Raw genomic sequence first — 72089 nt, forward strand, 5'->3', positions numbered from 1 at the left:
AGGAGAACAAGAATCTGGAGGTTTGGAGTCCTCCTATGAAAGCGGTCAAAGCTACCTTGTCGTTCGCCTCTTCTACCTGCAACATCTCTGCGTTGAATCGGGTGATATATTCCCGAATCGACTCTTCCTTTTGTTGCTCCACAGTAAACAGGTAGGTAGCCGGCCTCCTATGCCTCTGACCTGCAATGAAGTGGCTCACAAACTGCTTACTCAATTCTTCGAAGGTGTTGATGGTTCCTGGCTTCAACTTGTTGAACCAAACTCTCGTTGATCCCTTAAGTGTAGTGGGAAAAGCTCGGCACATGATTTCATCTGGCACAACGTGTAACTGCATAAGAGCTTGAAAAGTTTCTAGGTGATCGAGGGGATCTTTGGTCCCATCGAAGCTTTCGAATGAGAGCATCCTGAACTTGCTAGGTAGTGGACATTTCATAACGGCGGGGCTGAAAGGCAAGTTGGTTCTTTGTACTAGATCGTCTACGGTGGCAGGACCTTTCCCTTTCATAGCCTACATTACATCTTCCATTTTCCCCTTGAGATCCTTGATCTGCAAGTCGAGATGGGTAACTTTCTTTGTCTTTTTCTTAAGACAGAAGGCTATGCTTTCAGGAGGTCGGGAACTCCGTAGGAGAGATAGGTGAACCACCTCTCTATGTCGGGTTCCCACCTGGCTTTGTTCCACTTCAGTCTCATTTTGGGGGGAATGATTATCCTTCTCTTCAAGATTTTCATTACCTCCGTTTGGACCGGAGATATCTTGTCCTGGAAAGTTTTGTTGAGCCGGTGGAACAAGGTGTTGCAAGAGCGTTGCATTTTGTTGGATCAACTGGTTCATACCCTGACTCAAAGTTTGAACCTGTAGTTCCAACGCTGCAAGCCGTGCCTGGTCGTTTGGGACGTCTAGGTTTTCACCCGACTCTACCCTTTGACCAGATCCCTGCGACGGTGTTCCTTCGGTAACCATACCGGACTGCAAACGTATATACCTAACGAGTAATTAATTGATTCAAGGGAATCGTGATTCCCATAGACGGCGCCAACTGTTGAGGCTGAAATTCGCGCAGTCCGATATGATACCGTTTTCCTGCAAGAAAGAGAGGAAAAGATTGATGAACCTTGACGGCACCGGTGTGGTGCCTGCCAAGAGCTCTCCGACGATCAAATTAGTCACGGAGGTCTAAAAAGAAGGTATGGATTAATAATAGTTTTTACGTTATACCTTCTTTAATGGCTTGATGCCCTATTTATGGCTGTCGATTGGAATCAAAACCGTTTCGCTGATATCGATGGTTGACCTTATCTTCCGCTTGTGCAAAATCATAAGAGATTTATTACCAGATTTGTCGGGATATGATTTAATCCTTTTGACCTCCTCTAGTTATAGTAGGATTATTCTTACTTGTTGAACCACGTCAGATTTGATTTCATTATCCTTGATAATGAAATATAATCAATCTTATCGAGGGTAGGATAGGTTTATATTTTTCCCTATCAAGGGCAAAATGTATAAGGATGGAATGAATGAAGTGTCGGAAACTATTCACAAGCACTTAACTCAGGCTTAACCCACATGACTCGAAGACAGAAAAGAAATATAATAAAATAATAAAAATAATAATAATATCGAAAAAGGAAAAGATGACACGGTTATCACACTTACGGTATTTGTATGATTTGAAGAATTTTATTAAACAGAAGTCAAAGAAAAAAAAAAGTTTGAAATTCATTTTTATGTTCAATTGCTTGAAATTAGAATGGAAAAAAAATATAATTAATTAATTAATTTTTAGTGTTTTCTAAAATCTGTTAATTGAAATAAATTTAAAATAAGACCAATTTAAAAAATAGAAGTTAAAATGCTCACACCAAAAGAATTTGCAAAACCCTGGTGTTTTTGTGTCTTTTTTATTTTTTGTAATTGTAGTGAGAAGCAAAGTGCCAGAGACTTGTTCGAGATATTTTTTTTTGGTCCCCGATATCTAAAAATTATTATATGTTCTCACTATCCTTTTACAAACAGGGTTAAATTCCTAGAATTTAAATCTTATTCTCTTTCTTGAATTTTTTTAAATAAAATTTATATTAACAAATAACAATTACGAAGCAAAAGGAAAAAAAAGAAAACTGCACCTATATAGAGATAGTAGGAATTTTTTTAAGCCCCGTTTGTTTGGATGTAAAATATATATATATAACTTTTATTTTTTTGTGTTTGTTTGTCATAAAATATTTACAAAGAAAAAAATATTAAAACTTAACAAAAAGTTATTTTACACGATGAGCTCGACTTCAATCTCGATTTAAACTTTGTCAAATATTAAAATAAAAAAAAATTTATTTTTCAAAATTCTATATTTTTCAAAAAACTATATTTTTTTTTTTAAAAATATTTTAAGTCCGAATATTACTATAAATATAAATATTTTTAAAAAATAATTTTTTATAATTCTCTTAAAATAATTTTCTATTTTGTAATTTCTTTGATAATTATTTCAAATTTATAAACTAAACATAACCATTAATTTTTCCCAAAGCTGCTCCCTCTGGATGCAATCAAAAAGTTAAGAGCTCAAAAGTCAATAAAATAATCACGTTTGATTTTAGGTCAAAAGTCAATAAAATGAACACGTTTCATTAAATATATATCTTTTGTTGCTTTCCTGTCTGCTTTAGATAAGAGTAAGTTAAAAGAAAATTAAAATGTCACTGTTTTACTATATATTTTAATCGAGTAAGTTAGAAGAACTTGGAAAAAAAAAAAAAAAAAAAAAAAAAAAAAAAATCGAACCCCAAGTTACAAACTTGCAATATGAATCATAAAAAATGTCAAACCAACTTAACAAAGCAACCCGCAATCATCCACAGCTCTCTCTCTCTCTCTCTCTCTCTTCTCTCTCTCTAAAACTCAACTCATTTCTTCCATAGATGGGGAGAATAACGACACTCAGAGATTTCATAGGCGTTATCAAGGACAAGGCTTCACTATCCAAGGCAGCTCTACTTCCCAAACCAAACACCCCTTCTCTTTCACTCCACCTCGCACTCCTCCGAGCCACCACCCACTCTCCCTCAACCCCGCCTGAAGACAAGCACCTCTCCACGCTCCTCTCTCTCGGCGACAGCTCACGCGCCACTGCCTCCGCCCTCATCCAGTCCCTAATGGACCGCCTCCACCGGACCCACCACTCCTCCGTCGCCCTCAAGTGCCTCCTCACCATCCACCACATCATCAAACGCGGCCCCTTCATCCTCCAGGACCAGCTCTCCATCTTCCCGGCATCCGGCGGCCGCAACTACCTCAAGCTCTCCGCCTTCCGTGACGGCGCGTCCGCCACCACGTGGGCCCTCTCCGCGTGGGTCAGATGGTACGCGCGCTACCTCGAAACCTTCCTCTCCACGTGCCGAGTTCTGGGTTTCTTCCTATCTTCAACCTCGAGTATCGTGGAGAGAGATAAGCAAGAAGAGAGAGTCTCGTCATTCACGAACCTTGATTTAATTAGAGATGTTGGTTCGCTGGTTGCAGTGATCGAAGAAATATGCAAAGTACCTGATTCTATCCTCGTTGATGACAACAAATTAATTAACGAGGTGGTAGGTCTGGTGGGTGGTGACTATTTGTCTGCGGTTAACCAAGTTTTGATACGAGTCACCGAGTTTATGGAGAGACTGAGTTGTCTGAGTTTCGGTGAGTCGGTCGAGTTGGTGTGTGCTTTGAAGAGATTAGAGGATTGTAAAGAAAGGTTGATGGGTTTGTTTACTAGTATTAGGAAGGCTTCAATGGAGACGTTGTGGGGATTAATTGAAGAGTTGATTGATAGAATTGGGATGATGAAGCCGTACACAAGTGATGGAGGGAAGTTGTTAACTGTGGGAAGGGGAAGTGAGTCGGCTCGGTTTGGAGACCGAGTTTTGAATCAGGGTGACTCGGTTCGATTCTCCTCTGTAAGGTTTGACTTGAACTAGTTTTCCTTTTTAGTGACTTGTGTTTGTGTTTGTAGTTAAATTCATTATTAATTTCTTTTTGTATATCAACTTTTTTAAATGTAAGCATGGTAACATTTGTATATAGGATTGGTGATTTTGTTTGAATTAAATACTCATTTTTAAATTTATTTAGTTATTATTATTATTACTATTATTATTATTATTTTTTACCATACTTACGCAAACTCAAATACAGTATTTAATTTTGAATTCCATGCAACCATCCATTGAAGATCACAATCTGACATTTTTTCCTTTAGCCCACATATGAGGAGTTGTTCCTGTGCATTGATTGAGCATAAAAAATAGATTGAAATTTTCTCTTCGCAATTCTTTTGAAAAATAAAAGGGAGAATCTGTTTTTTTTTTTTTTTTTTCATTCATCAAATAAAATTGTTTATTTGAGTTTGGATATATGTTGGTTATTAATCAAGTTGGTATAACGTCTCTTCCTTCGAAGGTGAGGTTTGAGTTGAAGAATTTCTAACATAAAAAAGATAAAAAAAAGTACTAGTAATAAAAAAGAAAGAAATAATGAAGAGAGTACAAGAAAATGATTTGATTTGGTTGATCGGTGGATTTTAAGTAGGGAACAAGTACGGTCCGAGAAAAGAAAGAGGTGGGAAAAAGATGTTACAAAAAAAAGACAAATATATACCCTTCCGTTTCAATTTAGTTGTTTATTATTTTTTTTTATTGTCCTAAAATATTTGTTTACTTATTAAATTTAAATAACATATTTTATGTCCCTTTAAAATATTAAATTTAAGTAACAAATTATTATGACAAATTGACAATAACATAGGTGAAGTAAGATGGTGTTGATTTTGTCATAATACGACTATATTATGAAAAAAATTAGGTGGAAGAATTGAAATAATTAGGTGTAGCAGGTGCTTAAATTTTTATTTTTACTAAAGAAATTTCAACTCAAATCAGATTAATTATTTACACCCAAAGTATGATTTGAAAACTTCAAAAATCCAAAGAACATGTCCAAGAGTGAATTAGTCTTGGCACATGTCTAAGACTGATTAGTATTGTTAAAGAGGTTGTTAGTACTTCAACGTTACATCTAATTTAGCCAAGTCTCTAGATTGAACTATATACCAGCGACCCAAGCCTCATAAATGCTGTCACTAATGAGATAAATAAGCTAGACCTTCCTCATTAAAATAACAAATGGAACCAATACTGCACTTCCACCTGTCTACTCCATAAATAAAGTTTACGATTTATAAATGCCTACTTCATTTCTTTATATATAAATATCTACCTTATATTATTGTTAATGAAATAAATGTGGTGCCACAGCTGTCACAATTCATTTGTATGCACACCACTTGTCCATGAAAAATCAATATTCTAAGTAGGGGTGGGGAATGGGCATTGGGCACGTGGTGTGGGACTGGCTGTGTAATGATCACAATTTATTTATTTATTTATTTTTGACAAATTAGGGGTGGGGGAGAAAAACTTAATTGTATCAGTGAAATGTGTCATTAACAGATTAGATCCTGATATGTAGTGATAGGGTCCATTAGCATAAAACATTTTTACTTATGTGACATGATACAATTAGTTAATGACAAAAGATAACGAAGTATTTAAGGTGCAAAAAAATTTTTCTAGGGGAGGTGAACTCAAGCATGGTGTCACGTTCCGATTCCTAACGACGCCATGAGCATAGAAGAAACGCATGCTGGTTGGCTAAGAACATTCATTGACTGGGAATGGTTTCAGGGAAAGGGCGTGCAAGACCACAAGATGGTACCTTTTCAGAGTTCAAGCAGGTCGACTCGATTCAGTTTGAGGTGCTTGTCGCTAGTCATGGACTTGACTATGAAGAAGGGAGTTGGTCATCCCTGCACAAACTGGTCGGGAGCTGGAGTCGTTCCCCTGATGAGATCAAAGCAGGTCGAAACCAGTCAGCATGTATCCTTGGGAGGGCAGGTCGTGGTGGCTGATCAGGGTGCTTGCGTGAGCTGAAGCAACACCTTGATGCCGCACGGGCCGTGCCGCTGCGCCAAATCTCTAGGCCCGTGACAAATGGTATCAGAGCAGGACTTGGGGTAAAGCACAGAGGTGTGTCCCCTTGTCGATCCGGGGGTCTTGAGAATGAAGACAGTGCACTGAAGTTGCGTTGATGAGAAGGAATCAATGCAGTTGGGGGGAGAGCCTCCATCTCCCCAGGAAGAGGTGTCCGTTGAAGTTGCGCACTGGAGGGCCGGAGGGCCGCGTGCACCAAAGTTCGTGCGAGCTCCTTGGGTGATGCAAACCGTGGTGAAGGGCAAGCATCAAGTCGGTAGGAAGCCCTTGCTTGCTCGGGATGTCGCGGAGGCGGCATGACGGAGAAGAGTCACGTCCTTGAGGAGTGGACGTCCCCTTGGTCTGAGCCCTATCATTGGGCGAGTGCAGCCAGGGGTTGTACAAGGAAGCGATGGTGGGCAGGCGAGCATACTACTTGGAGGAGAGAGACTTTGGAATGTTGGACACAGCGGAGTCAGCACCGCACTGTGATGAGGGCGTCGCAGGATTTGGGTCGGGGAGAATGTCACGTTCCGATTCCTAACGACGCCATGAGCATAGAAGACACGCATGCTAGTTGGCTAAGAACATTCATTGACTGGGAATGGTTCCAGGGAAGGGACGTGCAGGACCACAAGATGGTACCTCTTCAGAGTTCAGGCAGATTGACTCGGTTCAGTTCGAGGTGCTTGTCGCTAGTCGTGGACTTGACTATGAAGAAGGGAGTTGGCCATCCCTGCACAAATTGGTTGAGAGCTTGAGCCGTTCCCCTGATGAGATTAAGGTAGGTCGAAACCAGTCAGCATGTATCCTTGGGAGGGCAGGTCGTGGTGGCTGACCAGGGCGCTTGCGCGAGCTGAAGCAACGCTTTGGTGCCGCACGGGCCATGCTGCTGCGCCAAATCTCTAAGCCCATGACACTGGGCACACTTGCTCCGGGAGGTGGACACTCTACTCGACTAGATCACTTGGGTAACGCATGTGTAATAATCATGATAACCCAAGCTTGGTTTTGCCCTGCCTTAGACCTAAGATAGTTAGCCCAAGTGTGATGAGGTATAGTTGTTGGGCCAAGCCCAGTTGAATTATACGCCTCCTAGAAACCGAATTTGCCCATACGTGGCTTGGGCCAATAAAAACAACAAATACAACAGGACCTATGTCATATGCCCAACCGGGTCAAATTTCAAGCGCGGAAACTGTCTCGGTGGGTTACTAGCATAGGAATGCCTACGGCCCAGCTTTATCTTTTGTGGGCGAATTAATTTTAAAATAAAGTAAATTACAATTCTGGCCCCACTCTTTGGGAGCAAATAATATAATATTTTTTATTTATTTATCCTGACAAGGATGAAACAAGGATTTAGAGATTACAATTCTAATGATTCATGAAAAATATAGTTCTTGTTCCGACTTTCACAGCTTCATAATTCATCAACATTATTTATTTTTCTGTGATTATACTCACACACACATTATCTACCAACATCATTTCTTAGTCCATTAAAGGCTTATGTTACCCAACACATTAGAAAATTGTAGTCTTTATATGTCTTACTATGTCACCTTTTTTATTATTTTTTTTAAAATAATGATTAAGTTTATACATTTTTTTTTTTTGGTTTTCCGATAAAGTTTATAAGTAACTTCACCGAAAAACAAAAATTAAATAATGACAAAGCTAGGGTTTGCGTTTTGGATTTTTTGTAAACCGGATTAGAAGCGGGTAATAATAGTTCTAGTCATAGCGACTTTGAATTTAACATTTGCAAGCTTCAGAGACCTACAATGACCATGCCAAATCACTTGGCGCCTATAATCAATCTTAGATATAGCCTATAGGACAGAGACCTGATCCAGAATTAACCTTATATCAAACACCACGTTAAGCATGACAGCACAAATCATTGAAACTCAACTGACAGTCGAAACAATTGCCTTTTCTTTTCGAATCAGACCTTCAATTACTAATCTGCATTCTTGAAAATGTGATTTTATTGCACTAGTCATATCCTTTAGTTACAATGAAGTAATTATTTTTACATCTCGACTTACCCCAATAAAAGATTGCAGTAAAAACACCATACCAATGACATTAGCTAGATAATTTAAAGATAGCTTTTTGTAACTATTCTTGATTAATGCTTGCCCACTTCTTTACATGCATGCCTGCTTTCTCTGCCTGCAATTCCAATCCAAAACATGTCTAAATTAATTGAGATCAACATGAATTTACTCATATTTTCAATATAAAAAGCCAAAGTAGCACGACGGTATTCGCTGGTTAATTCAATTGTTTTTACCTCTTTCTCCCAGTCACATCGAATGGTAATGAGGGCCAATATCAAGGTTTGAACACCGGTCCCTCCAAAGATCATTCCAGCCCAAATACCCTAATTAGTGAACACATCCATTTTCACATGAACTATAATAAACCATTTTTCAAATTAACAAAATCACATTCAGAAATTGCAAAAAACATGGTTCACACCGTGACGCCTTGGTGAAAAGTCCATCCCAACATAATTCCGAGGGGGACTCCGATCACATAATAGCAAGCTAGATTTATGTATGCAACATATGATTGCCACCCTGATCCCACAGCAACCCCTGCAAATGAAAGAAAATGCCTCTGTTAAATTGTGACGGGAAAATAAAAAAAGAAAATAAAAAAAAGAGTAGGAATTGTTACCGGAGAGAACTGGTTGAATACTATTGAGGAGAATTGTGAACGCTAAGAGGACTCTGAGCTTGTCTACCATTTCGAGGATGGGTTGGCTAGACGAAAATATTAAGGCAAAATTATGGTTGAAAATCATAATCAATAACCAGAAGAAAAAACCTATCACAGTGGATGTTGCCACAGACACAATCGCGGCAAATTTGGCTCCTTTTCCATTGCCAGCTCCAAGCTCGTTTGCCACCCTCACTCTGTCATATATCATCACAAATATTTTATATAAGCATCTGCCTATATTATCAATTTTCTAATTATGTATGCATCTAACTAATTATTGAAATAAAAGTCCAACAGAGCTAGCCTGACCCCAAACTGACCCATATTATTATTATTATTAAAATCTTAGTAAACCAAGAGCAATTAGCTTATCAAGCCCAAGCCTAATCCAACAAACACAAGTCTTAACTTGTTTATAATTCGACCAAATTGAATTCAACCTAAGCTTTGAAAAGTGAGCTACCTTGGACTCATGTTGGAGGTTGGATTGGGCTTAGTGGTCCCCTTTGTCCTCGGTCACCTTGGGTCTTAACTACAAGGCCTTAGGTCAATGTTTGGTAGAGAGGAGAAGAAGAAGAAAAAAAAGAGTTTAAATTGGGCTTAGATTTGGATTTAGGGATTCATACCCAAAGTTGAGATCAGGCTGGGCTGGAGTTGATTCATCAAACAGTTTAACACATCTTAATTGCAACCATGCTAGAAGATTTTAATGAAACACATACCTTGGCTGACTAGAGTACCATTGAATGCTATATAGTACATGTGAGGACTCTCTGAATTTCTGAAATGTTATCATTTCTCATATAATTTGTATGAGTAGTGATATTCAGCGAGATGAATTTGGCAGAATTTCTTAATAGAATGCCCTTGATTGGTTATTTATACAAGAGATAAGTAAGTAGAGAGTGTATAGAACCTTATATTTTACATACATTGACCAATTAAAAGCATTCTGTCTGCCAAACTCCTTACTTTAAAATCATTTTCCAATTTGTATAGTAGATTTCAATTTTCCGTATAGTATATGATTGAAATTGGGCCCAATAAGATAATAAGTGGTGGTGGTTCATAGTTACCCAGTGGCACCAAAAAATGCCAGAGGAATCATCATTTCCCAGCCATTAATGCTCATGCTGCCAAATTGGAGCAAAACAAAAACGAGTCATAAATCAATAAGAGATAAGAGATAAAGAGATAATGCTAAGGTTAGTGCATGTCAGCAATGTCAAACGCACTATGAACCAATCCATCAACAACCCACTAGCAACAATGTGATCAATAGTTATACCAATTTTGTTTAAGGATTATAACTTCAAATTTTACACCAAAAGGACACTAGCCATGCCCGCAATAACAAAGACCTCGTGCAGTGGACCAACACTATATATATTCAAGATTGCAAAATATAACTAAAATGAAAAGATCATAAAGGATTAATGGATACCAGATAGACAAAGCATCCAAGGCCACCTCTGCATTCTTCAGGTTTCCGGCCATCAATATCAGTACTCTGTAGTACCAATTCTCCAAGCTGTTAATTAATATTATAAGATCAAACATTCACATAATTTAGAAAGAATACTGTTATATGCATTTATCAAGAGAGATTACCATACCATACCATGACCCCAGAAGCAGCAGAGAGTTTGATGAACTCCCAGAGACCAAAAAAAGCTTGAAAGGTGAAACCAGACCAAGTAAGAGGACACCCACCAAACACACAATAACCCAACAACCCAAACGCTAAAACCCACCAAGAAAAACTCAATGTAACAGCAGTACCAATCACTCCTAGCTTAAATCCATACACAAACAACCAACTCACAATCACATGCACCACAAGTGCCACCAAAGACACCCATGCAAGCACAGCTGTTTTAAGCTGGCTCTGCAAGAACCTCTGCAATGGAAACACAAATGCAAAACTCAAGTGAAGTGGGACAATCCACATAGCCACTACCCCAGTTAACTCTGCAACTTCTGAAGGCTGTCCCAACAGCTTCAAGATTGGAGAGGCAAATATAAATATAGGCAAGATTAGAATACAACAAATGAAGAGAACAATCCATGAACGCTGCATATATACACCCAACATTTCGTATTTCTTTGCTCCGAAAGCTTGCCCACATAGCGTCTCCAAAGCACTTGCCATTCCCAACTGAGAAACAAAATTTAACACTTTAAATTCTGATGGAGTGGAAGTTATTAAGGTTTACAAATGAACAATAGACAACTTTGATAAAGTTAACTCTGACAATACTAGGAATTTGAGTCCATTTAGACATTCAGAAAAAACCTCTAAATATTCAGTAACACAAATATCAAGATTTCAGACTCCTAAACAACAGAATTTTGTCAAAAAGTATCGTTGTAAAGTAGGAAGCCGCTGAGTTTTATGAATTGACCCATTTTTTAAAATTAGAAATTAGTCTTTTCAGTCAAACCAGACTCATCCCCCAAAAGTTGTTTTTTTCTGCAATCAGTTCTACATCGAACATACAAAGTTACAAACAAACATAAATATATATATATATATATAATAGAGAGAGAATACCAAGAGGCCAAAATCAAAGCCAAGGATAACATTGTAGGCAATGGATATTGCGGCAAGCTGGAGATCGCCAAGGTGGCCAGCAAAGGCTTGGGTGACGACCACCATGGAGTAGGAGGTGAGGCGACTGAAGATGGTTGGACCCACTATGTGCCACAGCTTCTTTGATTCGGAGCAGATCTTCCATGAAAGTGTTTCATGGTGATCATATTCTTCTGTGTCATTTGATCGTATGGTTGAGTGTGAATCAGCTAATAAGGGAAGCTTTGATTCCCTTCCTACACCTCTGCTTGCCATATTCTTCGTGGTGTCTGTTAATGTCTGCTTCGTCTGCCAAAGGCAACGCTTTGGTAATGCCGTGGGTGGTGGCTTTAAAATAATAGTAACTAATAATCATCAGCATTTGATTTTAGTTGCTATAGGCCTACGGCTTTGTAACTGTATCATTTTGTAATAGGAGTGATCAAAGCCAATTATATAAAGCTGTCACTCACTTCCCTGATGTGTGGACAAATTACACATGGTAGAACCGTTCGCTGGCCCGACTGCCGAAAAGTAACTTTAATGTCCTCGTATTATAATAATATATTATATTATTATAAAATCTTCACTATGTGTAAAATCGGAGATTACAAGTTTCAGCCCTTTACACTTTCTCTATATACAATTTTCAGTACATTGATAAGTACCCCTTATTCTTACATATGTTTGTACCTTAATCTATCTTTGTTTATCTTTTTAGTTCTAATTTACTTTATTTCCGATTTCAGGTGTTTCAGGGTAAACAAGGCTAAATCCAGTGTTTTAAAGCTTCTATATGCCGAATGAAGTCTTGGCGAAGAGTGGCAAGCAAAAGTGGGTTGAAGTGCAGAATTTACTATTCAACTTGATTGATCGAGTACTGTTTGATTCTCGATCGATCGAGTATTGTTCGTGTAACGACCCAAATGGATACCAAAATAATAATAAAAATCTATAAAAATTTCGGCATGACCTCCGCAAAAAATGTCTCTAAACAAACTGTTGAAATACAAAAAAAATAAATACAATGGCCTCACTGGGCCTTAAATCTAACATATCCTGTCCCAATGCAATATACATATATAATATCACATCTCCAAAGTGACTACATACATACAAAATCCCATTCCTCCATCTCATCCAACAAGGAACATAATTTGGTTACATCAAGTTACAGTCCAAAAAGCGTAGTTAGAATTTAAAAGTCCATGGCTTACAACATTATATTAATTAAACTAAAGTTTTACGAGTTAGTTAATATTACATTTACAAAATATTAGAGAGTTTTAATACAAAAGATAGCAAAAAAAAATAAAATAGGTCTCCGTGCTCGTCTAAAATCGTGGTGGATCGTCGTCCGCCACCTCTTTTCCATGTCCTGAAAAATGTTAGAAATAATGGGGTGAGCATTAGCTCAGTAGGAAGTGTCTAAGACACACTTCTTATATCCCCGTGAATCTATACAATGAATAGATAAAAAAGTGAAAGGGATCATGCTATAAGGAAACACACACACTCAAATACAATAACAAGTATGTAACAAATACCACCCAATCACAAGTTTACCACAATGTCATGAAGTGCAATATGCAAATGTTACTCCCCATTTTCCGAAACATTTCCGTTTCAACTTCCAAAACCGTTAGTGTAATCCGACCCAAGGCACCTCCAAGGCGTCACGAATGGAGGGTTGACTAACTATCCACGACCACAAGGCACCTTCAAGGCGTCGCATCCGGCCTAGTTAGCTCAACCATGATCCCTTTTAGACTACACTAACACCACGGACCACTAGGCGCCTCCTAGGCGTCTGGTTTTCGCAAACTCCTTTAAAAAAAATATTTTCCCCAAAATAATTTCGTTTGTTCAAAAAAACATTTTTTTTCCCCTTTCTCTTTCCCAATGAATACATGAATGCGCATGCTTCAATTTATCAATTCAACCATAGGCTTTCATACATTCCATTTAAATCATCATCACAATTTAATAGAAATTTATAAGCATTCATTTCTTTTATTTATTTATTTATTTATTGACCATAGCATCATTTTCTTTCAAAGTAATAAATAAATACATAATCTTAGGACATATAACATGTCAACACCAAACATGCTCAATCACCGTAATAAATCTAGTCATATATATGAATTCAAATAATACATGGAACACATTTAGCATTTTAGTTAAACATGCTTCAACCACAAACTAGATAATCAAAATTAGCATGCTTAGGATCAAATTTAAGGGGCAAAATTCACAAAAAGAGCTAAGAAGTTGTAGATTAGAACACCCTTACCTCAAATTGATGAAAACCCCCAATTTGAGCCCAAGAACCCTAGAATTTTGAACTCCCTAGAGTGCACCAAATGATGATTGGCTCCTATCAAATTAACGGGCTCGACGAGCTCAACAACTTTGCTTCATAATGTTCAACCAAAATCCAATTAGTGAAGATGAGATCAAAGCTTAAAATTACAAAAAGAGAAAAAGAAAAGAGATGCCGAGAGAAGGCCGGAAGCAGAGAGAGAGAGAGAGAAATATATGTCTACATAATGGCCTTATGGCCTTTAGTCATGTTTTTAAGTTATTGGTGGGGCCCACCTACTTTTGAAAAAAATCTTAACTTTAATATATATACATATACATATATATATATATATAAGCATAACTATTACAGTTCGAGTCTCGATCAATCAAGCACTGTTCGAGTCTTGATCGATCGAGCACTTAACTCGATCGTCGAGTTCGAAGCCGAGGCTCTTCAACTTCAGATCTGGAGTTCTCTTGATGACTAGCCCGTGGTGCACTCAAATGATAAGCCTTGTGTACGAGTTCTAACCATTTTTGGAGCCCAAGGATCAAGTATAAAAGGGGATTCAAGCCATTTTGCAAAGGGAGACTTGAATTGGTTTTGATTTTGGGAGCTCTCTACATTTTCTCTCTAGGGTTTGCTCTCGAGGATTAGAGAAGAAGCTTTGGTAGTGCTAGGAGATGGAGTTTGAAGCTTCAAGGATCGTCTTTAGACCTCTCCATGGCTAGCTAACTTCTCTCTTAGGGTTTGGATGAAACCCTAAGCTCAAGTAAATTGTATCTATTGTATTCAATTTGGGGAATTCTTCATGGATTGTATGACCTTGTGTATTCAATTTGGTTGTACCGAAAATAATTGTTCTTAATTGCTTCAATTGATCTTCTCCTAATCTCTATATTGTCTTATATATTGGTTGTTGATGATTAATCTCTTCATCATTTACTTTTTGTAAATGTAATTGATGATGGTTATGCAATAGTGTTAATTGGATATGATTGCATACAACTTGATTTGATGATTTGTACTACAATTTTAGAGTAAAAGTAGGTAAGTGGACAAATCATACTTAGCTTTGATGATTCATGTTTTTTGATGTCAACTTAGTATCATCTTGACTTCAATTGTGTGCAGCCACAATCTCATTTTGGACATTTGATTTCCCCAAAATTTGGATGCAATTGGTATAGTTACAAGGGCTTAGAGGTGAATTCCATACCCTGAGTATCTCTCTCTCTCACTCTTACCTTATCTTGATCGTTGCTATTTCATTTCCTTGCATTATCATTTGTTTAAGTTTAGCATTAGTTATAATCAAACCAAACGATCCTTTTAATCTCATTTTCATTAATGTTAAATTTGATTCAAGCCTATAGTCCTTGTGTTCGATCTCTACTTGCTATACTATATTTAGTGACAATGATACATATAAAAATATAAGATTGTTTGCTTCAACACTCTACCACACTGTTAATCATTCAAATTGAGTTTGACAAAGAAGCACATCACACACTCCAAACCCTAAGCGTCCTTATATATCGAGTTACAAGAAGAGAGTACTAATTAGGTTCATGACCCATGAACAAAAACGGGTCAAAAATTTCCCAACAGGCCCACATAAAGGCTCATCCAACGCGACCCGGCACCAAATTCGGCCCACAAAATGCTTATCCGACAGGTCGCCGCACCAAATTCGGGCCACAACATCACAATCCCTTTATCAGGGAAAAAGGAAGATAAATCTTTAAGAATGTATTCCCCACCTGAGTAAGACCGGAGGGCCTTGATTTTTTTGTTGAATTGAATTTCCATAAGATTATTGAATTTTTTGAATGCGGACAAAACCTCAAATTTATAACGAAGAAAATAAATCCATATAAACCGTGAGTGTCATCAATGAATGTGACATAGTATTTATAACCTAGCCTACTGAATTTGGGTGCAATTCCCTAAACGGCTGTATGAATAATGTGAAAAGGACCATTATGTCAAGAGAAATGAATCGGAAATGGTAAAACATAACTTTTACTTGAACAACGGGACATATATTTAGACCGTAACAAATAAGTACACTTTTTGTTATTCAAAGAACAATTCAAATAACCACACTTGAATAAAAAATAAAGTTTATCATTATTCAAATGACCAAGACACCCTGTGTTCCTCTATGGTTTGATGTGCCAGACCAAGTTTGGACAGGTAAGGATGTTTTTTATAATCATCTGCGTGTTTTTGGGTGCAAAGCATTTGTGCATATTCCAAAAAATGAAAGGTCTAAACTTGATGTGAAAACACGACAGTGTATATTCCTTGGCTATGGCCAAGATGAGTCCAAATGGTCCATAAATTATTCTGAGAGCTAACAGATTACGCAAGCAATGCTCCAAGTCCCACGTCCAACAGAAACGTTCTCCCACGTTTACTCCCTATCCCGATCACCTTTCCCGTTTGCCAGTCCTGTATCACACAACTAGAAGATGTAAATTGAACCGTGTAACCATTATCAAACAATTGTCCCACAAATAATAAATTAGCTGATAAATTAGGAACAAAGTAAACATTAGACAAATTAAGAAATTGATTTTGGGGAGTAGAGAGGGTGATAGAACCAATACCAAAAAAAAGCCATATTCTGGCCATTTGCAATCTGAATATTTTCAGTTCTAGTATAAGGATAAGATTTGTCAAGGCTATAAAGTCATATGGTTAGACGCACCCAAGTTAATAACCCAAGAGGAGGGAGAATTAAATGTAGAAGATGAAGTTGAGTTGTACCGACCATTGCCATGGAGGTAAAGACAGATGCAACAGAAGCATTAATCATCTCTCGAATCTAATTAAATGTCAAGAGAATGGCCTGGGAGGAAGACTTGTTAGTAGAAGTAGGATCAGCTTGGGCATAGAAGGCAACTGGATCAGCTCGGTTTTCCTTGGTATTCCTTGGTAGACGTCTTCGACGCTCAGAGATTATATGCCCAAATTTCTAGCAGTAATTGCAGAAGTTCTTTTTGCAATAGCGAGCAATGTGGCCAAAATCCTTACATTCAAAACACTATTGATTTGCTATTAGTAGAAAGAAGAGCTGTCTCGCTTAAGGCCAATGCATGAAAGGGTTTTGAATCTTCTATGATGTTATGCTTGAGACTGAAGGCGAAGTTCCTCTCTCAAAACCTCTTGGAAACATATATCTAAATCTGGAGAAGCCTCTCTATTCATTAAAGCAGCCCGTATAGACTCAAACTCTGGGTGTAGTGTCATCAAGAATTGATTAACATGGGCTTCCTTCTATAATTTAAGAACTTGTGAATGTGCAGTAGGTCAACACCATCCAAGATCATAGAATCCTTCTCATGCTAGAGTGAGAGGAAATCATTGTAGTATTCTTGTACAGTCTTATCGCCTTGACTGTATTTAGCCAACTCCATGTCAATGTAGTACTTTCTTGATTTGTAGGTCTGATGACAAACTTTCTTCAGATGTTTCCAAATCTCTGAGGCTTTCCTAAAGGACTGAATAGACAAGGTGATTAAAGGATCAATAGAATTCAAGATCCAAGTAATCACCTTTGAATTGTTTTGGATCCATGTGACTTTGGTTTTGTCATCAGTAGGCCCAACGGTAGTTCCATCTGAAAATCCAGCCAATCCTTGTCCTTAGACATAGTGCTTGAGATGAAAAGACCATCCGACATAGTTAATAGCCCGGTAAGATGAACAGGAATGATGTCACTTTTATCCATAGCAAAAGTGGATCAAATATGCAACGAAAGAGATGAATCTGAATAATGTCAACGGAGTTATTAGTCACAATAATGTGCAAGGAGACTAATAAATCAGCAAGGATCAACTCTAAACAGAGGTTTCAGAGAGGTTGATGATGTTGTGAACCAGATCCGGACAAAGAATTGAATAAATATCTAAACGGAGAAAAAAAATGAAGTCTTTGACTAACCTGCTCTGATACCATGTAAACCAAAGAAAATGGAGTCAAAGCAGAATCTCTGATGATGGAAGAGATCAACTCCCTATTGTTTTCATTACTATTTATATTACAAGATTTGCCAAACAAGTGGCGACAATCAAAGAGTAATTATAGTATGTATGTAAAAAGTAATTCACCTAATCAAATCCCATAATTACGGCAACTATATTAAGGTAGGTCAATGCTAACTAATACTATTTACATAATATACATATTACTTAACTGCTAGGTTAAAAATATTCATACTGTACAAGATGATTGGGTGGGACCATTGAGTTGTATTACTTCACTGACGCTCACTCTCCTGAAATTTGTCAGACTAGCTAGGGTTCATCCATTAATTCAATCCTTTCCCGCAATAGACAGCAGCAGCTTGGTTTTCTTTTCAATTTTTATCTTTTGTCCTAGAAATTATTATACAATATTAATTTTTCTGCTGTCACTTCCTACTAATTTCACGCCAATATCAAATTAATTAAGCTAGCATCCCCCCTAGCTTCTACATACACGTTTTCAACAAATACACCACCAACCTCCCTCTCACTCTCTCTCTCTCTCAACTTCTTGATATTTACTAATAAGGAGGCTAGGGGATGATGATCATGAACCAGAAACAAACTTGTGTTCCAAAGTACCCAACTTCATCAGCAGCACCAGGCATGCACAATAATTCACACATATTATCAAAAGTAGGAAATCCGCCAAGAATTCACATATATGCATGCACCAGAGATCATCAAGACAGACGTTGCAAACTTCCGTGAACTGGTGCAAAGACTCACTAGGAAGCCCACAGTTGTAGATCAAATTAGTAAGACCAAGATGAGGAAATCAAGAAATAATATTCCAAGAAAGCAACAGGAAGAGTCCTCAAAAGCTTTGTGCAACAATAATTACAAGGCAATGATGATCACCAAGAAAATGGAGTTTAGAGATGAGAGAATTAAGGAGGAAGAAGAAGAAGAGATCATTTTCTCGCTCCCTCTCCCCTCTGCGATTTTCAATGCGCTCAATATCCTACTCCAAACCCTAAATGCCCTTATATATCGGGTTACGAGAGAGTACTAAATAGGGTACACGACCCACAAGCAAAAAAACGGGTCAATCAACGGGTCGTGGTGTCAAAAATGTGCCGCAACACGACCCGGAACAAAATTCAGGACACAACATCACAAAATAAAATACTAGCAGATATGTAATGTTACAAAAATCAATTGATTGGCCGACAAGTTGTTTGGGCAAGAGGGTTCGACAAACCAAAATGTGCTTCTAAGCATTTCAAACAGGGCGACAAAGATATAGGTCCCATGTTATAATATTGAGAGTTAGATCAGACACAAAATATTGTAGAAAATATGTAACAGACAAAAATTGCATACCTTTTTGCAAGATAATTAATCCTGATGGATCAAAACCATCCATATCATCCGCATCAGTTTGGAATCTAAATATATTCCAGTTCCCAAAAAAATTAATAACCCGGCCAAAGTAATTCCTCGCAACCAGTAAAGTGTAGATCACCATAAACATTTGCTACTTGAGAACTCAATACAGCCTAAACCCAGTGCATGAAATTCAGTTAGTGAAAATTTATATAGAAAAAATAAAAAACTAGAATGGTGCCAAACGAAACAAACATGATATAGGATGGTTAATTGGGACAAGGAAACTTATTGAAGAATTGTGTTAATGGGGTTCCTGTACTTCTTATCCCCAAACCATTGAAAAACCAGCTGCTCCTATATATAAAGCTTGGCCACACCTACTCCCCTTCGGTCGACATTCCACCATACAGGTACCTTTGCCCCTCCCTCCCTCACCAGTTTAAGAATATCCTACCAAAAAAAGAAAATACAGAAAAACATGTTAGCAGACATCAGAACACTGAAATTCAATACACAATATAAAAGAAATAGAATACTCAATGCTAGATCAATTGGGGGTGGAAGAAATCCCTGCTCCATCTGTTCATATCCGAAACTGTCTCCAAGGTGGTTCATACACATCTATTCAATCATTTTACTTCTGTTTTTTTTTTTTTTTGCTGGATATTGAGTTCACACACATCTTCCCTTTGTTTCCCAGGCCCCTAATGAGTTTCAGGTATCTATTACGATAATGATTCACGAATCAAAAACTCTTCCTTGGGATTTTTCTTATCCTCCTATTTTGCAAAAACTAATGAATCAAAAACTCTTAATTGGTTATCCTCGTACCGAGCAAAAATGGAAAGTTAGGTAAGTTCTTTCTTGGGTTAAAATCATAAAAGCCCCCAGTGCTATAAAAAACGTGATTAAAACCCAAACAGAATTATAAAACCACCCGAACTAAAAAAAATTGCTCGTGTTACACCATTCCGTGACAAATCCGTTAATTGAGTTGTAAAATGACAAAATTGACTTTATTATTTAATATTAATGTAATGTTTAAGTTTTTTTTTTTTTTTTTTTTTTTTTTATATATATGTGTGTTAGTGGAGGGACCCACAATTTTGTTTTAAAGTGGTCATTAAGACCACATTTGTGTTTTTGTTTTCTGTTATCTCACTCTCTTTTTCCCAGCTGCCCGCTTCCACCTTCCTCTCTGTTTTCTTTTTCCTTTTTCCACTTCAAGGTTTCAATCATTGATTGCTCCCTCATTTCTTTGTGTTTAAGTATCGTTTGAGGCAAAACAAAGCCCGCGACGAGCTCTACGCGCTCATACAAGCAATTTCAATTTTTGGTCTTCCTAGGGGCTTCGAATTTAAGGACCCAATTTCAAGGGTTTTGTTCAATTTAGAGGTGGGAGCTCTTAATCCATGTTTTTCTTGCTCCATTGTGAATTATATCTCTCTTGTTGTGATAAGTATGTTTAATTTGGAAGTTAATTGTTTCAATGATTATATAAATGATGTTTAGGAAAATTCATGATTATGAATATGAGTAGAAAAGCATGCTTAGAGGTTGTCTTGTTGTGTTTAATGTTTTGATATTTCATTTGGAGATGTTGAACATGATGTATGCTTAATTATGTGGTGTAAAATTCTAAATGCCATAATATTGAAAGCATGGGATATATATACATATACATACCATTGGGTTTGCATGAAATGGGAGAATTTGCTTGAAACAAAAAGGGAAATTTTGGGAAAAAAGTTTTTACGAAATGGTTTTATGAAAACCTGGTCGCCGCGGGGGTACCAAAGGGCCGGAGTGTTAATATAGCCTAGAGGGGACTAGGGAATCGCCCTAGCGTGGTTGAGCTAGCTGGGCCCCATAATGACGCCGCGGGATTACCAAGGGTCAGGGACACTAGCCAATCCTCATCTCGTGTCGCTGCGGGGTCACCAAAGGGCGGGTTATATTAACAGTTTGAAAGAGATGGATTTTAAATGTGAAAACGGGGAGCGACATCGGCGTGCATTCGCATTTCATGGCGTTGCATTGTTTGCACTTGAGTTTGGTTGAAATGTTGTATTATCCCGACACTGTATAATCCCCATTCCTATTGATCTATTCTTTGTATAGATTCACAAGGACACAAGATGCGTGTCTTAAGTGTCACCTACTGAGCATATAGCTCACCCTGCATACTTATTATTTTTTTCAGGAAACGGGAAAGAAGTGGCAGATGACTTTCCACCACAGGCCTAATCTGAATTAGAAGACTTCTTTTGCTATTTTTGTATTAAGTCCCATATTTTTGTAAAATCTTAGTTTGTTATATTTGGTATAGAGATTCGTGAACTCTTGTTATTGTAACTATATTTTGGAACTGCAATTATGATAATTTGGATTAATTGGTGTGTGGATGTTCCACCATGGAAAGAACTATGTTGAGGTGTAATGAATGGGATGCTGGAGTATATTTTTTTTTTTTTGTTTTGTGTATTGGGACAGGTTGTTGAATGACCATTTTTAGGGGAGGTCATGCCAAAATTTTTGTATGAATGGTTTTAGGTTAGTGTCGTTACAATTAAATTATAATACTAATAATTATTATTTTTAAATTACGAATTTAACTCGTCCCATTTCAAATCCGTTTAGGGTTCATGCAATGGAATATTGCTTGCTTTTGATCTCTATTCTTGGTTGATTTCTTGGTTTTGGAGTAGTTAAGACGGGTGTTCAGGCACAATTGTATTCTGAAAATCTGAGTTTGGCAATGTTTGTTCACAGTTGGCTTTCAAGCTCTGTTTTGGGGATTGATGATGGAACTAATTGCAATCTTCAATAACAGCGACAACAGCACCAAGTGTTCCAATCCCTTGGTTTTGATAGTAGTAATCATGGGGCTTCTTGTTCATCAATTGGTGATCATAGCATAGCCAAGAAATTGACTAGGTTCTTCGTTTACAGGTCAAATTCAAAGAAATCCCAAATGGGTTTCATAAAAATTGCAGGCAACACAATTACCAAGCCAACTCTTTCCCACCGCCTGTCGCATCTCCACCTCTCCATTTTCTCACCAGTCGTCCGATTCCAAGAGCTCCATCGCCATTGATCAGCATCAGAGTTCCCATCGTTTCTCAGCCCTTGAGCCGCTGGTGAGCGAGTCAGTGTCAAGGTATCGAAGTCACACAAGCACAAATCATCGCCTCATCTGACTGCTTGCAGCAATTCGATGCCGATGAATTTGGACGGTTGGAGCAATGGAAAGGTGGATACGGCACGCCGGATTGGTGCCTTTGCGGCTTTGCCGGTGGCGCATTCGAAGCCGGAGCTAAAGGCCTAGAAAGAACTGAAGTCCATGCCAATTAAAGCTTCTGCCTCTTATTCATCGTCACATCAACTCTCTGCTTGGTTGCCAAGAAACTGGCGGTCGAAGTGTGGTAGAGAATCGCAACATGTCTCTGGTATGGCTAGGCTCATGTGAAGGAAGAAGAAGCCCACGTGCTGGCTTAAAGTATATTGACGGGTATTTTGGGGACAAATAGAGTAAACAGGAGCACGTGAAAATCACGTACTCCTTTTTCGTTAGTATTGATGCCATAGTAACCGAAATGGGGGTATCTTGATTAATTTTGTTAGTTCAGGGGGTTTCATAATTATGCTAGGGGTTTTATGCACATTTTTTTTATAGTATGGGAGGTTTATTACTTTTTAATATATATATATATATATGAGTGTGTAAAAGTATCTCATTTAGCTCCTTCACTTTTTTTTTAGTTTTTTAAATTTTTTTTAATTAAAGAGTGTTGGGAATAAAGAACAAACAATTAGATTGGGATTTCGCTCAAAGTCAATTTGTGTGGCTTCCACCCACCGGTTACCAAAAGAAACAAGGACCATAAATCAATATTGAATTGCAAACATAGAAAAAGGAAAGTTATAGTCCAATATCCTCACAAGAAGAATAAAGAAATACAAGTAGCCTCAAATTGCTAATTTTTGTGGCCGGCTACGATTCTGAAATTACCCCGACAAACATCAATATTGACCAAAGCCGATGGCTGATATGCCAGGGTGCCCTAACAGAGAAAGAGAAGAAATAAAAGACAAACACAGGGATATATTGATAAGTATTCTATACTTGGTATAACATTGAAATTATGGAATTCAACAATACTAAACACCAACCCCATACTAGGAGTTGGGGTCATTGAATAGGAAGGGGCCCATACAACTATCCTCGGTCTAATTCAAAGTTTCTTCATTTTGTCTAGGGTGGAAGAAATGCAAAGAAGTATCAAATCTATTCTCTATGATTAACCATGCAAAATTAATTTCAAAATGTTTTGGGTAACTGTTCACAAACCATGCATGAAGGAGCTTTACTTAAGCATCTTTATGTAAACATGTAATACTGCAAACAGCCTCAAAAGTTAAAACATAAAGTAATCCCACAAAGAAAAGAGGGGGTAAAACATTATCAAATAATTGGATGCAAGCAAACAATGGAAACAATCTGGCAGCAACTCCACAAAGAAAAAACGAAACAGTAAAAAGATAAGAAGCTTCTTACAAGATTTCAACCTCCCAAGGAAATAAGTTATTATTTTTCGCCTCACCAACAACTCTCCAACATGAAAAAACATGTTCCTGCATATTGCACAAGTATGTTAGAAAAGAAAACTTTTTGGCATATAGATAGTTCCAGGGGTGGAGCCAGGATTGCAAAGTGGACTAGGCTAAGAGGAAGAGTAGTATTGCATATGGACTGGGCTAGGAGGAAGAGTATAATAGCCCAGGTTAGCGCTTCAGTAGCTTCGCCCTGGATAGTTCAGAACGGGCTGTCAAGCTACTACACCTAGTACAACCCTCCTTTTTGGAACTGCTTGTGTAAAGACAATGCACTAAGCACAACATATGCAGATTTACCTCATGAAATGGAATTGTAAGTGAAGAATTGATAATAAAAAAAAGAAGAAAAAAGAGGGGGGATAAGAAAAAGCACAGAGTAGAGCAGAGCCTTTGCAAGAAACCCTTAAAAGCACAACCAATCATTAGTTCTGTAGACTGCCACAGCGGCATGGAACCCTACAAAGCAGAAACTTCACAAATTGTGTACCTTGTAAATGTTATAAATTAGAGATAAGAACTTAATTACTTCCAAGAAATCAAAAAAGAAGAAGGAAAAAGAAAGTATTCATGGTTCACGTCCAGCTGGACAACTGGCACTCTAAAGAGTTCAGAGTTTTTAATTTGTTAAACCACCGAAACTATCTCCAAGGTTACACCTACAAGGAAACTAGACATGGAAAGAGAGAAGATTCAGAATGATTTTTTCAGCCACTAAAAGAGGAGAGCTTTCCAAATAGAACATCCATAATATATATATATATATATATATATATATATATATATATATTTGTTCCAATGTATATAATTTAACAAAAACAAGAGCACTACAAGTCTACAACACCTTCAAAGAATGTAACGCTGTCCAACCAAAAAAAAAAAAGTAAGAAAATCTAGGAAAGTACACAATCCACATCAAAGAAACATGTTTAAAAAAAATAAGGTAAAGTACACTCATACCCCTTGAGATTTAACAAAAGGACACTCGAATGAAACTTACCTGTTTTTTGGACAAAGACACCCCTCAAAGTTTAAAAATGGACAAAAACACCCCTTTATATGAAAAATTGACCAAATTACCCTTTGACCGTTTAGGAGACTTTTTAACTTTACAATTTAATAAATTTGACCAATCTACCCTCATGAATAATTTATGCATAAAAATAAATAAATAAATAAAACTTTATATTTTTCACCTTTTTTTTATTTACTTTATAAATGTCCCAACTTCTTAAAAATGTAGGCGTCTAAAATGATTTTTTGATTCAATACATTTATTTTAAATAAATTATATTTTGTTATTATTTTTTTTCTTTTTCTTTTTTATTTTTAAATTAAGATGTTTAATTCTTTCATCTAAAAAAATTAAACCAATCTCTTTTCTTTAAAAATAAAAAATATGGTACCAATATAACTTTATGCATCTTAAATTATATATCAAATATTATGCATTTCCCAATATAAAATAAAATAGGTACGAGTATAACTTTGTGCACTTTAACTTTATGCATGCCTTTGTTTTTTTTTTTTTTCCCTTTGTTTTATTATTTTTTTCCCTTTGTTTTTTTTTTTTTTTTTCCCTTTTATGTTGGGAAATGCATAATATTTGATATATAATTTAAGATACATAAAGTTATACTAGTACCATATTTTTTATTTTTAAGGAAAAGAGATTGGTTTAATTTTTTTAGATTAAAGAATTAAGCATCTTAATTTAAAAATAAAAAAGAAAAAGAAAAGATGTAATAACAAAATATAATTTATTTAAAATATATGTATTGGATCAAAAAATTATTTTAGACGTCTACATTTTTTAAGAAGTTGGGACATTTATAAAGTAAATAACCAAGAATATATATATATATATAAAAAAGTGAACAATATAAAGTTTTTTTTTATGCATAAATTGTTCATAAGGGTATATTGGTCCAATTTATTAAATTGTAAAGTTAAAAAAGTCTCATAAACGGTCAAAGGGTAATTTGGTCAATTTTTCATATAAAGGGGTGTCTTTGTCCATTTTTGAACCTTCAGGGGATGTCTTTGTCCAAAAAATAGGTAAGTTTCATCTGAGTATCCTTTTGTCAAACCTCAGGGGGTGTGGCTGTACTTTACCCAAAAAAATAAAACAAATAAAAGAAGAAATGTCCCCACCGTTCCTTTTAGACTATTAAATATGTTCAGATCATTTAATGACCTACAAGAATCAAGACTGCAAACCCACCTATCAACAACCATTCAACACTTCGCAAGATATAGCTGCAGAGAACTTAATATCCAATTTTTTAGAAACCAACCAAATAGGAGTCTGGCTACCACAGATTATGTTCATATTTTCCACCAGTTATGAGAACTGCAAACACCAAAACCTACAATGCCGATACTTTCTTCACATAGGAGTTCAGCCATCGAAACAGCGAACAACAAAACTTAGAAAACTGCCAACACCCCTCCAAGAGACCAAACTTGCTTCGATGTCTACTAGGATTGTGAGGAGTCTTTGGGGTGGGAGATTTGTGGAGTGGATTGCTTTGGATGCTATTGGTTCCTCGGGGGGCATCTTGATCATGTGGGATAACAGATGGGTGTCTAAAGTGGATGCTCAAGTTGGGCATTTCTCTGTTTCATGCATTCTTGCTTTGGTCGAGGATGGTGTTCATTGGGTTTTTTTGGGTGTTCATGGTCCTTTGGAGGACGGTGAACACCACTTGCTTTGGGAGGAGTTGGGGGAAATTAGAAATCGATGGTGTTTGCCTTGGTGTATTGGAGGGGACTTTAATGTTGTTCGCTCTCCGTTCGAGAGGTCAACGGGAGGTAGGTGGACATTTGATATGAAGGCTTTCTCGGAGTTTATTGATGAGTTTGGGCTGGTCGATTTGCCTTTGGTTGAAAGACCGTTTACTTGGTCCAGTGGTCGCTCTCCCCTTACCCTTTCTCTGATTGACAGATTCCTTGTGTCGAGGGAGTGGGAGGAGAGTTTCTCTGATGTTGTTCAAGCTACTTTGGCTCGTCTTATCTTTGACCATGTTCCATTGATGTTGGATTGTGGCGGGTTGTATAGTAGACGTTCTTCTTTCAGATTCGAGAATATGTGGCTACAGGCTGAGGTCTTCTAGAGAGGGTCCGTCTTTGGTGGAAGGGGTATGGTTAGGGATGGCAACGGGGGCGGGTTTGGGCGGGTGTACCCTCCCCCGCCCCAGCAACTGTTTAAAAACTCTGCCCCCGTCCCCACCCAAAACCGCCAAAATGGGGGAACTTTCCACCCCACCCCCGTAACCGTTTAACATTTTTACCTCTGCGGGTATCCGCCCAGCCCCGTTTAAGACCATAATTTAATTATTGTTGAAATGGATTTTTTTTTTTTTTTTCCTCATCTTCAATTCTTCACCATTGCAATTTTTCTTTTAATAAAATTCATTTGTTACTTTAATATTGTTATATGGGGTAATTAATATATAGTGAAAAAGATATATATTAATAAAATAAGGGTACTTAAGTAATTTGTTTATCTAAATGGGGCGGGGCGACCTCCCATCGCCCCCGCACCAAACCCACGCTGGTTTTTATTGCATCAAACCATCCCCACCCAAATAAGTAAAACGGTCCCCCAAAACCACCAAAAGCTGGGCGAGGTGGGGCGGGTCAAATTGTGTAATACCCCTAATTTTCAAAAGGATAGTCTCGGTATTTTGTGTTTAATCGCTTTCTGTTAATTAATTGTTTTCTGTTCATTATCTGTTCATTAATTGTTTTTGAATTATGTTTAATTAATTAATTGTTTTCTGTTCATTATCTGTTCATTAATTGTTTTTGAATTATGTTTAATTGACTTTTTACGGATTTGACTTAATTGTGACTTGTTTGGATTATGGTGTTTTAATTTATTTAATTGATTAGTTAATTGTATTTTTGTATTTTAATTCTTTTAAATGCTTAATTGATTTACATTAGGGTTTAGTTAACGTTTACTTTAGGGTTTTGTTTTAGAAGTCAAGTCTTGGTAGCCGACGTAGATTTAATTAGGATTTTCTATGGGCCGGCTAGGTTCACTGTAGGGTTTGGATTGAATTTAGGTTTTATATAAACTTATAAATATACGTATTAAGTTCTGCCTAGGGTTTTTAGGAAACCCTATTCACGACAGTGGAGGCAGAGAAGGAACATAGGAGGATTACGGCCGTTTGCCGGAGAAATTTACGAAGACGACGTTGGGATTTTTAACCGAAATCTCAAAGGCAAGTTCTAATCCTAACTCTCTCCCTTAGGCTCGTGTTCTTTGCATCTCTAATACAATTCCAGGGATATATAAAGGTTTAAAATTAAACTGGGTTTGCATGTCTGAAATAGCTAAACCTAAATGTGTTTATAAGTTGGTTATTGTTTACTTTGACCTCTTTCTTGTGAAACCCATGTTTTACTCTATGTTTTAATTGATTTTAATTAAATAATTAAGGATTTAATCAACGCTGGAACACCTTGGGAAAATATTAAACTTAATCTGGTTCGCATGGGTGATCACTTGAAACAGTATGATCATGAGTGAGTAGTTGTTCCGGTTTAGGTCCTTCTTGCATAAGTTGTAGTCTAATTGATGTTGGTTGATGAATTAAGAGTTTAACTAATTCTGGAACACACTAGACCTAGTATTAGACACCTAGGAGCTTTAAGAATGGAGGGCAGACGAGCAAAATGTCAGAAAATAACCGGCGTCGGAGAAGACGGAGGCTGGGAGGAGTGGAGGCGGCTCCACCCTTCAATGGAGGCGGCTCCATTGAAGTGGAGCCGGCTCCATATGTTATTGGAGGCGGCTCCAATAGGGTGGAGGCGGCTCCACTTATTTTTGGAGCCGGCTCCAATGTGGTTTTTCCATTTTTTTAAAGTTTCAGCGAGAGTTTTGCTTAGGTACTTGGATTTTAACGGTTCCAGTTTAATTCAAAGCCTTAATGGAGGTTTTCATAGGTGTCTAAGAGCAAATTAAATCTCCCAAGAGCCTTGTTAATGCATAATTAATCACCTTGTATTATAGTTTGAACATTATAGAATTCTTGCACAAGTTAGTATACTGTTTAAATGTGAAGCTACAAAATTGTTCAACATGGTTTTAGCAATTTTGTTGAGAATGATTTTATAGATTTAAATCATGTTCCAGTGGTGAAATATAAGCATGTCAGATTACAGAATTATTATATGCTTATAGAGGATAAATTGATTTATACATGTGTTAAATATAATATCAATTCTTGGATAATTATGTATCGGTATAAACTAAGCATGTCCAAATATATATTTTGATTATGATTAGCACGGATTAAAGGATGTCTATACTTATTCTCTATGCAATAAATTATGAGAGAATCATGCAACGGTGGTATAAGACAAGCATTTTAGTTTACAAAGTTCTATTATGCCTTGTATAGAATTAATTAATGTAAACAGTTATTTAAATTTCGCCAGTTATTGTGGAACAATTGATGCCTATATGTAATATATTATTATCAATTGTGGAATTTATGGATTAGTTGGTATTTACATATATACTTGTATTGCCAACTACTGGATGGATGGATTGTGTGCACCGGTATGGGACGGTGACATACTAGGGACGGATTAGTTTAAAAATACTACATCCTACCTACATGGAATAAGGGAATGGATTTCAAAATAAATCCTACTTATGCTCAAGTCAAAGAAGCTGCACAAGCTGAATGACTAACTGGATTCTTGATGGATAGTTAGGATCGGACTTTATATATATTTTTATGGTATCGCGATATGAGCTTGAGTCTCTAAGTCGTCGGTTAGGGAGCGTATATGCAGTAGGATGCGTAGCTGGATATGGGAGGTTGTGGTGTACCCTGTTAGGTCTAGGTACTCATGCCCACCTATGGGTGCGTTTTCGCATGTTACCTTCTATTCAGGTTGAGACCTTCTCCATAGTCCAGTGAGAGTCCTGTAGTGTGATTATACATATGTATGGACTATTAGCTATTGTTGAATTGGTTAGAATGTACATGCGTATCGAGTCTCTGCTTGAATTGTAGTAGGATAGAACTTGTTCGTGGGCCTGACCCACTCCTATTTTTCAGGTGTACGTCAGTTCCAGGCTTGAGCTTGTTCGTGCTGTGCAGAGACGATCTTCCATTCTACCGACGATGTAGGATTTCTTTCCAGATCTTGGATTTGGGTTTTATCTTTCTTTTTACTTTCATTTAATGTGAGATTTTTATTAGGGGTCCACTAGAGATGGATTCCCGAGCTGTTCAAATTATGGATATTTGGTTTATCAACTTTAAGTATTTAATTATTTAAGGAGTATCTTTTAGTTTCTTTTCAGCTTTAAACTTTCATTTCGTAATTCATTTTGTATTCCATGTTCGCTATAACATATTAATTGTTTGATATTCCCTCGGGTTTGGGCCTGGGCCTGATCAACCCGTGTCTCGGATCCGAGGGGTATCACAAATTGCCATCTCTAGGTATGGTGTAGTTGGCACCCCTAGTCATGTGAATCTTAAAACTTGGAATAAAGAGGTCTTTGGGAATCTGGAATGGAAAAAAAATTGGGCTCTTGTTGAGATTGCTGCTATAGACCAGATGGAGGGTCAAGGGGATTTGGTGGAAGCTTTGAAGGTTAGGAGGGCGAAATGCAAGGCGGAGTTTACTGAGATTGCAATCATGGAGGAGATCTCGTGGAGGCAAAAATCTCGAGCCTTGTGGCTTAAGGAGGGGGATAGAAACACAAAATTTTTCCACAGATTGGCCAATGCTCGTAGAAGAGGCAATCATATAGGGAGGATTCGGGTTGAAGGGGTTATTTATTGCAAGGATGAAGAGATCTGCAAAAGATTTGTAAAGTTTTTTGAGAAGTTGTTCACAGAGACTGTTAAGTGGAGACCTTTGCTTGAAGGGTTGCAATTTGACTCTATTTCTGAGGAGGAGTGCTTGGGCTTAGAGTTGCCTTTTTCTGAGGAGGAAGTTTTGATTGCTTTGAAGAGTTGCAATGGGGATAAAGCCCCAGGTCCAGATGATTTTACCATGAGATTTCTTCTGGAGTGCTGGGGGTGGTTAAATGGGAGGTGATGGGCACTTTTCATGCTTTCCATTCTCGTGGATCTTTTGAGAAAAGCTTGAATGCCACGTTCATTGCTCTCATTCCGAAAAAGGGGGGGGAGCGTTGAATGTTAAGGATTTTTGCCCTATTAGTTTGGTGGGTTGTATCTTCAAGTTGATTGCCAAGGTGCTTGCTTCAAGATTGAGGAAAGTTTTGGATGGCATCATTTCGGACTCTTAAAACGCTTTTGTCAGAGGCCGTCAAATTTTGGATTCAGTCCTTATTGCAAGTGAATGTGTGGACTACAGATTGCGTAGTGGGGTCCCGGGTGTTCTTTGTAAGTTGGACATTGAGAAGGCGTATGACCATGTGAGTTGGAACTTCCTTTTTTACCTGATGGAGAGGATGGGATTCAGTGATAAGTGGAGGAGATGGATGTACTTTTGTATTTCCAGTGCTCGCTTTTCAATCCTTGTTAATGGTGCTCCTACCGATTTTTTCTCTAGCTCAAGGGGCTTGAGACAAGGGGATCCTCTCTCCCTCTTCTTGTTCTTGTTTGTGATGGAGGCCCTTAGTAGATTGATGAGAATGGCTACCGAGTTGGGTCTTTTGAGGGGCTTTCGAGTGGACAGGGATACTGTTTCTCAGTTGGAGATCTCTCATTTGATGTTTGCTGATGACACTTTAGTTCTTTGTGATGCGAATGTGTCCCAGATTAGATATCCGAGATGTGTTTTGATTTAGTTCCAAGTTGTCTCCAGCCTTGAGGTGAATGTGGGCAAGAGTGTTTTGGTGCCGGTTGGAGAGGTCCCTGAGATTGAGGCTTTTACTGATATTCTTGGTTGTCGGACTGGTTTATTTCCCATTTCTTACTTAGGTTTGCCTCTGGGTGCTCCTTCGAGGTGTGTGGGGTTTTGGGACCCAGTGGTGGATAGATTTGAGAAAAGGTTGGCAGGTTGAAAGAAGCAGTATCTTTCCAAGGGCGTCAAGTTCACTCTGATTAAGAGCACCCCCTCTTGCCTTCCCACTTATTTTCTCTCTCTTTTTTTTTAAATTCCCTCTTCAGTTGCGGAGAGGATTAAGAGGTTACAGCGTAATTTTCTATGGGGGTGGAGGTGAAGAGTTTAAATTTCATTTGGTGCGATGGGAATAGGTTTGCAGGCCAATTCGGAATGATGGGTTGGGTCTCCGTAGATTGGTGCCTTTTAATAGGGCCCTCCTTGGGAAATAGTTGTGAAGGTTTGGTGTAGAGAGACATTGGCTTTGGAGGAGGGTTATGGCTTGTCGTTTTGGGGAGATGAAAGGAGGGTGGAGTTCTCTGGAAGTGAGGGATCCTCGGGGGTAGGGGTCTGGAAATTTATTCAGAAGAGTTGGGATGAATTTTCCAAACACATTCGGTTTCGACTTAAAGATGGGAGGAGGATTTATTTTTGGGAGGATTTGTGGTGTGGAGATGTTCCTCCCGCTCTCGCTTTTCCTCAGCTTGTGATACCCCTCGATTCTAGAGTCACGGGTGATCAAGTCCGAGCACAGATCCGAGGGATATCAGACAATTAATATGTAAACAAGCAAGAATAAAACTGAATTAAGAATAAGATAATAAGAATAAAACTAAAAATGAAAATCCTCGAACCTTAAATAATAAATTAATATAGTTTAAATCTGTATAACTCGGGAATCCACCTAGTGGACCCCTAATTCCAAAACTTTAAATAAATTTACAGAATTAAAATCCAAAACTAAAATAGAAAGGAAATCTTATGTAACCGGAAGAGTGAGTGTCTGTATCTGCATCAACACGATCAAACTCTAAGCCTGATACTGGCGAATACCTGAAAAATAGAAGTGGGTCAGGCCCAAAGCGGACAATATCATACCATGTGGTGGAGTGGGTGACACTGTCAGGCTACCACATTGGCGAGCTATGGGTGCACAAGTCCCACATCGCCTAGGTAGATGAAAGGTGAAGTGCTTATATGTAGGTGCATCATCTCCAATTGGTATGAGGCCTTTTGGGGTGAAGTTCAAGAATAAAACCATGCGGGCTCAGGCCCAAAGCGGACAATATCATACCATGTGGTGGAGTGAGTCGTTACAAATGGTATCAGAGCCTGACCCAGCCGGAAGTGTGCCGACGGGGACGTCGGGCCTCCAAGGGGGTGGATTGTGATGACCCTGTGGGCGGGTGTGCCGTGGGCGGGTGCAAGAGACACTGTGAGGCTACCACACTGGCGAGCTACAGGTGCACAAGTCCCACATTGCCTAGGTAGATGAAAGGTAGAGTGCTTATATGTAAGTGCATCATCTCCAATTAGTATGAGGCCTTTTGGGGTGAAGCCCAAGAACAAAACCGTGCGGGCTCAGGCCCAAAGCGGACAATATCATACTATGTGGTGGAGTGAGTCGTTACAAATGGTATCAGAACCTGACCCAGCCGGAAGTGTGCCGACGGGGACGTCGGGCCTCCAAGGGGGGTGGATTGTGAAGACCTTGTGGGAGGGTGTGCCGTGGGCTGGTGCAAGAGACACTGTCAGGCTACCACATTGGCGAGCTACGGGTGCACAAGTCCTACATTGCCTGGGTAGATGAAAGGTGAAGTGCTTATATGTAAGTGCATCATCTCCAATTGGTATGAGGCCTTTGGGGGTGAAGCCCAAGAACAAAACTGTGCGGGCTCAGGCCCAAAGCGGATAATATCATACTATGTGGTGGAGTGAGTCGTTACAAAATATTGTGATGACCCTGTGGGCGGGTGCGAGAGACACTGTCAGGCTACCACACTGGCAAGCTACGGGTGCACAGTCCCACATCACCTAGGTAGAGGAAAGGTGAAGTGCTTATATGTAAATGTGTCATCTCCAATTGGTATGAGGCCTTTTGGGGTGAAGCCCAAGAGCAAAATCGTGCGGGCTCAGGCCCAAAGCGGACAATATCATACCATGTGATTATTGTGATGACCTTGTGGGCGGGTAGAGGAAAGGTGAAGTGCTTATATGTAAGTGCATCATCTCCAGTTGGTATAAGGCCTTTTGGGGTGAAGCCCAAGAGCAAAACCATGCGGGCTCAGGCTCAAAGCGGACAATATCATACCATGTGGTGGAGTAGGTTGTTACAAATGGTATCAGAGCCTGACCCAGCTGGAAGTGTGTCGACGGGGACGTCGGGCCTCCAAGAGGGGTGGATTGTGATGACCTTGTGGGCGGGTGTGCCGTAGGCGGGTGCAAGAGACACTATCAGGCTACCACACTGGCGAGCTACATGTGCACAAGTCCCACATCGCCTGGGTAGAGGAAAGGTGAAGTGCTTATATGTAAGTGTATCATCTCCAATTGGTATGAGGCCTCTTGGGGTGAAGCCCAAGAGCAAAACCGTGTGGGCTCAGGCTCAAAACGGACAATATCATACCATGTGGTGGAGTGGGTCGTTACATAGCTTTACAGGATTGCTTCGGATAGGCAGGCCATGGTAGTCAATTGTTATCATCTTGATAATGGGAGACTGGTTTGGGATGTTCGATTCAGGCGTTTCTTTCAGGATTGGGAGATCGAGGAGGCCATTCATTTCTTAGAGCTGTTGTATCACCAGAGGCTTGTGGAGGAGGATTCGGATTGTTGGTCTTGGGTTGCAAACTTCAAGGGGCGTTTTGAGGTGAGGTCTTTATTCAGGTGTCTCTTATTTAATCCTGGTGTTCGTTTTCCTCGGAAGTCTGTTTAGCGTTCTAAGGCTCCTCTCAAGGTGGCTTTCTTTGTTTGGACTTCGGTTCTGGGTAGGATCTTAACCCAAGATAATTTGAGAAGGAGAAGCCAGGTGGTGGTCAATCATTGTTTTATGTGTCTTCGTGATGAGGAATCAGTGGATTACCTTCTCATTCATTGCTCTTTGGCTATAGAGTGTTGGGATTTGATGCTTGGCTTATTTGGGTCTTCTTGGGTTATGCTAGGATCCGCTAGAGGGTTGATTGATGCATGGAGACGTTGCCCTGTGGGTGCTCACAGTCAAGATGCATGGAGGGCTACGCCGCTTTGTGTGTGGTGGTGTATTTGGCTTGAAAGGAATAGGAGATATTTTGAAGGAAAGGCAACGTCGATTTCGGTGCTTAAATTCTCGATTCTTTCCACTCTTTTTTGTTAGGTTTCAGGGAGAGATCATAGATCGTTAGAGGAGATTGATGACTTTTTGGCCTCCTTGAAGGCTTGAGGCCTTTGTGGTCTTTTGTATTTTTCTTGGGATCCGCTCCCCTTTTGAGCATTTTTTAATAAAATTTTATTTATCAAAAAAAAAATAACAATACTTTAAACCAAACACTTCTACCGTCCTCAAGCCCATCAATGTTCATCAGAAATTAAGAATTGCTGCCAAATACACAACATTGTTGCATGAAATTCTTAGAATCAACATAAATGAAAACTATAATGATGCGCAAATAGGAAAAGAAGACACTTCTTCACTTGAAAGCCAAGAATATTTAATGAATTAGACAATGATAGGAGAAAAATCATGTTCCATTAACTTCAGTGGCAGGTTAATTCAGGGGACAATAACTAAACATTCAGGAGTACTACTGGTAACAATGAAGGTTTTTCGTTAATTTAATCAGCAACCACCTAAAAAGACCTAGGAACACCCACACACGGATGACAGATGACATATACACAATGTGTACATAACTCAGTCAAAGAGTAAATCAAGCTTTTGCCTATAAGATGGTACTACGTTCACTCTGCAAAAGACTACAATGATCAATTTTAGATGAGTAACATATCTCCTCTTTGTTCCTCCTGGAGTGTACTTCAGTTATTAATTCACAGATTACCATAACAATATAACATTCACATTAGAAGAAATCAGAATAAGCAATCCTTTAATACGGATGAGGAAGAAGTTAAATTGCTGCTATAACAAACAGAGTATTATGAACAAAACCAAGGATACTAAAATTCCAAATATTAGTTAATGAATTGACAATACCGCTTTCTAGTTTCTAAAGTTACATTTTTCAGAATATTCAGTAAAATGTATCTTTAACTTTTTTTAGCAAATCTCCGATGGATGGTACACTGAAAAAAAGAAGAAAATATATACATGCGTGTCTGTCATTCACAACACCAGATCCAAGGACCCGTTTAGCTTCTAACTAGTTACATACAAACCTATTTTTTTGCAGACATGTAGAGATGGATTATCTAATTTCTATAACAACAAATCAAGCAGCCATCCAAAGTTGTCTTGGAACCCTTACAAAAAAGTAAACAAGCAAAAGGTGCTCTAGCAGCATTAGCTATATATCCTTTGCATCATGCTTATATACTTAAAAAGCAAAAGATTGATAGTTGCCTGGCTATCTAATCAGCCAGAAATTCTTTAGCTCTTCCAAAAGCCCGTGTGCTTGAAATCCAATACAAACAAGCAAAATAACTAAAGTGTCTGTAAACACAAAAAAGAGAGTTAAAAAAAAAAAGAGTTCGAGCCAAAAAATCATATGAGGATAGAACAAAAGAAAAAAAATAGATAATTAGATTCTCTCTTCTGTTTTCAACTGATCCCAGGATGTAGTCCACTGACATTATGAAGCCCAGCCATACAAAAAAGGCTCTTCAACTTCAGGCTCAGCAAGTTCATCTTCAGGTAATGGGACTGAAAACAAGGGAAAAAGTAAAGAGCAATCAACTATTCAAATTGTGGGGGAAAAAAAATACTCTGAAGAAAAATAAAAACCCAGAATAAAAAGAAAATGTAGCGGATAAAGAATTTGAAACCGTGATCTCAAGGTGATGACCTTTCAAGCTACCAAACTGCTCTACTCCGCACGGAAGGGAAGAACAGAGAACTAATACACAAACAAGGATTGAATATGCTCACTCGACTATTCCGATAATAACCAAAGAGAAACAACAAATCATGGAAATTTAAAATTTTCAAAATCAATCATTGGAATCTAATAATGATATATATAAAAATGGGATTGCTTATAAATGAATTCTTATTGATTACACAAGGAACAAGTACAAAGTACAAAGCACTAAGCACAAAATACACAGAATTATCTCATGAAAGAACTGCAAGTGAAGAATTGACAAACAAACAAACAAAAAGGAAGGAAAGAAAGAAAGAAAGAAAGAAAGCACCGAGCAGAGTAGAACCTTTGCACGAAACCCTTCAAAGCACAACCATTCATGAGCTCTGTACCACAGCGAAGCCATTGCATGGAACCCTACAGAGTAAAAAATTCATAAATTTTGTACCTTAGAAAAGTTATAAATTATAGATAAGAACTTAATTACTTCTAAGAAATCAAAAGAGGAGGAGGAAAAAGAAACTATTCACGGTTCACGTCCAGCTGGACAACGGGCACTCTAAAGAGCCCAGACTTCGTAATTCATTAAACCACCGAAACTATCTCCAAGGTCACGGCTACAAGGAAAGTAGAGAAGGAAAGAGAGAAGATTCATAATGATTTCTTCAGCCCCTCATCAGGACAGTCTTAAATCATCAATGATGTGTAAGGGGAGATGATCCCACTGTTCCTTTTACACTATTAAGCATGTTCAGATCATTTAATGGCAACAGCAAGCAAAACTTACAAGAAACAAGACTGCAAACGCACCTATCAAGGACCATTCAACATTTTGCAAGATATGGCTGCAGAGATCGCAAAACATCCAATTTGTTAGAAGCCAACCAAAATATCAGTCCAGCTATCAGAGATTATGTACATATTTTCCACGAGTGATGAAAACTGCAAACAACAAAACCTAGAATGCCAATAACTTCTCCACATAGGAGTCCAGCTATCAAAACAACAAACATCAAAACTTCAAAAACTGCCAATACTCCTAGAAATAGAGCGGGCAAAATGATACAGCGATGACTATACTCAAAAACCAAACGGTAATTCTATCCTCAAGCACATCAATGTTGATCAGAAATTAAGAATCGCTGCCAGATACACAAACATTGTTGCATAAAATTCTTACAGTCAACATAAATAAATAAATATTGTAATGACAAGCAAATAGGAAAAGAAGACACTTCTTCACTTGAAAGGCAAGAATATTTAATGAATTAGTCATCCTGATAGGAGAAAATCCATGTCCGGCTAATTTAAGTGGCAGGTTAGTTTAGCAGACAACAATTCAGTGTGAGAAAAAGTTCAGTGATATATGACAACTCTAACATTCAGGAGTATTACAGGAAACAATGAAAGTTTTTGATTAATTTAATCAGCAACAACCTAAAAAGCCTTAGGAACCACCCATAGATGCCATACGCAATGTGTACATAACTTCATCAAAGTTTCAAACAGTTAATCAAGCTTTTAACTCTAAGATAGTACTATGTTCATTATGCAAAAGACTACAACGATCAATATTTAAATCACAGATTACCATAACAATATAGATTTCAGATTAGAAGAGAAATGAATAAGCAATCTTTTAATACGAAATGAGAAAGAGGACAAAATGCTGCTATAACAAACAGGTTATTATGAAAAAAGCAAGGAGATTAAAATTCCCAAAATTAGTTGATAAATTAGCAATGGTCACTTTCAAATTTCTAAGATTATATTTTCCAAAAAAATCAGTAACAGATTATTTTGAACAGACCAAGGATTTTAAAATTCCAAATATTAGTTTATGAATTAACAATGATTGCTTTCTAGATTCTAATATTATATTTTTCAAAAAATTCAGTAAAATATATCTTAATTTTTTTCAGCAAATCTAAGATAGATATAGTATGCAGAAACCAGGGGGTGGGGAAAACATATATTTGTGTATTAAAAACAGCAGATCCAAGGACCCCCTTTGCTTCTAGCCAAATATAGATAAACCAAATGAGACTTTTAAGCAGGCACGTAGAGATGAATTCTCAACACATCAAGCAGCCATCCAAAGTTGTCTTGGAACCCTTACAAGATAAGCTTATAAGAAAAAGGCGCTCTAACAGCATTAGCTATATATCCTTCGCAACATGAAAAAAGCCAAAGATTGATAATTGCCTGCTACGTAATCAATTAGAGGTCCTGTAGCACTTCCAAAAGCCCGTCTGCTTGAAATCCACTACAAACAAGCAAAATAACTAAGTGCCTGTAAAGACCAAAAAGAGAGTTCAAGCAAAAGATTCACAAGAGGATAGAACAAACAACAAAAACAGATAATTAGATTCTCTCTTCCGTTTTCAAATAATCACAGGTTACAGTCCAATAACAGTATGAAGTCCAACCGCACAAAAGGCTCTCTAACTTTCAGCAAGTCGATCTTAAAGTAACACAAACATGGAAAAAAGTAAAGAGCAACCAACAACTACATAGGGTGAATACAAAAAAAATAAAAAAAATTCCTCCGTAATTGCAGAAAAACAAAATCAAAAATTTTTAAAAAAAATGTAACGGAAACGGGATTTGAACCCGTGATCTCAAGTTGACGACCTTGCAAACTCCCAAACTGCTCTATCCCGCACTGAAGAGAGGAACTGAGAACTAAATGAGATCCGACAACTAGATATACCAAAATCCTCAAGTAAGGGTACCAACACCAACACTAACAGATAAGATATAAGATAATATATACAGTATAATTAGTAGCCTAATCGTCAAAAAATTTCTTATCAAACCCAAATCACAAAACACCAACATTAACACTCGTAGATAAAAGATATATTTTAGTGCCTCTCAAGGAAAAGGACTGACGTAGTACCATGAAAGCCAGTGGGACAGGCTATCTGCAACACAGAATGACATACAAGAAAGGTGAAAAATACAAGAAATAAGCAACCAAGCCCCAAATCAAAGTAAATTCCGAAATACTACCGAACCTTCAATATTTTAAAAGATAAATACCACAAATTAAAATCACTAATTGCAGAAATACAATGATCTAACATGAAGGTTGACAAGAAGACCTATTCCATCAAACCCTACAATAGCAATGAGGCCCCTGCAAAAATAGAAGCCATGCAGACATCAAGATACAGAAACGACATTTAACATAACTGAATGAATAACTACAGTCAACTCCGTATGGACACACTGTGCTCCGCGTTTGCCAGAACTCTCTGCACAGACGGCTGACAAACATGTGCTCCACGTTTGCCATATTTGTCCTTAAGTTATAGGGACCTCAAGCATGCTAAGTGAAGATCCTAGAGCATTCCTATGATGAGACAATGGGATCTTGATTAGAGTAGTGTCACATTTTAAGCCAACCCAATTTCAGCAATTATGTTGGCAAGCAAAAGAAAAAATGCAATCCAACGAACTCAACCTGTGCCCCTTCAATATGTCCATTTTCTTGTAATAAACCAATTGCCAAAAAATAGAATCAAAATCAACTCTACTATGAAGAGATTAAATGCGAACAAGCACTGCAAAAGGCAAACACAAGCAGCAGCCTCATGAAAAGAAGGCAGAAACAAGATAGAATGTTATCCTCTGTGCTGCCCAAAGTCTATATAGACAAAAAAGTAAAATACGACAAACATAAAATAACAAAAAACAGATAATCAAATCCCACCCACAAAAAAGAACACTTTAAAGGGTCTTTGCCATAAGGCAGTACTAAAAAATAGAATATACAGTTCATATAAGGTGCACCGAGTGCTCTAGAAATTTTGTTCAGCATTATATATTGTGACATGGGTACAAACTGCAAGTCACCTATCAAGCCCCAAAAGAAACAAAAATATTAAGATATACAGTCAAGTCAGTTAAAACCTTAAACATGTGAAGCACCGACACGTCTCACAGGTGTGCCGTACCCGCATCGGACACGTGTCCAATACGCTATAGCAGTGTCTGATTATTTTATTTTAATTTTTAGGATGGACACGCCGACGGATCGGGGCATGACACACCGGAGGACACGCTGTTCAGTTTTTTTAATATGCGCGCGTGTGCATTTATTCAAAGTGAAATAACAGATCTAAATATTTTTACTTATCAAAAAAAAAAAAGAAATAACAGATCTAAATATGTGGAATTGCGAAGAAATGGAGGGATGAGAGGGTAACCCCTGGAAGAGAGAGATAGAGAGAGAGAAACGACGCCATGAATGAACATCAAGTGAGGTTAAGAGATGGAGATGGAAGAAATGCTCGGCTGAGGAGAACCTACGAGTCATGTGCATGAATAAGAGAGAGAAGAGGATACAATTGCATCATTATCTTGTTTTTTTCTCAAGGCTTGTTTGGTTACAAATATAACCATAACCATTCTACTCGTGTTGAATATAAAGATATATATTTCTTTTGTTTGTATTCTTCTTTTAATGAAATTTGGGCTGTGGGCCTTTTTATTTCTAAACAGAAGTATGGATTATTTGGTGGGTTTAATTTAAACAGGTTTTAATTAAAAATTTATATATAATAAAGAATATATTATTATTTTATTAATGTATCCCTCCGTGTCCGTGTCCTGTTTTTTTGGATTTTGCCGTATCGGCGTGTCCGTGCAGTATCGTACCCGTGTCAGTGTCAGTGTCCGTGCTTCTTAGGCCTAAACGAAAATGGTATCAACCAAGACATTCCAACCTAAAAAATAGTATCATTTAGCTTCAAGAAAAAGAATGTCACAATAAACATAAGATCACACAAACCTAGGAAATCACTTAACCGGAAAGGCCCCTGCAAACAACTCTGAGAAACATGGCTTTTCTGATTCGTTGGTCAACTAAAATAATTTATACCAAATGATTCATAAAATACAAGGCGAAAATAGTGATGGTCTGCTCCTCGCAACTAGAATGAAAATCAGAAAGATGAACTCTCCAAGAGCAATGATAATGCCTCTTCATAACTCTCACTTCTATTATTCAATGACTACTGCATTCAATTCATAATGTCGACAATTGAGTCAACAAAAAAAAATGTCTATAAATTGCCACATTCTTGCAAGAAAGACAAGTGTGTTAAATATATTTTAACAAATATATATACACATAAGAACTCATCAAATGAAATGGCCTAATCACCTTACAAGGTGGAACACCACAATGAAATCAAATATCCAAGACTTCAGCCCAATCCAAACAGGATAAAAAAACATAATAGACAAACACAATTGTAAAGCAATTTCAACCTCGAAAACCCAACATCTATCTGCTTCATGGAGAACTATATCACCAACACAATAAAAAATATAAATAAAAAATACACATAACAGTATATCATGATTCAAATATACATATAAAATAGGAATAACAACACGCAAGAGTAAACTAAAAAAAAATGAGACAGAACTTCTTCAGTGTCGCGTAAATCACTATGAGCAAACAATATTTAACTGTACGAATAACAAAAAATATTCAGAGTGGTATGGACGCCAGAAGTAGTTGACCTGCTACTAAAAAACTTGGTGCTGAGTGACATCAAATAGATTAAATCAAACTAGAAGAAAAAATAAATAAAAGAATGAGCAAACATACTTTGTTCGTTCAGCACATTATTTTCTACCACATACTACATTAAATTCAAGGCAATGAATCCTAAAAAAATCAATCATAAACTATAAGAACTCATTTAAAATCAAATCATTTTATGAACAACGGATGATCATTACATTCACAAATTTAAAGATTAAATCATTTTAAATAGAATGAACAAAAAGAATTGCATATCAATTCGTTACTAATAACTTAATCATTAATTCAACAAAAATACAAAAGCAGCCATGAATGGCATTTTGAAAATTCTCAAAAAAACCTTAGCCGTGATCGAATGGTTAGAAAACACTTCCTCAACAGATTGAGAGTTCAAAATCTTAGACGTGTACTTAGCCTCTTGTTTAGGCAAATGTGACAGGGTGCCCTAACAGAGAAGGAGAAGAGCTACAGGGATGAGAGATAAAAAAAAATAAAAAAGGACACTTCTTCACTTGAAAGGCAAGGATATTAAAGAAAAGGAAAGAGAGAAAAGTTAATTCTGTCCTGAAGCTCAACAATGTTCATCAGAAATATTTGTGGAAAAAAAAAAAAAGGTTAATCAGAAATTAAGAATCGCTACCAAATACACAATATTGTTGCATTTTACAATCAACATAAATAAATAAATGAAAAATGAAAACTGTAATGATAAGAAAATAGGAAAAGAAGACACTTCTTCACTTGAAAGGCAAGAATATTAAATGAATTAGTCATCATGATAGTAGAAAAGTCATGTTCCGTTAATTCAGTCCAAGGTTAAATTAGGGAACAATAACTCAATCTCAGAAAAAGTGAAGTATGATATATAACAAATTCAACATTCAGGAGTACTGCAGGTAACAACGGTGGTATTTGGTAAATTTAATCAGCAACCACCTAAAAAGACCTAGAAACCACCCACACACAGATTACATACACGCAACGTGTCCATAACTATGTCAAAAAGTTAATCAAGCTTTTGACTCTACGATGGTACTACGTTCACTATGCAAAAGACTACAGTGATCAATTTAATGAGTAACATATTTCCTCTTCGTTCCACCTGAAGCGTACTTAAGTTTTTAATTCACAGATTACCATAACAATATTGCATTCACATTAGAAGAAATATGAATAAGCAATCTTTTAATACAGATGAGGAAGAGGATAAATTGCTGCCATAACAAACAGATTATCAAGAGCATACCATGGATATTAAAATTCCAAATATTAGTTTATGTATTAAACAATGGTCACTTTCTAGTTTCTAAGATTAAATTTTTCAGAAAATTCAGTAATATGTCTAATTTTATCGGCAAATCTATTATAGATAATATGCTGGGAAAATATGTATGTGTGTGTGTATCATTCACAACAGCAAATCCAAGGGGACCCATTTGGCTTCTAACTAGATATAGCCAAAACCTAATGAGACTTTTAAGCAGACCTGTAGAGATGGATTCTCTAATTTCTGTAACATCACATCAAGCTGTGGTCCAAAATTGTCTTGAAATCCTTACAAGACAAACTATGGAAAAAGTAAGAGCAACCAACAACTACTCAAAGAGCGAACACACCCAAAAAAAAACCTCCTATGCACTGGCGGAAAAACAAAAACAGAGAATGAAATGAAAATGTGGCGGAGACAGGATTTGAACCCGTGATCTCAAGGCATCACCTTGCAAGCTACCAAACAGCTCTACTCCGCACTGAAGAGAAGAACTGAAAACTAATAGAGAAACAAGGATAGAATATGCCCCCCTACTATTCCGATAATAAGCAATGAGAAAACAGCAAATTTATTGAATTTAAATATTTTCAAAATCAATCATTGGAATCTAATAACCCTAGTTTTCCCCCTGAAACCCTAGTGGCCTCCAATACAGTAACAATACACCCTGAAATCTTTTATATATAAAAATTTGATTGCTTATAAATGAATTCTTATTGATTACACAAGGTGCTGAATAATGTAACTTTAAATTCAACTTTTAAAGAATATAAATAAAAACCTTTACAATCAGGTGAATTTATTGAGAATATATCGATAAATTATTAAAAATATATATATAGACTAAGAAGCACGGACACGGATACGACACGACACGACACGGACACGGCGACACGGCAAATCCAAAAAAATTAGGACACGGACACGGCGAATAGTATATATATATATATATATATATATATATATATATATATGCATTAATAATTTTAAAAAAAAAACACTGATATGTTTAGGTTGGAATATATATATATATCACTGATATGTTAGTATATATATATATCAGCATCTTTAGGACACGGACACGGCGAATTGTGGCATCTTTAGGTTAGTATATATATATATATCAGCATCTTTAGGATAGTACAAAACAAAAACTAGAACATATCAGCATTAAAAATTAAAAATTAAAAATAACATATCACCATTAAAAATTTTAAAAAAAAAAAAAAAAATTCCAGAAAAGTGTGTCCAAACCGTGTCCGAGCTGTTGGAGCCGTGTCCGAGCCGTGTCCAAAAATTAAAAAAAATAAAAAAAATTCCAGACACGTTTTTTGGCGTGTCCGACACGTGTCGGGGCGTGTCCGACGCGTGTCCGTGTCCGACACGTGTCGGACAGGGATTCTTCGCCCATTTTGGAGTGTCCGTGCTTCCTAGTATATAGATTAAGGAAGATTAGAAACTAAGAGAATTTAGATGAAGGATCCATGAATTTTCATAACAAAAGGGTGGAAAAGAGAAATATAGATGAAGGAAGTTTAAGAACTAAACACAGCAGTAAAAAATGAAAGATTGTGAAATAATACCACAGATACAGTTTCACATCTTTCAAAACGTAGATTAGCACAAACCAAGACCAATTGAATGCTACCTCCCACAAGTGCTCCAACTGCACCATGACATTTACCAAACACTATAGATCTTTGTTGAGAACATGCAGTAAACAATTGGTGGATTTGGGCTCGGGAGAGTGAGGAATTTAGCAGTTTTTCCAATGGTTATCAAGGAAATTATTTGCAAGTCAATTTGAAGTATGCAGGATGGCACAAAACATGATGTCCTAATACAAGAGTCTGTGTGTGCTTGCGGAAACGTAGTGTTACCCTGCATCAAGGAAAATGAAAATTATCTACAACATTGAATATATATGTTAATATATAAGGTCCCATAGAACTGTAGTTTATTAAATTCCTAGTATCATTTAATGCCTACTAATTCATTTTCATGATTACTCAATTTACAACAGGTTGATTATAGCCTTTACCAGCTTTAAATATTCTAAAGAACAAAATGGAACCAAACTAACTTCATAGGACATCAGCACTCCCAAACTCATCAATATGTATCATTGTTAAAACCAATTATGAATTGGTGATATAAAGAAAAAGGAACAAAACAAGAAAGCACAATCCATTCTGTCTATAAAGGTGATACCTTAATCACATATTTGGTATCATCTCCCCTTCTATTCACTTTGACCTGTACCCAAAGTCAAATGAGATGAATAACATAATTAAGCTTAGCACCTTGGAATGGACATCATGCCATAAAGTGATTAGCACATAACAGGAACGAATTATCTTGCAACCACTTAACAAACTAAAAAAAGAGAAGAAAAGAAAACCCCCATACATGGCATTATGATTAACAATGTCTAAATTGACAAGTTCATATATTAATACACCAGCATAGTCGATGGTGCAAAGTTAGAAATTAATCTTAGTTCTTTTCAATTGTTGGAGAATAGCAAAAATGCAGGTGAATTCGTGTGCAACGCACTCACACACATGAATTTTTTAAAAGATGACATCAACCAAGAGCCTAAAAAAGGGGGAGCAGGTAGAAAAGATACAAATCCAATAGAATATTGGCATACCTCCTCCTCCTTTCATTCTAAGTTAAAAAAATGGAAAAAGTTACTAAAAAAAAAAAAAGGTAGATTAGATATTAGATATCAGTTAGTAAAGCAGGAGATACTAATTTACTTTTTTCTCTTTTATAAAAAAAAACCTTGCTATCACATTGTGCACTAGAAGTAGTTTTTCATAGACAAAATAGCATAAGTAAAAATTTCTCTACGTCAACATAGGTAACCGAATTTTTTTGTAGAGTCAAGGTTTAAATTTAACATCTCAAGCAGACAAGTATAACAGGCTAGCTTATTCACATGTGTATGGGTGCACTCACTTAGGAGTAATAATATTTTCGGCGTAACATGAATAATTAGCAAATACAAGAAACTTTCCAGCACCAAGCATAGGGTACCCTTGACAGCAAAGTAAGATTACGAGTGTAGGCACAAATCACAATAAGTAAGAATTGGATATAAGATGATGCATATCGAGTATCAATGCAGCAAATACACATAAACAGCTAAATTTATATAATATAAGATCTGAATCATTAGAGCACATGATGTAAGTAGAGGAAGTAGGATAACATATTATGCCCCTACCATTATAAATAACATTACAATTGTGTGTCCAATAAATAAGATATATTTAAAAGACAATATGTATTAATATAATGGGTACATATAATTGCCAATTTATGCATATGATGCTCTAAACACTAAAGCATATTTCTATATGTAAAAAATAAAGAGTATCGAGAAGGGAATTTAATGGAATGAGACATGTATGTTTAAGAAAACTTCAAACATCATTAAAGCTACTACATCTTATCACACATTACTTTAGTTCCTCACAAGTAGCCAAGCAAGAAAATTAAAATCACTCAAAATACATCTATTTTGCAAAAAAAATTACTCCTCACCATCTTTCAGAATATATAATTCACAGTGCAAATCTTTTGTCCATGGAAGAAGACATAAAGTTATTACTCCTAATTAGATAGAAACTCAACACTTCAAATCAGCCTGCAACATATTATCCACTCAAGTAAGCAATATTTTTCATATTAATATAATAATATTAACCCTTTTTTAGTGCAATACTCAGTATGTATCCTTCCACCTTTGAAGGGTGCTAGAAGGCCAAAACTTAAAGATGTAGTTAATTATCCAGTAAGTTAGTGACAAATAATCAAAATTTGTGCCATTACCCAGTGATCTCACTGATCTATTGCATGTACCAAAACCTTACTATTCTGGTGATTTTCATTTCAAATCAGTTGTTAGGAATGCAGCCAAGAGAGGATAGGCAGAGCAATTCACAATGTTTTAAGGCTTGAATATCCATATATCGTACAATTATAGAACAATTTAAAAGACTACCTGTTATCATGTTCCACGCAATGTGCATTCGCCAAAAGCTTGCCATCCTCGATCATAAAACCACTGCATTCAAAAATTTTAAATCTAGGCAAATATCCTCTAAGGGTGAATGTCCAATTAAAATTGATGCATAAGAAATAGAAAGAATGCAATTTCAAACCAAATGCAGATCTAAGTTTCCAGGGGAAATCATTTTTTACACTTTTCAGGAACAGCTAATGGGTGAAAACTCAAAACATGCAATAAAAGAAGGAATATTAGTGCGAGAGAGCCACATGAGAAACTGGAACTATCAACTACCTGCAAAATATATTTGACCCGTCACTTAACTATTTCTTGCAACCTTGTAAATGAGCTTGGAGATTTACATGCCAAATAAATGGTGGTAAATGGGTAATGTAAATCTCATAAACAAGCACCACGATTTCTAATCAATAAAAGCTACTTTACAGGACAGTTATTAATCCAGATTAGCTTTGATTGATTGATCCTGACAATCCAATCAATCAGTCTTGACTCTTGAGAGATTCTGAACAACATATGGGAACAATTTGAATAAGTGTGTTCTTGTTAGATGTCAAGGGCAATAAATCAAGTCCTCCTGAAGGACAAAGACTACATAATTCAAAGCATTAGCATGAACGCCACATTGGAGTGCATGAATCGTTCCCATTATATATGCACAAACAAACTAGGAAGATTTTTAATAGGTCTGTGGTATCAAGCAGAGTTCAATTTGAAAATTTTAAAAAACCAAAATATCTTTTTAAAAAGGTAAAACAAATAAATTTACATTCACAACAGCATTAAGAAAATCTGCATCTTGAAGATAACCTATTTCAACTTGAAAAAAATATATAGACATAAATAAAATAAATAAACAGGACAAAATAATAGCGTAAGAACATAAAAGAATAGGAAAAGATTAAGAAAATAGTGCAAATCAAAACCCTTGCCCCTCCCCATTACCTGAGGGTCCTTTAAATCAAATAGAAATCCCACAGTGTATTTAATGGCGGTTGGTTGAGATGATTAGGCATGTTATATCAAAAAAAATATATGCAAAAAATAAATATTAGGGTTTACCTCTGCACACAAGTGTGTGAGAAAGAAACACGGAGAGATTAGGGTTTCCATGGGTTGCCTAAATCGCCATCAATCAAAGAAAGCAAGAAAGGGCACAGAGAGATTAGGGTTAGGATTTACCTCCAGGTGCGGCGTGATCGCCACTTAAGCAAACCAAGTAAAGAGATTGAAGAAGAGAAGAGACTGTATGAGAGAGTCGATCACTTCGATCATGCTCGGTCATCCATAGAAAGAAAAATGATTCGAAGAGGAGTGTTCATTGTGACTGTCGACCCCCCTTACCCGTCACTTGTATGAGCCAAAGTGGGGACCCTAACCCGGAGATGGTGCAACCCTAACCCGGAGATAGAGGTTGAAACGACAAACTGCCGTATTAGCAGTAAAGCCATCACTCATCAGATTGGGTATATTTATATAGGAGGATCCGCGTCCATTTTAAGCTAATAATATTGCCTTATTTAGAAGCTAATATTGCTGGGTTCTTTTGTTTTCAAGTAATAATATATAATTGTAGAGTAATAATTTAATATAGAAGAGTCTTGGTTTTTTAACTTTTTTTTAAGTTTATAATATATAATTATAGAACTGATATAGTTAAATACAAGAGGGTTTTTTTAAAACGAATAATATATAATTGTAGAAGTGATAATTAAATATAGAAGGGTCTAATTTTGAAAGATGTTTTGAATTTTTTTTTTTTTTTTTTTTTTTGAATCATTCAACTAAATACGTCTCAGACATGTACTTTTTGTTTTTATTTTTATTTTTGGTGTAGGTGAGGCGTACTTTTTTGGTGAATATTATTGTAGAATATTTTAAATTTATAATCGATATATGTAAATTATTAAATTGTTTTGAATTATCCATTTGTTGTATTATATTATTTAAGGACAAGTAATTCTACGTGGCAAAACACGAGATTTGTTAGTTATTGATTTAGTGTGTGAATGCATATGTTAAAATGTTATTTTAAAAATTGAATATGTTAATTTAAATATTTATTATTTAAGTCTATGTCTATCATTTTGAAAAAAAATTAAAATTAAAATTACGTCTATCATTGTAACGTTGAATGTATTGTGTTTTTAGTTAGGTTTTTTGAATCAACAAGTTAGTTTGCATAATTTTAGAGTTTAAAATTTAGATTGCTTTCGAATTTATTTATTTTTTCCCCTGCTTTTTATTTTTTGATAATACTAACAAAAATTTCACATCACATTATTGAAGAGAGTAAGAAATTAAATACCGCATGTAGTTTCAAAGTTAATGCACATCAATTCTGGAAAGGAAAAAAAAAAATAGTGCAAATCATATCATTATCTTACTTCATCACTCTAATTGTTTGTTATTATATGTTTAATTTTTTAAAATTGATTTTGCACTCATGTTACCTAATTTTTTTATCCTCTTATTATATTTAATTTTTAAAAATCATTTCAAAATTGATTTTGCACTCAAGTAACATAAAAAGGTAAAAACAAACAAAATAAATCTATGCTACATAGAAAAGTGTCAGGATGTTGTATTAAAAAAAAAATAATAGTAATGTAAATACCCCTCAAACGCCAAACCTTACTCCATCTTTAAAAATGTTGGCTCCCTCCATCTTCACCATCATTTTGGCCATTGCATAATGGGAGAGAAGTGAGGCTAATTATCAATGAAATTCGTCGTACAAAGCGGAATAAATTGAAATGAAGTAATGAGGAGGGTGTGATAGTTATTAATTAAAAAATGTAATGTCTAACTAATGTATTCTTTTACAAAATAAATTATGTTATATAACTTATATTTAAATTTTTCATTATCATGTAAGATTGGTTGATTTTTATAACTTCTTCTCACATTAATTAATTTCTATGGTCTTCTCTATTTCAAATCAAAATACCCAGAAAAAAAAAAAAAAAAAAAAACCTAGATAAAGTAACCACTTTTCTTACCTGTATAAATATACAATGAGGGGAACTTTTGCAAAAAGCATGTAACAAAAAACATGAACACTAGAACTGATTTTTTTACCAAATAAAAAATAGAAAGAAAGAAAAAAAAGAAAAACTAACACTGAATTATTTAAAGTTAAAAGTTTGGAAGATAATTAAATTGAATTGTGTATAAAATAAGGAAATAAAAATTACATGCACAACACATGTCAGTCCTATATCGAAAAATAGAGTTACATTAAAATTTTGCTTCTTTTATGTATACTTGTCACTCGTGGTATTATACAGTTTTACATGCCAAAGAATTCCCTGTGATTTTGTTTAAACCGCTAATCAATGACACCTTGCCTTGGATTTAATCTTCTTATAAGGTGAACCAAGTAGAAATTTCTCTGCAAAACAAACAGACCCCTACCAGTTGGAAGTTGGGAAAATGTATTGTTGATTAAATAAGCCATATACCCTTAAAAGATTAGTGTGGGATGATACACTTAATTATATATATATATATATATATATTTGATGTGCTTCATTTGAGAACATGGCTGGATGATTATACAGTCAAAATTTTGTATCAAAATTAATCTATGTTGTTTTTTTTTTTTTTTTTAATATATAAACTTATATATATGTATATGTATATATAGGAAAAGAATAATATACGAGGAAAGGGCGGAGCCCGAGAAGAGGCCCAAAGCCATACAGCCACAAGGGCAACCCAGCCCACCCCAAGCAATCAAACAGCCGTTTCCTACAGTAACAAACGATCTGTCAAAGCAACAACAGAGAACAGAGCAAAGGAAGCCTGCAAAGAGCAGCGATAGATATCATAAATATTCCTACAGTTTGAAAATCTGACAGACAAAAGCTTCTGCATGGCAATCTTCCCATAAAAAAGTACGATTGTTCTTTTCCTTTCAAATGTATTATATATATACAAGCTAGCAGCAAAACACATCTTGTATATTGATTGAGACAAACAAGAATATTTTTCATTTCTTTGTAATTTCTCTTTATCTTTTGCCTTGTAAATAATACGTAGCAACAATAACACAAATGAAGATTTATATAATTTTCCAATGCTAAAATAGTGGGCTGGCTTACCATTGGTGGCTGCTGGTACAAAAATTTCTACCAAGTCAAAGACAGTGGTAGCACGTGTTTTACGTGCATGAATGAAAAGATAATTGTCTATATTCGTGTCCATGGCAACCAAAAAAGAAGTTTGATATACCCCACTCTGTTTCATTATTGAGAGACATCTTTGCTTAACCAATTTGACTAATAGTTTGGCTATAAGGTGTGACATTTTATTAAAATATTTATTTTTATAAATTTATAAAAAAAATGGTTGATGTGCTAAGTTTGAGTCTCCTGACACATCACATTACCCATGTCTCTATCGATTAATATGAAAATCATGGTGATCGCCTCTTAAATTATCTTTGCCCTTATTTATTTAATTTGGTAACATCATTGTATTTAATACTATTTGCTTCCTCCTTAGATTGATTTCTCCTATAATTCTCTTTCATTATATAATCAGATGACCATTGATTGAGGTAAAAATATAAATGTAATTGTTCTCAAAATTCTTCTCACCTTATACAAAATACAAACTACATAAATATGATCTTTTACCATCATCTGTAATTATTAATAAAATAACGATGATGCTCGTGTAACTTCAATTCACATTACAACAAACATATAAAAAAATATGGCATCTAATCATCGGCTATGCAAAATTGGAATCAAATGTCGCGTAACCCGAGATCACTGTGTGCTTTCAATTCACAATTATGTATGCCCTCTTCCTCACCTGTGTACTTGCTTTTTCTGCCTGCAATTTCAAAAAAATTAATTATCAAATAAAATGAATCCAATAACTATATATATATATGTATGAAAGAAGAATTGCAAAGTATAAGAAGGGTTTTACCTCTTTTTCCCAGTCGCAACGTATGGTAATGATGGCTAATATCAAAGTTTGAATTACAGTACCTCCAAATATCATTCCAGCCCATATACCCTGATTATTATAATTTTATACATATATGAAATGTTAGAAAATAAATTAAAAAACATAAGGAAGAAAAAAGGAAAACATTAATTATAAATATTTTTTCAAATTATATATAACCTTCTATTTTTCAATTCCATTATTAATTAATTAATTAATTCTCACTTACCATTACTCCCTGGTGAAAAATCCATTCCATTGCAAATCCGAGTGGGAGCCCAATCAAATAATAGCAACCTAGGTTGATGTAGGCTACAGATGATTGCCACCCCGATCCCACAGCTACCCCTAAATTATTGAAAGAAAAACAAAATTGGAAAACCAAAATGTCAGATAGTATATTTGTTTATAAGTGAAAAAAAAAAAAAAAAAATGAGAGAGAGAAATACGTATGTGATTGGAAGAGCTAAGAAGGAATACTCACCCGAGAGAACTGGTTGGATACTGTTGAGAAGAATGGTTAAGGCTAAGAGAATTGAGAGGTTATTTACAGCTTCTAAGATAGGTTTGCTATTCGAAAATAGTAAGACGAATTTATCGTGCAAAATAATAATCAATAACCAAAAAAAGAGACCAAGCCCTATAGATGTCATCACCGAAATTTTGGTGGCAAACTTGGCTCCTTTTCCGTTGCCTGCTCCAAGCTCATTTGCAATCCTTACTCTGTATCATGACATGAGTTAAATAATTTAAATTTGCAATTCAATAATAAAAAAAAATAAATAAAAAAATTATCAATGAAACGCAGCCTTAGCTTCAACTTTTTCACACGACTTAATTTCCTTATATATTGGTAGTATAATTTATTTATCAAAACTTTCATATTTTTTTTGTGCCTAGAAATTAAACCAAAGTTGTGAAAATAATAGCAGTCTTAGGTGCACAAGGATGTGAAAGCCCAATTATACATGGCCTAGCTACAATCACTGTTAGACATAGCTATGAAATTAGAATCTGATTCTTCTTTGGTGTTAAATAATAATAAAATAAATCGAATTGTTTATAATTTACTAAATTTTGTCTACTCTTTAGCTCAACACGTATTTATTTTATAAATAAATTCACAAAAAATGGCAAGTAGTGGTTGTCCGTATAATTAATTTTGGGTCTTCAAGCTGAAATGAATAAAGTTGAAGTGACGAGACTTGTGGGGACCCTATGTCAAGTGTCAACGATAAATACCAAACCCATCATCTTCTTTCAGTATATATGATTGAACATTAAATCTACTAATCATTTTTATCTATAATTAAAAATGATGTGTCATACCAGTGTGTAAATTGTCCTTTTTTAGAAATTATTCGTAGAGGCATTTATTTGCACAAAAACAGATGATAAAAATGAAAGTAATTAAAAAAAAGTTACCCAGTAGCAGAAAAGAATGACAGAGGTATCATCATCTCCCACCCATTAATTGCCATACTGAAACAAGATAACAAAACACACACAAACCATAAGAATAACATAATTTTGTACTCATAAATTGCAAATAAATTATATCCACGAACGATGTTTTTTTTTTTTTTTTTGTTCTTTTTTATTTATTTCTTTTTTTTCTGTAAGTACATCACGAGAACAATGTTTTTTTAGTAAGTATATATATATTTTTCTGTTTCTCATCCACAAAATGAAATTTATGGTGCGCATGGATTTAAACAATATTATTTAATTTATAATAAATGATAAATAGTGGTAAGAAAAAATATTTTAAGATAGGTTAAATAAGTCAGACATGTCAAACACGTAGTTCAACGGTGACGTGTATAGGTGGAATCTACACATATTTATTATAAGAAAAACTACACTTACATAGAGTTAGGATCCTTAAATGACAAACTGATTTATTTTAAAATTTTATTTTTCACTTTGGTTGAATTAAGTAAAATAATTACATATGCATTAATAACTATTCTTTAGGTCGAAAATGGCCTCCAAACACTTATTCCAGAATACTAAAAATTATTCCCCTAAAATCAAGTATTTTCTTTAAAAAATTTATTTCTTTTAACTTTGAACCATATTGCTGCAACTTTCATATATATGTACACACGCTATAACTTATACAAATAATAAAAAAGATTCAATATAGTAAAAAATGGGGAAATCAAATGTTAGTCCCCAAAAAGAAAAATGTAATTAAACTCAAAAATATATAAATCGTCTTTGCTGTGGTGCATGCCTTGAGATGATCATTAATTTTTTGGCTCAATTAATTACACTTGTTTTATAAATAAATAAATAAAATGATTGATGGTGTACCATTTACTGAAGCAACCATTTAGTATTTTCATGATCTCCCTTTCTCGTGCGTGTGTATTGTGTGTGTATATATATATATTCATAGGAAAGTTTTAACATTTGCAGGTTTATATTGGTGTGAATTAAGAGATATGGTTAAAGTTATGTGCAAATAAAATTTTATATATGATAAATTTCCACTTACTGAAAAAAAAATTCCATACATGTTGAATTTCCATTAAATTATTTGTATATTTCTAAATTAATATTTGCAAGTTTGAACATATATATATATATATATATATATATATATATATATATATATTTATTTATTTATTTATTTTATTTATTTTGGTAATATATACATCAAAGCCAAGTTGAAAGTCAACTTAGAAATCTTTTTTTAATAAATTTTATGAATGAAAGAATGATTTGATTTATGAATGATATTTTGGTATTTTGAAATAAGAGTTTGGAATATATTTTGAACCTAAATAATAGTTTTTAATGCATATGTAATTATTTTACCTAACATGACCAAATTAAAAAATTAACTTTAATAATAAACTGATTTGTCATTTAAGCCTTCTAAATTTATTTAAGTGTAGTTTTTTTCTATATTATAAGGGTTGTGCTTTTATAGTCCAGCGTATTTAGTCGGCTTGCATATCATTATGCTTTAATAACAATAATGACAAAATGACAACTAGCATGTGGTACAATTTGCACACCATATGGACAAAGCATTCACAGCAACTTCTGCATTGCTCACATTTCCAACCATCAATATCAGTATTCTGTAATACCAATTCTCCAAACTGTACAATCAAACAAAAACCAAACACACATCATAAATTTATCAAATATTAAGGATGTGTTTAGTAGGTTTTGGAATTAAAGAAAAATAATTTAAAAAGTTAAATTAAAATTTTCTTCAATTTATCAATTTCAATTTCAATTTCATCCTCCCAAACACAACCTAATTGAAATTTGCAGAGAATTAAGAAGAGTACCAAAGCATGACTCCAGAAGCAGCGGAGATTTTGACGAAATCCCAGATACCAGAAAAGGCTTCGAAGGAGAAACCGGTCCAAGTACGAGGACATCCACCCCAAACTGTGTAACCAAACATGCCTAACACCACTACCCACCACGAGAAATTGAGAGTAATGGCGGTTCCCACCACTCCGAGCTTGAGACAGTATACAAACAACCAGCTAACAAAGATGTGCACCAGCAGAGCCACCAGATTGACCCACGCGATCACGCCGTTCTTGAGCTGGCTCTGGAAGAACCTCTGCAATGGAAACTGGAAGGCAAAGCTGAAGTGAAGTGGGACTAGCCAGAAAGCCACCACCCCAGATAGCTCGGCTATGTCCTCTGGCTGTCCCAATAGCTTCAAGATTGGAGATGCAAATAGGTACAAAGGCAAGAGTAGTACACAGCACATGAAAAGCACAATCCAAGAACGTTGCATGTACACACCCAACATGTGGTACCTCTTCGCTCCAAATGCTTGCCCACATAAAGTCTCCAAAGCACTTGCCATTCCCAGCTGATCATTCATCATACAAACCAAAACAAAATCATTAAAAATGCAAATGATCCGAGTTGAGGGAACGAAAGTGAGAGTAGTACCAAGAGGCCGAAGTCGAAGCCAACGATGACATTGTTGACGATGGAGATGGCAGCGAGTTCGAGGTCGCCCAGATGGCCGGCGAAGGCTTGTGTGATAACGAGCATGGAGTAGGAGGCGACGCGGCTGAAAATAGCGGGGCCCACTATGTGCCAGAGCTTCTTTGATTCGATCCAGATCCTCCGTGAGAGATCAAGGTCGTCGTCATTTTCTTGGTATTTTGATCCAACGGTCGGACATGAATAGTCCAATAAAGGTAGTTTTGCTTCATCTGCTATTGTGTCCTTGGTCGCCATTTTTGGTGTGGTCTCTCACTCTCTCTTGTTTACAGTCTCTCTTTGGAATACACAGAGAAAGAGAAGATCTATAAGAAATGAATAGATTTGTATAAGCAAATTAAATTGCATTGTCGTGTATTTATATACGCACATATGAGCATCGCCAGTGCAACATCTCCATTCTCATTCTACACTTTTACAAAGTGTAGTGTCAGTAATTATGGTAACATGGCTCTACACATTTTTTGAAAGTTTATTTCTCTTATTGTGCACACATCTTTTATATTCTACACTTTATTATTTTAAAATTTACCCACGTACTACTAATACACAATCAATTTATTTTATACTATTAAAAGTACACACAAGGCTCACCATTTCAATTGTACAATGGCTACTTGATTCTACACATTTGAAGAATTGGGTGTGGAATATGAAGGGAGGCCCACAAGTGTGTAATGTGCATGGTAAGAATATTCATTCAACACTTTATCAGATATTGTACACTTTCCTTGTGCGCTGAGTTGCTCTAAGGAGGCGGCTTCGTCTCACTAGCTAGTCACTGACCACCGCATGCCTATTCTCGCCCGCGCCCGCGTAATGATTCCAACTGACAAACGGTAAAAATAAGTTCCTAACTAAAAAGAAATAAATAAACAACTCCAAATAAAAGAAATTAAACAGAAATAATAATGATAATCATTATTTAATAATTTTATAAATTTGTGAACCGTGATATTTGTTGGTCGATCCTTTTCATATTAAAGTGGCTCATACATGGACTTAGATTCAATTCAGTTCCCTGTGGATTTAGTTGGTCCAGTCTTTTTTTTTTTAGCCACCGTTTCGCCATGTAGTCCCTTCTAAACCATGATTTATGTTTGGCTTTGCTTCTTTGACCCAATAGTAGAAGGCAATTTGGTAAAATCAATTTAACTGTGTTATCGATATCTTTTAAAAATTCAGAGATTTCTATAGAAAAATTCAAATCTAAGGTTTAGTGTGTGTAAGAGGACAATGCTGAGGGTGAAAGAGTTTAAAAAATTCAATTTAACTGTGTTGGACGCTTTGTTTTGTCGAGTATCAAATGAATTTTGTGAGGGTAAATGATCAGCGACTGTAATGAGTTTTTAAGTTAAATCGATTTTTAAAATTGTTTTGAAAATAAGGCTGAGGGTGAAAGAGTTTAAAAAGTTTTCTGAAATGTGTTTTAAAAGTATTAAGTGAAATTTTTAATTTTTAGCTAAAACGTTACTATTGTCCGAGTTTGTTAACTTAATCTGTGGCAAAACAGTGGCCATAGAAATTTGAACCGAGCCAACTGGATGAATCGACGTCCTCATGTATAAGATTCCCCCGGGTCCTACCTACCCAACTAACACTTATCTTCTTTCTGGTCACCCACAAAGTGGGACTGATGTGCTACAAGGCCATCTCCACCGTGGACCCAGTTTTGCTCGCGGGCCGGCTCGCCCGCGATCGCAGGTTATTTTTTTTTTTATTTTTTTTTTAAACCAAAAAATAGGTTATTTTGAGTTATTTTTTTAAATAAAAAATAAAATAAAATATATTAAATAAAAAATATATTGTTTAGGCACTATTTGTCAAAAATAAATTTTATTTGGGCGAAAAATAAATTTAAAAAGCTTGTTTTTTGTTTTTTCCCTTAAAATTTGTTTTTTTTTTTTTCTACTTTTTTTGATTTAAATTTTAAAATGTGTACCAAATAATGCATTTGGTCGTTAAGACACTGTTTGGCCGACACAAATAGTGCCTTAACCGCTAAAATTTTTTTAAAAAAAATTTTAAAACTTTTTGTAAAAAAAATAATTAAAATTACAAATCCATCTACTTAAAAATATAGCCGCTAAAAATATAGCCATTATAAATATAGCCGTTTAGGAAAAGTTAAAAAAAAAAATTTTAATTAATTAATTAATTAATTTTTTTATTATTATTATTATTTTTGGATAGCGAAAATTCGAAGAGTCTGATGGAGTGCATGTTTCTGAAAAGTGAAAACTGCTGACGTGGCTCTTAAAAAAGCTGATATGGTATTTTTAGAAAGGCAAAATCCGGAAAGACTGGTGCAGTGCAGATGGCCTACAGAATGTAATGGACGTACATACTTGTGATTAATTATTTTTTTCATTATAAAAAAATGAATATTTGTTCGTCGGACTAATACAATACACTACGGATAGTTCATGATATTCAATTTTTATTTTTTCTAATAGTAAGGCGGCCGTGTTAAACTTTTATTTTTGTGAGATGCCGAAGCATCTGCAAGTTTTTCATGGATCAGATTGGGGTTCAGGAATATACTACATATACGGCTATGCAGTGATTGACAACTTGCACATCAATCACATGGCGCTCAAAGATTTGATTGATTGTTGGTTTGGTTAGAAATATTAAAGGACCACGCTGCTTAGCCCATCTGCACCGGCCTTTTCGAATTTTGACTTTCTAAAAACGCTATATTAGCTTTTCCCATAACCACGTAAGCAATTCCAAGAGTCACGTCAGCAGTTTTCGCTCTCCGAATTTTCGCTTTAAGAAAATAATAATAACAATAAAATTAAATTAAATTTTTTTTTTTTTACTTTTCCTAAACGATTATATTCGTAACGGTTATATTTTTAAAAGGCCAAATGCATTATTTGTGGTACACATTTAAAATTTAAAGCAAAAAAATAAAAATAAAAACAAATTTTAAGGGGAAAAAACAGAAAACAAGTTTTTAAATTTATTTTTGGCCCAAATAAAATTTATTTTTGACAAATAGTGACCAAATCATATATTTTTTATTTAATATATTTTATTTTATTTTTTATTTTAAAAAAAGAGCTCAAAATAACCTATTTTTAGGTTTTAATTAAAAAAAAAATTAATCTGCCAAACTGTGGAAGGAGCACTGTGGAAGGAGCTGCTAGAATAAGACAAAAAGCTGCACCAGAAACGACGTCGTTTTGACTCAAAAAAAAAAAAATCAGCGATCACAGGCTAACTCGCGGTATTGGGCGCCATCAAGTTTAGTTACGCCGCTGTAGGGCCTTTAGTGGATTGGCTCGCCTAAAATGGGCTATCAAGAGCCCGTTACAAATGGCCTTAATTGAGGTGGGACTATTTCTTAATCACTAAATTGTTGCAGTGGATAGTAAAATTTATTATTTTTAATTAATTATTTATATCATAAATAAAGAAGTAGAGTCTCTCATTTATTTATATTTTGTATAAATAAAAAAAAAATATTCGGTTAAATCATTCATCATTATTTTATTTAATTATTAAACGAATTGCAAAGAATCTTCCTCAACTTTTACCCCCTTTGAATATTTTTAACAAAAAAACCCCTAACAACTATTTTGAGGGGGTGATTTTAATTGGCCTGTGTAATTTTTTATTTTTTTTCCTTCCGAAAGATATATATTTCTTCCGTCCTAATTTAAGTGTCGAGAGTAATAATTTTTAAAGAAACATGTGTTGTCTCCCTAAAAAGTTACCAACTTATTCTTTTAAGTTTTGAATATAGAAGTTTGAAATTTTATACTCCAAAAACTTATATGAAAAAATGCGAACTATATTGTTTGAAAAAAGAAAGTGGACAATTATTTTAAAACAGACAAAATGGAAAGCATTACACTTTAATTGGCCTCGAACTATAAGTGGTTTCTTGCAAATGGGTAAAAGTTGAAGAAATTTCATGTCATTGAGGAGAGTAGAAATTAAATACAGCTGAAGATTTTACGTAGTTACAAAGTTAATGCACATCAATTCTCAGAAGGCAAAAAAATTAGTACAAATCATATCATTATCTTACTTCATCACTCTAATTTTTTGTTATTATATTTAATTTTTCAAATTTATTTTAAAATTGAAGATTTTGCACTCACGTTACCTTTTTATTTTTATCCTCTTATTATATTTAATTTTTAAAAATCATTTCAAAATTGATTTTACACTCAAGTTACATAAAAAGGTAAAAACAAAAACCTTAGACCATCTCCAATGCAAAATGTCATTTTTGCATGCCAAATCTATATTTTGAGATAAGGTACACTGGCAAAATGTTATATTTTAGTAATTATTCTCCAATGGTGTATTTCATCAAAAATGCTATTTTTTGACACAACTAGCATTATTTTTTAACTACCATTCTCAACTACTAAATTTTAACAAATCCAACTGAGTCGTGAAATTTAGGCAACTTTTGGATTAACAAACATATATATAAATACAAACATATATTATACACACATATATACCAACAATGACGTATATATCTATGCACAAGCACAACACCAAGCTACAAAATATACAAGAATCAGAAGTTCAAAACCCATAGATTTCAATTTAGCAGAAGCAATAGCAATAGCTATAGTTTATGCTATATTTGGCTCAAGATTTGACAAAGTTATATTTCAATTCATTGGAGAGCACACATTAAACTCACCTGCTATATTTTTAAATTAACAATCCATTTGGTAGCCCAATCGAGTTGCTCTCGCTCCATCTAACACCAAACCTTACTCCATTTTTAAGAATGTTGGCTCCCCACCAGGGCCACCATCATTACCATCATTTTTGCCATTGTATTTTGAAGTATGAACGCATTACCATTTGCATAATGTTAAACTTTTTCATCATCATGTAAGATTGGTTGGTCAATCTTTATAACTTTTCATCTCACATTCATTTCTATTTTTTATTTTTTTTTCTCAACATTCATTTCTATTGTCTTCTCTATTTCAAACACAACAGGGCCATTTATTATAATATTATTATTATTTTTGTTAATTTAACAAAAAATAAATCAAAATAAAAGGTGAAAAAAAAAAAAGAAGACTAGATTAACTTACCACCAAAAGCATGTAACAAAAAACATGAACACTAGAACTGAATTACTATTTTCATACTCTCTTTCTTTGAACTATTTTTATCCAACTGAATAGTCATGTTGAATAGTTAGTTATATTTTATTTTAAGATATTTTGATATAAATTTTTTAATGACATTGACAAGTCCGTTTAAATGCAAGCAACTTGATGATATATTATTTATTTATTTTGAATGGTAAGCAACTTGATGATATTGTTAATGGGTGATCTTTGGTATTCAAAATGTAAAATATAAAGAAAAATTACATAACAATTGCCATGAATTGCACCTCGAACAATCTTTCTTTGTATACAAAACTTTTGATAACCTTTACAAGTATATGAAAGATGACGGAATTATAAACAGTTTGACAAGTCAATTTTTTATTTTTAGGTAGAAACAACTTATTGAAAAAAAAATTACTAAATATAAATTTGCATGTATAATATTTCAATTGCTTTATAATTTTTATTCAATTTTATAAATTCAAAGAAACTATTTTACTTGTGAACAATTTTATTACTTCTACGTCAACCTCCAATAACATCTCCTATTTTCCATTTCTTTGTAATATCTCTTTATCTTTTGCCTTGTAAATAATAATAATAACTCCAATGAAGATTTATATAAGAAAAATGATAGGTCTTTCGATGTTAATTGTCAACTCTTCCTTCGAATATAACATGATTGGATTCTATTGAAACTCTTAAAAAAATTCCCATAAACTTCTTTTTCTCTTCGACTCATTTCCAACCACGTTACATTCAAAAGAATAACCAACAATTAAAGTCAAAAAATCTATCACTTCGCTTTATATAATTTTTCAATGGCAAAATAATGGGCTGGCTTAGCATTGGTAGCTGCTGGTACAAAAATGGCTACCAAGTCAAAGACAGTAGTAGTAGGCACTTTGTTTTACGTACATGAATGAAAAGATAATTGTCGAGATTCGTCCATGGCAGCCAAAAAAAAGAAATTTGATATAAAGAGAAAATTGATTACTTTGCCTGGAATGCCAGAGTTGGGCTCACATTGATTCCCACTCTGTTTCATTCACAGCTGGAATACCCACTCTGTTTCATTTCACAGCTGGAATACCCACTCTGTTTCATTTCCAGCTGGAATATGAGTACCAAATTATGATAGCTACATGCAGGACCGATTCAAAAATTCAAAGGACTTGGGCAATACTATATTTTTAAAATAATTTTAAGGAAAATAAAGGTAATATTTGGTTAGTATACATATTGAAATGACAAAAATAATAAGACATAATAGTAAAAAACAAAAACAAAAATCGAGAGATGTGGTTCTCAGTCCAACATAGGTCGCTCCCTAGGTAGTAGGTACGTGGGATGTTACAAATCTTGAGAACATCTTTGGGCAACAGATTTGACTGATAATTTGGCTATAAGATGTGACAATTTATTAAAATATTTATTTTTATTAATTTATTACAAGTGATTAATGTGCCAGAGTCCCACGCACATCACGTTAGGCATGTATCTATTGGTTAATATGAAAATCGTGGTGATCACATCTTAAATTATATTTGTCCTTATTTATTTATTTATTTTAGTAACATCATTGCATTTAATACTATTTGCTTCCTCCTTAGATTGATTTCTAGTATAATTTTCATCTAGGCTTTGTGTGGTTAGATAAAATCAACTAGAAAAGAAAAAAAAGAAAAAAAATTTAAATTTTTTTAGAATTTAAATAAATGAAAGAATAATCGTAATAGAAAATATAATTTCCCATATTAAACTGGTTTTTCCAAAAAATTTCTCACACAAAACACAAGGAAATAATATTTTCTCATGAAAGCTGCTTCTTTTTTATTTGAAATTCCTATTTTATCTAACAATTGAATCATGTAAAATAACTAAGTGACTTTCTTTTCTACTAAGTTTTAAAAAGACAAGTTGTCTATTATATTTTAGTGTACTTTTAAAAGGCAAGTTCTCTCTAAACATATTCTCTTTTAATGCTATTTGGATGATTTTTTTTTTTTTGGTTCCAAATATATACATTGTATCTGATATATACATATACTAGGAAAAGGCACGTGCGATGCATGTGTTGAATATTTTTGTAGATAATGTGATATAAATTTATAAAAAAAAAAAATAGCCAATTTGTGGTAGATTTTATAAAAATTATTTTATTTTTTTTAATTATATTTTTTTTATTAAAAAAACTCATAATAAATAGATAAATAGGTAATATGTGTTAGAATTTTATAAAAACACTTTTTATGTCAATTAATAAATATTTTTTTATATTAATAATTCTTGTCTAATTAGATTTCAATAAATAAATAAATAAGTAATTTGTGTTAGAGTTTTACAGAAACTCTTTTAAAAGATCTTTTTATATCAATTAATAAATAATTTTTATATTAACAATAGTTGCCTAATTAGATTTTCTTTTATTAAAAAACTCAAAATAAATAAATAAATAGGTAATTTGTGGTAAAGTTTTTCTAGTATAATTAGATTTTCTTTTATTAAAAAACTTATAATAAATAAATAAATAGGTAATTTGTGTTGGTGTTTAATAGAAACTCTTTTAAAAACTGTTTTTATATCAATTAATAAATATTTTTATATTAATAATTCTTGTCTAATTAAATTTCTTTTTATTAAAAAACTCATAATAAATAAGTAATTTGTGTTAGAGTATTATATAAACTCTTTTAAAACCTCTTTTTAGATCAATTAATAAATAATTTTTTATATTAATAATTTTTGTCTAATTAAATTTCCTTTTATTAAAAATTCTTAATAAATATATAAATAGGTAATTTGTGTTTCAATTTATTAAAAACTTTTTAAATATTATATCTTTGTCTAGTGTGATAGAGTTTTATTGAAAAATAAAATATGTAATTTCTCATAGAGTTTTATAGAAATTATTTTATTTTCTTTAAATATATCATTGTCTAATTAGATTTAATTTTATTAAGAAACTCATAATAAAAGTTTATTTGCGGTACAGTTTTAGAAAAATTATTTTATTTTATATATCAATTAATAAATATTTTTTATATTAATAATTATTGTCTAATTAGATCTTCTATTATTAAAAAATTCATAATAATAAATAGATAAATAGGTTAATTTAAATTTTATTAGATAGATTTTAGAGTTTGATAGAGTTTTTTTTAATTATTTTATAAAAACTCTTTTCAATCAATTAATAAATATTTTTTATATATAAAAAAATACTTAAATACTGAAACTCTTTGCACATTTACTAATAGTATTGATAAAAACTTTTTTTATATCAATTAATAAATATTTTTTTATATAAATAAATAAATACTAAAACATTTTAGATTTTCTTTTATTATTATGAATTTTTTAATAATAAATACTTTGGCAGAGCTTTTGTATTTTACTCTGAAAATTAGACTTTCTTTTATTAAAAAATTATCAATAATAAATAGATAAATAGATTAATTTGAATTTTATTATGTAATTTTTAGAGTTTTATAGATTTTTTTTTTTATGAAAATTCTTTTCATATCATTTTTTTTTACATAAATAAATAAATACTGAAACTATTTACACATTTAATATAAAAAAAAAATTATATAAATAAACAAATACTGAAACTTTAGATTTTATTTTATTAAAAAAATCATAATAATAAATAGATAAATAGGTTAATTTTAATTTTATTAAGTAGATTTTAGAATTTTACAGAGTTTTTTTTTTTTTTTTTTTTTTTTTTTTTAATAAAAACATTTTTTCATATCATTTAATGAATACTTTTTATATAAATAAATAAATACTGAAATACAGAAACTCCTTGTACGTTTAATAAAATTTGTTTATATAAATAAATAAATAAATATTGAAACTATTTAGCAGAACTTCTATATTATGTATTTTATAAATAAATAAATAAAATATTGAAACTCTTTGGTGAAACTTTGTTATTCTGGGTCTTCCCTCTGAATTTCTCTCTTTATATCAATTAATAAATATTTTATAATAAATAAATAAATAGGTAATTTGTGTTAGAGTATAATATAAACTCTTTTAAAAACTCATTTTATATCAATTAATAAATATTTTTTATTTTAATAATTTTAGTCTAATTAGATTTTTTTTTATTAAAAAACTCATAATAAATAGATAAATAGGTAATTTGTGTTAGAGTTTTATAAAAACTCTTTGAAAACCTCTTTTTGTATTAATTAATAAATAATTTTCTATATTCATAATATTTTTTTAATTAGATTTCATTTTATGAAAAGCTCATAATAAAAGTTAATTTGTGGAAGAGTTTAAAAAAAATTAGGTAATTTGTGATAGAGTTTTATAGAAATTGTTTTATTTTCTTTAAATATATCCGTGTCTAATATAATTTGATTTTATTAAGAAAATCATAATAAAAGCTAATTTGTGGTAAAGTTTTAGAAAAATTAATATATTTTATATATCAATTAATAAATATTTTTTATATAAATAATTATTATCTAATTAGATTTTCTTTTATTAAAGAATTCATAATAATAAATAGATTAATAGTTTAATTTAAATTTATTAGGTAAATTTTAGAGTTAGATAATTTGTGATAGATTTTATAGAAAATTTTTATTTGCTTTAAATATATTATTGTTTAATTATATTTTTTATTAAAAAAACTCATAATAAATAGATAAATAGGTAATACATGTTAGAGTTTTATAGAAAATATTTTTAAAACTCTTTTTTATATGAATTAATAAATATTTTTATATTTTAATAATTTTGTCAAAATAGATTAGCTTTTATTAAAAAAACTAATAATAAAAGGTAATTTGTGATAGAGTTTTAGGAAAATATTTTTATTTTTTATATCAATTCAAAAATATTTTTTATATTAATAATTCTTGCCTAATTAGATTTTCTTTTAAAAAAAAACTTATAATAAATAAATAAATAAGTCATTTGTGTTAGAGTTTAATATAAACTCTTTTAAAAATTCTTTTTATATCAATTAATAAATATTTTTTATTTAAATAATTATTCTCTAATTAGATTTAGTTTTATTAAAAAATTCATAATAAATAGATAAATAGGTAATTTGTGTTAGAGTTTTATAGAAACTTCTTTGAACCTCTTTTTATATCAATTAATAAATAATTTTTTACACTAATAAAACTTGTCTAATTAGATTTCCTTTTATTAAAAAACTCACAATAAATAGATAAATAAGTAATTTGTGTTGTAGTTTTGTAGAAACTCTTTAAATATATCTTTGTCTAGTGTGATAGAGTATTATTGAAAATAAAATAAGTAATTTATGATAAAATTTTATAAAAATTATTTTATTTTTTTTAAATATATCCTTATCTAATTAGATTTAATTTTATTAAGAAACTCATAATAAAAGCTAATTTGTGGTAGAGTTTTAGAAAAATTATTTTATTTTACATATCAATTAATAAATATTATATTGGAAAAATTAATTATTATATGTTTTGAATTTTAGTATAATTTGAATTTTAATTAAATTCTTTATTGTGAATTAAACTCTTTTTATGAATAGGTTTTTATTAATGAGAGTAGTATAGTATAATTTGAATTGTGAATTAAACTCCTTTTATATTTTGTTAATTATAATTTTATTAAGTAATTATTGTTATTATAATTTAGTAATTTATTACCTTGGAAGCATGTGGTAAGTTTCAGAGTTTTGGGGGGTTTTCAAATTAGGAGAGGTTGTGTTGTATTTTGTTTTTCCTGCTTGGTTGGTTATTGCATATTGGTTGGTCTTTGTCGTTTGATGTATTAATTTTGCTTTCCAAGATATCATTTTTAGTGTGGCTTTCAGATCAAATATGGTATTTAATTTAAATATGTTTGTTCTCAAGTGTGGAAAGAATTATTTGGTCCATTTGGGTTTGGTTTAAGTTTTTAATCCGTTCCTGCTGCAATCGTGGGATATAATAATTAATGAGAGTAGTTATTATATTTTGTGTGAGTAGTATAGTATAATTTGAATTTATTATATTTTGTGTGAGTTGTAGTATACTGCAATATTTAGTACTACACTTGATCTTAGTCAAAAGGCCGAGAAGGTGTGATTATTATTTCTTTAGCTCTATAGTTTTATAAGAGGCTTTCATGTAATTCTTTTTACTTAAAACCAATGTGGGACTTTGTAATTTGAATTAAACTCTTTTTATATTTTGTTAATTTTAATTAATTTTAATTTTATTAGGTAATTTTGAGTTTTATAGAATTTTTATCGTGGGATATAATAATTAATGAGAGCTCTTTATTGTGAATTAAACTCTTTTATATTAATTTTAAGTTTTATAGAATTTATATCAATTAATAAGTCAATACTGAAACTCTTTGCATAAAGGCCGAAAAAGTAAGGCTACATTTGATCTTAGCCAAAAGACCAAGAAATGTTAGCCAAAAGGCCGACCCAAAAAAATTTAGTACTACACTTGATTTTAGCCAAAAGGCCGAGAAGGTGTGATTATTATTTCTTTAGCTCTATAGTTTTATAGTGACTTTAATGTAATCCTTTTTACGTAAAACCAACGTGGGACTTTATAATTTGAATTAAATTCTTTTTATATTTTGTTAATTTGAATTAATTTTAATTTTATTAGGTAATTTTGAGTTTTATAGAATTCATATCAATTAATAAATAAATACTTATTTTGTTAATTTGTATTAATTTTAATTTTATTAGGTAATTTTGAGTTTTATAGAATTTATATCGTGGGATATAATAATTAATGAGAGCTCTTTTTTGTGAATTAAACTCTTTTCTATTTTTTTAATTTGAATTAATTTGAATTTTATTAGGTAACTTTGAGTTTTATAGAATTTATATCAATTAATAAATAAATACTGAAACTCTTTGCACAAAGGCCGAGAAAGTAGTACTAAATTTGATCTTAACCAAAAGACCACGAAAGGTTAGCCAAAAGGTCGACTAAAAAAAATGTAGTACTACACTTGATTTTAGCCAAAAGGCCGAGAAGGCGTGTTTATTATTTCTTTAGCTCTATAGTTTTATAAAACGCTTTCATGTAATCCTTTTTACTTAAAACCAATGTGGGACTTTGTAATTTGAATTAAATTCTTTTTATATTTTGTTAATTTTAATTTTATTAGGTAATCTTGAGTTTTATATAATTTATATCGTGGGATATAATAATCAATGAGATCTCTTTATTGTGAATTAAACTCTTTTATATTTTGTTAATTTGAATTAATTTGAATTTTATTAAGTAATTTTGAGTTTTATAGAATTTATATTAATTAATAAATAAATACTGAAACTCTTTACACAAAAGCAGAGAAAGTAGTAGTATACTTGATCTTAGCCAAAAGACCAAAAAAGGTTAGTCAAAAGGCCAACCCAAAAAAATTTAGTACTACGCTTGATTTTAGCCAAAAGGCCGAGAAAGTGTGATTATTATTTCTTTAACTCTATAGTTTTATAAGAGACTTTCATGTAATCCTTTTTACTTAAAACCAATGTGGGACTTTGTAATTTGAATTAAACTCTTTTTATATTTTGTTAATTTAAATTAATTTTAATTTTATTTGGTAATTTTGAGTTTTATAGAATTTATATCAATTAATAAATAAATATTGAAATACTGAAACACTTTGCACATTTAATAATAGTATAGATATAGAGTTTATATCGTGGGATATAATAATTAATGAGAGCTCTTTATTGTGAATTAAACTCTTTTATATTTTGTTAATTTGAATTTATTTGAATTTTATTAGTTAATTTTGAGTTTTATAAAATTTATATCAATTAATAAATAAATACTGAAACTCTTTACCCAAAGGCCGATAAAGTAATACTATACTTGATCTTAGCCAAAAGACCAAGAAAGGTTAGTCAAAAGGCCAACCCAAAAAAATTTAGTTCTACACTTGATCTTAGCAAAAAAGGCGAGAATGTGTGATTATTATTTATTTAGCTCTATAGTTTTATAAAAGGCTTTCATGTAATCATTTTTGCTTAAAACCAATGTGAAACTTTGTAATTTGAATTAAACTCTTTTTATATTTTGTTAATTTGAATTAATTTTAATTTTATTAGATAATTTTGAGTTTTATAGAATTTATATCAATTAATAAATAAATATTGAAATACTGAAAAACTTTGCACATTTAATAATAGTATATATATATATATACACACACTTCTATTATATATACAGAGAATAATATATATTTTGTTCTTTTTGTGTTCTCTGGTTGAAAACCTATGAGCCCATGAGCTCAAATTTTTAATTTTTAATTTTTTAAGCTTCCTTATTTCTCTTAAATGAATAGTTAGTTCTATTTATACGGTTCTACCTAAAAAATCTTGAAGTATTGTTTTAATTTAAATAATATAAATGAATATAAATAATTATATTTTTAAATTTAATAATTCATTATTTTATTAAACCTTTGATAAAAATAGACATTATTAAACACAATTTTTTTTTTTTTTTTTTTGTATTTGAAATCATAACGGTACAATAATATTTTTTTTTTTTCATTTTCATTCTATCTAAACTAACAAACTATTATTTTCATACAATTTTTTCAAATAAATTTTTATACTAACCAAATGTTTGATAGAAAATATTTTTTTTTTTTCATTCACTTCACTTTACTTTCTTTCATTTTTCATTTCTTTTTTATTTCTCTCTAGAGTAGGGCTCACATTGACTCCTTTTCATCCACGGCTGGAATATGAGTACCAAATAGTGACGTGGTATGTTTCAAATCTCATCACACATCACATTACCCATGTCTCTATCTATTAATATAAAAATCCTCATTAATGATTGTATTTAATAATATTTGCTTCCTCCTTAGATTGATTTCTCCTATAATTCTCTTTCATTGAGGTGCAAATATAAATGTAATCGTTCTCAAAATTTTACTTCACCTTGTGCAAAATACAAACCACATAAATAGGATCTTTGCAGCCATCTCTGACCACTAATAAAATAATGATGCACATGTAACATCAATTGACATTACAATAAGCATCTAAAAAATATGGCATCTATATCGACTACGCAAAATTGTAATCAAAAGTCACGTAACCCATGATCATTGTGTGCCTTTTAATTCACAATTATATCTGCCCATTTCCTCACTTGCGTACTTGCTTTTTCTGCCTGCAATTTTGAAGAATAATTTATCAAATAAAATGAATCTAATAATTATATATATATATATATGTGCGCGTGTGAAAGAAGAATTGCAAAGTATAAAAAAGGTTTTACCTCTTTCTCCCAATCGCAACGTATGGTAATGGTGGCTAATATTAAAGTTTGAATTACAGTTCCTCCGAATATCATTCCAGCCCATATTCCCTGATTATTATAATTTTATACATATACAAAATGTTAGAAAATAAATTCCAAAACATAAGGAAGAAAAAAGGAAAAAATGCTAAGGCTGCAATTTTCCCCACAATAAAAAGCAAATTTAGCCAGTGATATCATTAATACATAAATATTTTTTCAAAGTCTATATAACCTTCTATTTTTCAATTCCATTATTACGTAAATACCAGTAATAACAACAATAATAATTAATTAATTAATTCGCACTTACCATTACTCCCTGGTGAAAAATCCATTCCATTGCAAATCCGAGTGGGAGCCCAATCAAATAATAGCAACCTAGGTTGATGTAGGCCACAGATGATTGCCACCCCGATCCCACAGCTACCCCTACATTATTGAAAGAAAAACAAAATTGGAAAACCAAAATGTCAACCATATATTTGTTTATAAGTGAAAAAAAAAAAGAAAAAGAAAAAAAAAATAAAAATAAAAAGAAGAAAAATGTATGTGATTGGAAGGGCTAAGAAGGAATTCTCACCCGAGAGAACTGGTTGGACACTGTTGAGGAGAATGGTGAAGGCTAAGAGAATTGAGAGGTTATTGACGGCTTCCAAGATAGGTTTGCTATTCGAAAATATTAAAGCGAGTTCATTGTGCAAAATCATAATCAATAGCCAAAAAAATAGACCAAGCCCTATAGATGTCATCACCGAAACTTTGGTGGCAAACTTGGCTCCTTTTCCGTTGCCTGCTCCAAGCTCATTTGCTACCCTTACTCTGTATCGTATAATTATAAACATGGATTAAATAACTTTAATTTACTGTTCAAAAAAAAAAAAGAAAACATTATCAATGAAACGCAACTTTAACTTCATCTTTTCACACTACTTAATTTTCCTTATATATTGATATAATTTACTTATCAAAACTTTCATATTTTTTGTGCCTAGTAATTAAACCGAAGTTGTGAAAATAATAATAGCTACAATCACTGTTTGACATAGATATGAAATTAGAATCTGATTCTCCTTTGGTGTTAAAATAATAATAAAAAAATAATAAATCGAATTGTTTATAATTTACTAAGTTTTGTTTGCTCTTTAGCGCAATACGTAATTCAAAAAAAAATGACAAGTAGTGATTGTCCGTACAATTAATATAATGTTTTTAGAGCAACCGGTATAGATAGATTTTTGCAAGCAAATGAGTCAATATTGCGATAGTAAAGAAAGTTGTGGTGCTAGCTAATGATGGGCCAGCACATTTTGCTAGTAATCTCGATCGCCACAGTTAACAGCCTAGTTGCTAGCCCAAAGTGGGCCCAAAGCTTCACTTGTTTGTTTGTTGCCTTCTTGTTAATAAAAACACAATGGAT

The 72089-nt window shown here is 33.7% G+C and overlaps 5 protein-coding genes and 1 long non-coding RNA gene across 10 annotated transcripts in view; 2 read left to right on the forward strand and 4 right to left on the reverse strand.

Moving 5' to 3' along the window:
- Positions 1-2818: 2818 nt before the first annotated feature.
- Positions 2819-4112, forward strand: LOC132284960 (putative clathrin assembly protein At4g40080). Its single transcript, XM_059787105.1, has one exon. The coding sequence runs from the start codon at positions 2926-2928 to the stop codon at positions 3961-3963; it is 1038 nt and encodes a 345-aa protein (XP_059643088.1). The 5' UTR covers positions 2819-2925; the 3' UTR covers positions 3964-4112.
- Positions 4113-7952: 3840 nt separating this feature from the next.
- On the reverse strand, positions 7953-11732 carry LOC132285910 (protein DETOXIFICATION 27-like). Its single transcript, XM_059788141.1, has 8 exons — positions 11303-11732; positions 10365-10906; positions 10193-10279; positions 9825-9881; positions 8704-8942; positions 8503-8621; positions 8315-8404; positions 7953-8193 (listed from the first exon to the last, which is right to left on the reverse strand). Exons 1-8 carry the CDS (start codon positions 11594-11596, stop codon positions 8140-8142), a joined length of 1482 nt encoding a protein of 493 aa, XP_059644124.1. The 5' UTR covers positions 11597-11732; the 3' UTR covers positions 7953-8139.
- An 18470-nt stretch (positions 11733-30202) lies between these two features.
- Positions 30203-31619, forward strand: LOC132282014 (uncharacterized). Its single transcript, XM_059783658.1, has 3 exons — positions 30203-30684; positions 30914-31327; positions 31421-31619. The coding sequence occupies exons 1-3, from the start codon at positions 30203-30205 to the stop codon at positions 31617-31619; spliced, it is 1095 nt and encodes a 364-aa protein (XP_059639641.1).
- A 4367-nt stretch (positions 31620-35986) lies between these two features.
- Positions 35987-40983, reverse strand: LOC132286480 (uncharacterized). Of its 3 annotated transcripts, XR_009472791.1 has the most exons (3): positions 39923-40983; positions 37264-39811; positions 35987-36870 (listed from the first exon to the last, which is right to left on the reverse strand). It is a non-coding gene; the product is annotated as an uncharacterized LOC132286480 (long non-coding RNA). The 3 variants fall into 3 exon arrangements; XR_009472790.1 differs by having other exon boundaries at positions 37264-40983; XR_009472792.1 differs by having other exon boundaries at positions 37241-40983.
- Positions 40984-51881: 10898 nt separating this feature from the next.
- Positions 51882-56711, reverse strand: LOC132285178 (protein DETOXIFICATION 27-like). 2 transcript variants are annotated; one of them, XM_059787344.1, is made up of 8 exons: positions 56224-56710; positions 55599-56140; positions 55317-55403; positions 53713-53769; positions 52772-53010; positions 52517-52635; positions 52267-52356; positions 51882-52167 (listed from the first exon to the last, which is right to left on the reverse strand). In XM_059787344.1, the coding sequence occupies exons 1-8, from the start codon at positions 56515-56517 to the stop codon at positions 52114-52116; spliced, it is 1482 nt and encodes a 493-aa protein (XP_059643327.1). In that variant the 5' UTR covers positions 56518-56710; the 3' UTR covers positions 51882-52113. The 2 variants fall into 2 exon arrangements, with proteins under 2 accessions (XP_059643327.1, XP_059643328.1); XM_059787345.1 differs by lacking the exon at positions 55317-55403 and having other exon boundaries at positions 56224-56711.
- Positions 56712-70273: 13562 nt separating this feature from the next.
- Positions 70274-72089, reverse strand: part of LOC132285177 (protein DETOXIFICATION 27-like) — a 4676-nt gene continuing 2860 nt past the window's right edge. For both annotated transcript variants that reach the window (XM_059787343.1, XM_059787342.1), the window contains 4 exons: positions 71253-71491; positions 70983-71101; positions 70649-70738; positions 70274-70540 (listed from right to left, as the gene is read on the reverse strand). In XM_059787343.1, coding sequence (XP_059643326.1) covers positions 70487-70540; positions 70649-70738; positions 70983-71101; positions 71253-71491 — 502 coding nt within the window. In that variant the 3' untranslated portion in view covers positions 70274-70486. The remainder of the gene's footprint in view (positions 70541-70648; positions 70739-70982; positions 71102-71252; positions 71492-72089) is intronic.

Source organism: Cornus florida, unplaced genomic scaffold (assembly GCF_030987335.1).
Source record: "Cornus florida cultivar Cherokee Brave unplaced genomic scaffold, ASM3098733v1 CherokeeBrave_3.0.0_Hap2_Chr11, whole genome shotgun sequence".
NCBI lineage: Eukaryota > Viridiplantae > Streptophyta > Magnoliopsida > Cornales > Cornaceae > Cornus > Cornus florida.

Coding starts and splice junctions, on each gene's coding strand:
- LOC132284960 (XM_059787105.1), top strand. CDS start 2,926: ATGGGGAGAATAACGACACTCAGAGATTTCATAGGCGTTATCAAGGAC.
- LOC132285910 (XM_059788141.1), bottom strand. CDS start 11,596: ATGGCAAGCAGAGGTGTAGGAAGGGAATCAAAGCTTCCCTTATTAGCT. Junction 9,882..10,192: donor TTGGATGCTTTGTCTATCTG/GTATCCATTAAT, acceptor CCAATTTGGCAG/CATGAGCATTAATGGCTGGG. Junction 8,622..8,703: donor TATTCAACCAGTTCTCTCCG/GTAACAATTCCT, acceptor TTTCATTTGCAG/GGGTTGCTGTGGGATCAGGG.
- LOC132282014 (XM_059783658.1), top strand. CDS start 30,203: ATGGAGGGTCAAGGGGATTTGGTGGAAGCTTTGAAGGTTAGGAGGGCG. Junction 30,685..30,913: donor TGGGGGTGGTTAAATGGGAG/GTGATGGGCACT, acceptor CGCTTTTGTCAG/AGGCCGTCAAATTTTGGATT. Junction 31,328..31,420: donor TTGGAGATCTCTCATTTGAT/GTTTGCTGATGA, acceptor AGTTGTCTCCAG/CCTTGAGGTGAATGTGGGCA.
- LOC132285178 (XM_059787344.1), bottom strand. CDS start 56,517: ATGGCGACCAAGGACACAATAGCAGATGAAGCAAAACTACCTTTATTG. Junction 53,011..53,712: donor TCATTCTTTTCTGCTACTGG/GTAACTTTTTTT, acceptor GTCATGATACAG/AGTAAGGATTGCAAATGAGC. Junction 52,357..52,516: donor TTTTTCACCAGGGAGTAATG/GTAAGTGAGAAT, acceptor TATAATAATCAG/GGTATATGGGCTGGAATGAT.